At 34.8% G+C, this 71,516-nt stretch overlaps 7 protein-coding genes across 9 annotated transcripts; 4 read left to right on the top strand and 3 right to left on the bottom strand.

The window, feature by feature from the left end:
* Positions 1-6,116: 6,116 nt before the first annotated feature.
* Positions 6,117-9,792, bottom strand: LOC112273898 (protein CIA1). 2 transcript variants are annotated; one of them, XM_024502935.3, is made up of 11 exons: positions 9,597-9,792; positions 9,390-9,435; positions 9,062-9,191; positions 8,711-8,857; positions 8,292-8,510; positions 8,020-8,084; positions 7,696-7,761; positions 7,447-7,521; positions 7,199-7,261; positions 6,885-7,044; positions 6,117-6,708 (listed from the first exon to the last, which is right to left on the bottom strand). In XM_024502935.3, the coding sequence occupies exons 1-11, from the start codon at positions 9,640-9,642 to the stop codon at positions 6,628-6,630; spliced, it is 1,098 nt and encodes a 365-aa protein (XP_024358703.1). In that variant the 5' UTR covers positions 9,643-9,792; the 3' UTR covers positions 6,117-6,627. The 2 variants fall into 2 exon arrangements, with proteins under 2 accessions (XP_024358703.1, XP_024358702.1); XM_024502934.3 differs by having other exon boundaries at positions 8,711-8,853; positions 9,597-9,784.
* A 3,924-nt stretch (positions 9,793-13,716) lies between these two features.
* Positions 13,717-16,810, top strand: LOC112274265 (uncharacterized). Its single transcript, XM_024503586.2, has 2 exons — positions 13,717-14,561; positions 14,688-16,810. The coding sequence occupies exons 1-2, from the start codon at positions 14,019-14,021 to the stop codon at positions 16,323-16,325; spliced, it is 2,181 nt and encodes a 726-aa protein (XP_024359354.1). The 5' UTR covers positions 13,717-14,018; the 3' UTR covers positions 16,326-16,810.
* A 2,571-nt stretch (positions 16,811-19,381) lies between these two features.
* On the top strand, positions 19,382-22,095 carry LOC112273925 (RNA pseudouridine synthase 1). The gene is made up of 4 exons (XM_024502983.3): positions 19,382-19,619; positions 20,207-20,322; positions 20,505-20,933; positions 21,067-22,095. The coding sequence occupies exons 3-4, from the start codon at positions 20,525-20,527 to the stop codon at positions 21,777-21,779; spliced, it is 1,122 nt and encodes a 373-aa protein (XP_024358751.1). The 5' UTR covers positions 19,382-19,619; positions 20,207-20,322; positions 20,505-20,524; the 3' UTR covers positions 21,780-22,095.
* Positions 22,096-24,679: 2,584 nt separating this feature from the next.
* On the top strand, positions 24,680-28,636 carry LOC112274400 (uncharacterized). The gene is made up of 3 exons (XM_024503863.3): positions 24,680-25,001; positions 25,534-27,597; positions 28,309-28,636. The coding sequence occupies exon 2, from the start codon at positions 25,581-25,583 to the stop codon at positions 27,585-27,587; it is 2,007 nt and encodes a 668-aa protein (XP_024359631.1). The 5' UTR covers positions 24,680-25,001; positions 25,534-25,580; the 3' UTR covers positions 27,588-27,597; positions 28,309-28,636.
* An 878-nt stretch (positions 28,637-29,514) lies between these two features.
* Positions 29,515-32,317, bottom strand: LOC112274401 (phosphoribulokinase, chloroplastic). The gene is made up of 4 exons (XM_024503864.3): positions 31,591-32,317; positions 30,762-30,846; positions 30,454-30,538; positions 29,515-30,280 (listed from the first exon to the last, which is right to left on the bottom strand). The coding sequence occupies exons 1-4, from the start codon at positions 32,190-32,192 to the stop codon at positions 29,781-29,783; spliced, it is 1,272 nt and encodes a 423-aa protein (XP_024359632.1). The 5' UTR covers positions 32,193-32,317; the 3' UTR covers positions 29,515-29,780.
* A 2,692-nt stretch (positions 32,318-35,009) lies between these two features.
* LOC112274272 (nuclear pore complex protein NUP133) lies at positions 35,010-41,262 on the top strand. Of its 2 annotated transcripts, none has more exons than XM_024503593.3 (9): positions 35,010-35,612; positions 35,909-36,033; positions 36,186-37,526; positions 37,737-38,093; positions 38,331-39,043; positions 39,197-39,355; positions 39,529-39,820; positions 40,026-40,093; positions 40,294-41,262. In XM_024503593.3, the coding sequence occupies exons 1-9, from the start codon at positions 35,416-35,418 to the stop codon at positions 40,786-40,788; spliced, it is 3,747 nt and encodes a 1,248-aa protein (XP_024359361.1). In that variant the 5' UTR covers positions 35,010-35,415; the 3' UTR covers positions 40,789-41,262. The 2 variants fall into 2 exon arrangements, with proteins under 2 accessions (XP_024359361.1, XP_024359362.1); XM_024503594.3 differs by having other exon boundaries at positions 35,098-35,612; positions 37,743-38,093.
* A 15,856-nt stretch (positions 41,263-57,118) lies between these two features.
* LOC112274061 (uncharacterized) lies at positions 57,119-58,933 on the bottom strand. Its single transcript, XM_024503214.3, has 2 exons — positions 58,189-58,933; positions 57,119-58,030 (listed from the first exon to the last, which is right to left on the bottom strand). Exons 1-2 carry the CDS (start codon positions 58,793-58,795, stop codon positions 57,546-57,548), a joined length of 1,092 nt encoding a protein of 363 aa, XP_024358982.1. The 5' UTR covers positions 58,796-58,933; the 3' UTR covers positions 57,119-57,545.
* Positions 58,934-71,516: the final 12,583 nt, after the last annotated feature.

The following is a 71,516-nucleotide window of genomic DNA, read 5'->3' as shown; positions in this document are numbered from 1 at the left end:
ATACAAAAAATATAGAACATACATTGTTGTTACGTTTGGTGGTATAGCTTGCAATTCCACTCCCTCTTCTAGACTTATTTTGCTAGTCATTAATCTTTCTCGAATTCGATCATAAAAACCAATTGGGTGAAAATGGATTAAAAATACATTCTTCAATCCTATCCAATAGGAAAATTAACCCACTTGTTGATGGTTGTACCATTCAAACACCATGTCCTTTAAGGTTGCTGGCAACCATCATAACTAAATATCTTCAGTTCTTCCATTATTAACTATACATGCTATCAGAAACTGAGATAAATATTGATCGAGATCTGCACCTAAAAAATTCCCAAAAGTATGTAATGGAGCCACACTCATTGTGTGATCACTCATGTCACCTATTTGTATTACTATTGAAATTGCAGGACCACCCGTTGCCATTGAAGAGAACAATGTTCTACTTAATCTTTTGTTAAAACAACTGCCGCCTTCCCCAATTGATTGTTTTGAATTTTCAAGTTTTCTCAATTTACTAATATTATTCCTTACTAAGTTATTCTCTTGAATTAGGAATAAAAATGATGGATTTTGAAATACTCTGAATTGTTCCTTATAGACCAAAAATTTATGCTACTCTACGAAACCAATTTCAATGAAATTGAAAGCTTGTATTATTAGAAATGTATCCAATGGAGTATCCAATTCTTCTGTGATTCCCCCACTTGTAGTTAATGGCCTGAAGAGAAATACTAGTCTATTGACCAAATTTTTTGCGAGTACTCTTGGCAATTTTTCTAATGGTATATACTTCTAAAATATTTGATGTCGATCAACTTCTGGGTATACTCAGATATACCGACATGGATACAACCATGGTTTAATCCAACTTTTGTCAATGATTCTTTTTTAACTTTCGTTGTTGCTTATTACGTAACAAATTTCTTGCTTGTGATTTCATTATTCTTTATTTCGACTGCCGTATTCTCTTTATTGTTAAGTTTTCATTCTTAATAACCATACCCTTTCATTATATTCTACTGAATTTGCTTCCTATCTCCAATCTAACTAAATCGGCAGTTAATTTCTAACACTCAATGCTATTGTCTATCCCCAATAGTGGTCCCAAAATGTAATTGTCATTTTACTTATTCTACAATTCTTTTCAGAATAAATTTGTATACAAGGATTCAAACATAGGAAAAGACTAAGTGCATAAATTTTATTTGTTAGGGTCACACAATTAACCGTATTTCGAACCATTAAAACACCAAGAAATACTACAATGTTTTCTCCCACTAACAATACTCCTTCATCAACTGATAACAACAATGTGTAACACTGCACTCTCAAAAGATTGTTCAAAACACAATAATTTCATCTAATACCACAAATAATAGATTTCACTCTACCCAAGCTGAATTCACATAACTTCTATAATCACAGACTTCTTCTATGAAAATACACACAACTCTCAATAAACAACAATCATAATCTTCTAATAATTCCTCATATAATTCAATCAGTCAGTGCTCCAATTAGATAATCAATAATTCATAAATCAATCTCTAATTTATTCCATAGACTCAATTCTTAATATTCAAAAACTATCCATTATTTTTCAATAATAAAGAAACAAAGAAACAAAGAGGTAGCACCAAGCTTACCTCGGCTCATGACTATCACAGTCTGGCACTTAGACTAACTTCTATATACTTACTCCTTATTCCCACATTTTAACCGTAATCTTGTAATTAACCACTTTTAATAACTAAGTTAACCATCCGTCCTCTTGAACTGACTATTCTATGGACTATTAGTCTATTTAACCAATATCTTACAAAACCAAACTAATATCTATTCTACAAAGATCCTTGATTAAAATTGGAACTTTGAAAGTTATTGAATGCTCGATTTTGTCCATTAGATCGATTTCCATTCCATCCAAACGTATTTCCCGTTTGAACTTGATTGACGTTCCATGGAGTTAGTAGGACCATGGTTTGATTACTAAATTGTTAGTGCCTTTGTCAATCCCAACAATTAGCTGTCAAATGCTTTCCTATGCAAAATGTACATTGACCCATCATTTGTGAGGGTGAAGGGCATTTTGTTACCATGACCCTTACAATTACTGCACCATACATTAGTTTAAGTATTGGTAGGCTTTTGCCTCTTTTCCTTATCCTTGGCCATATTAACTATCATTTCTTCTATTTTCTTCATCAAGTTCAATAACAAGGTTTTATTGGAATCTTTTGGAACTTATATTATTGGTAACTCTGCCATAGTTAACACTTGTTGTTGATACAAAAAATAAGGAGCATATATTATTATCACATTCGATGGCATAGCTTGCAATGGGGTGATAGTAACTGGTCCCTGAATATTCGCATTGGAATTGGCCCCTATATCTAACCTCTATGGATAACTATCCTCTGATCCACTTCAAGTTGGATTTTGATAATTGCCTTGAACTAGAATCATCATCGCTCCTGTAGATAAAAACTAATCATAATGACATTCTTCCCAAACCTTGGCTCTATTAAAGGATGCAGACATTGTATCGGATTGAGCTTCCTTTACAAACATTTTTAGCTATATTGGATATAAAGCATTGATTAATATGGATAAGATAAATACCTCTGACATTTGGTGATTTGGCCACTTATTGAGTATATCGGCCATCCGGCCATAATACGATTCCATCGCCTCTTCTAGGATCATTTTGTTGTTCATTAATCTCTCTTGAAGGCGATCTTCAAAACCAATTGGCCGAAAATGGATTAAAAATGTATTCTTCAATGCTTCCTAATTTAAAAATTGATCCACTAGTTGGCAGTTGTACCATTCAAACGCCGTGTCCTTTAAGGTTGCTGGCAACCATCGTAACCAAATATCTTCACTTCTTCCATTGTTGGCTACACATGCTATCAGAAACTAAGACAAATGTTGATCTGAATTTGCACCTGGCAAGCCCCTAAAAGTAGGTAATGGAGCCACGCTCGTTATGCGATTGCTCAAATCACCCAATTGAACTAGTATTGGAACTGTTGGACCACTCGTCGCCATTGATGAAAACAATGTACCACTTAATTTTTTGTTAAAATAACTAGCGTCTTCTCCAATTGATTATTCTAAACTTTTAAGTTTCTTCAATTTGCTATTATTATCCCCTAATAAGTTATTTGGTTGAATTGGGGGTGAAAACAATGGATTTTGAAATACTCTGAATTGGCCCTTATTGACTAGTAATGTATGCCACTCTATAGAATCAATTTTGATGGAATCGGTAGCTTTCGTTATTGAAAACGTATCCAAGAGAGTACCCAATTCTTTTGTGATTCCTCCCTCTCGCAGTTAATGGCCTCACATGAAACACTGGTCTATTGATCCATTTTTCGACGAGTGCTCTTGGCAATTTTTCTAATGGTACATACTTCTAAAATATTAAATGTCAATTGGCTTCTCGGTACACTTGGATGTGTCGACATGCATGCAACCATGGCTTAATCCAACTCTGTTGATGTTTCTTTTTTAACTTTTGTTCTTGCTCGTTATATAACAAATTTCTTACTTGCGATCTCTCTATTCTTTCTTTTGACTGCCATATTCTCTTTACTGTTAAGTTCTCACTCTCAATAACCATACTTTGTCATTATATTCTATTGAGTTTGCTTCTTATTTTCTATCTATTCATCGTGCAGTTAATTCCTAATACTCAATGCTATTCTCAATCCTTGGCAGCGGTGCCAAAACGTAATTGTCGTTTACTTATTTTATAAATTCCTTTCAGAATAAACCTATATAGGGGGATTTGAATGCATGGAAAGACGAAGTAAATGAGTTCTACTTATTAGGGTCACACAGTTAATTGTATTTAGAATCACTGAAAACACCAAAGAATACTACAATGCTTTCCACTTTCCAATGGTATTCTGCGATCATTGATAACAACATAGGACAATTCTTGCATTGTCTTAAAAGACCACTCCAAATACATAAATTCCATCCAACACAAAAATAACAAACTTCCACTCCAAACAATCTATCTTCACATAATTTCTATAATCACAAACTTCTTCTGTCAAAACATACACAACTCTCAATAAACAATAATCAAAATCTTCCATCCATTAACAATCTTCCACAGAATCTGATAACAAACTTCCAATATCTTCTCATAATAATCCAACCACACAGTACTCCAATTACATAATCAATAACTCATAAATCAATCTCTGATTTATTCCACAGATTTACTTCATAGCATTTAGAAACTATTCATTACTCTTCAATAACAAAGAAACAAAGAGGTAGCACCAAGCTTACCCCGGCTCATGACTCTCACAGTCTGGCACTCAGACTAACTTCTATAACTCCTATATACTTACTCTCTATTCCTAGATTCTATCCGTAATCCTGTAATTAACCGCTTTTAATGACTAAGTTAACCATCCGTCCTCCTGAACTGACTATTCTACGGACTATTAGTCTATTTTATCAATATCTTATAAAAACGAACTAATATCTATTCTACAGCAACCTATCACACGAAGTATATATAGAAAAATTCTTAGAATTCATTAAAAAATGACTTAAACATCTAGTACGCAAGCTCAAAAAATCCTTATATGGCTTACACCAAAGCCTAATGATGTAGTAGAAGAGACTAGACATTTATTTAAAAACTTTAGATATGATTAAAAGTTCAAGTGATCATAATCTATACTATATTAATAAAAGCAATAACAAGACCATACTTATAGCCTATGTAGACAATCATTTTCTAACAAGAGAAGATAACAACAAAAATTTATGGTTAAAACAACTAACCTTTGAATTTGATATAAGTGACTTACGCCTCATCAATAAGTACGTAGATACAAAATTCACAATATTTAACACTAATTTATTCCTATTACAATTACAATAAGCAAAAGAGATGGTAGAAGAATTCAAAATCATTAACTCTCAAAGAGAATATGTACTATTATTCTTTAGCTTACTATTTTTTATTGACATGAGAGCTTTATCAATGGATTCTTACAAAAATTGTTGTACAATTGGAAAATTAGTCTTCTTCACAACTACATGATTTAACTTATCATTTGCTATTAGTAGCATCTTGAAATATATGACAAAACCATAGACACCACATTTAAAAGTTGTGAAACACATACTTCAATATATCAAGGATACTATGGACTTTGGACTATACTATCAATTAAAAAGCAAAAGACAATATACTAGGCTATACAAATGTTGACAAAGCATCTTGCCTAGAAACTTGTATGTCTATAGGATGTTACTATTTTACAATAGCCAAGGCAACAATCACTTGGCAAAGCAAGAGGCAACATACAATAGCAAAATCGTCAATGGAAGTTAAGTATATAAGTCTCTCTATAGAAACTTTAAAAGGAATTTGGTTGAGAATGCTACTCACTAAACTATAAAGTATTTAGCCTATGTCTTCTTTGCCCTCTGTAGGCAACAACAACAAAAACCTTGTATTAGAGATGTAGAACAATTTCTCCTTATATAATAATAACCAATCCACAATCAAGCTGATTTTTTTTGAATTCACTATTTTTCTTAAATGTTTATTATTAATTAATGAACCAACATTATTAATTTTATAAAGCCACTATTTCAATTTGAAGAAAACTACAAAATTTGTAAATCTATGTATTGATTGGATGCACATCTTTTTTATACATATTATATACAAATTTTAGACAATTGAAATTTAAAGACAAAATTTAAATCTAAGATCCATTAAAATAAATCATTTACAACATGTAAAATTAAATGTATTAAATGTAATCCAATTTTAAATTAAGGATAATTTCATAAATTATATTTTCCAGCGCCTTCCTGCTTACTACTAATACCTGTATAACAACGATAAGTACCAAATGAAACATCATATATGAATGCAATAATATTTTAGTATTTGTCATTTTCAACCAAGAACGTGTTGGTAAGGGCAATATATATTGAAACCACCACTAGTAGATTCACTACAGAATGCAATTCTTCTATCAATTCGAGAAACAATTTTATAGAAAAATGATGTACACCAATCAATAGGTTCCTCCATCAATTTGAAAAAAATGAAACTTACCAAAAAATTAACTTTAACGACATTTAACTTGATCGCATGTTAATCGACATTTACATTCAATTTTCTCCCAAGCCACAGCCAGATATCCTGCTCTCATGCTAGAGACTAGAGAAAGCAGAAAATGAGTCCATTTACATCCTACTTGCTACCACACGTCTATCAAAAGGTAAGGAACCAAAAAGTTCGAAAAAAGACCTGATCAACTGATAAAATGGATATGCAGTGAAGCTAACTGGATGGAGAAGCGGATAAAGAACACACGATTTCAGAGAAAACTGTGGACCAAATACAACGAAAACTATTGATGACTACCAACTTATTTGACTGCATATCCACCAGCTCGTGGCTGATGCGTCACTGACTACCATTGGTAACTTGAAGCATTCACCACTTAAGCTAGCTAGTTCCAGCTATGACCGAGGAGAAATTCAATAATTCTATAATAGAAATTACAGGAGTTTATGATAGTCATTTACTCTCCACATCATGTACAAGACTTGTTACGGATTCGTAGCAAACTAAACATGTGGAAGATCTCCTACCACCTCCCAAATTTTCACGATCCCATCGTCACCTGCTGATGCCAGCAAACGCGGATTCTGCAGCAAAAAATTTAAAACAAAAAATCAGAAACACCAAGCTGGTTCTCGTTGAAAATAATCATCGCAAGAAACATCGATTTTATCTAGAACAAAAAGAAGGAACCTAAAAAGTAACATAAATCGTTAGAGCCACAAATTGAACTATAATCTATAAATACATCACATCCTATTACCTTAGGGTGCCATTGCACGCAGTTGACATCAGCTGTATGAGCTTTTTCATGCTTCTGCACTAACTCGTATGATTGACTTCCTTCTTGGTCGCCATCTTGAGATTTAGAGAAGATGCGAATACAATCATCTCCTGCTCCGCTAGCAATAAGGTCATTCAGGCTGCAAAATGCAAATTAATGTTTAATATTAATGCAAAACCTCCACACTCTAATACATGTTCGAAACGTCTGCAAAGACTACTAAATAAATGCACGACTTTCACAGTATTCAATCAAAATCCCACCGCTTTTCTATTGCAGAACCGCTGTTATACCTGGACCAGTTCACTGAATAGATGGTTCGGTCGTGGTATCCCGAGATGGTAGCCAGATGCTTCCTGCAATTACATTGCAAAACCACACTGAATAGCAAGGAATAATACACCAGTTCACTCCCTGACTCTATCAAATCTCAAAATTTTAGGGAGAACAATCATACTGTGACTTCTTATGTTTTCCTTGTGAAGCCAAGTATGGTCAAACTAGAATTCCGTGAGACAACGCTGAAGACTCTAGAGTATACCATTTAGCCGAGTCGTCATCATTAGCACTTGAAAGATCTGCACTTGAGTCCCATATATTTAGGGTCAAATCATCACTGCCATGCAAGAAGAAAAAAAAGTAAATTAGCCCAAACTGATGGATATGGAACGATGCGTTGACTTGGACCATGCACTGCTTCCATATCAAGTTTTGATTAAAACATACAAGTGGCATTCATGAACACGACATTAGAAGGCTATAAATATATCGATGAGGAGAAATTCAGCACCTGCATGTCACCATGCAATCTCCTGTGGCATTAAATGAAGCAGCCCACACAGTTGAAGTATGACCGCTGCGAAAAAAACACATGAGATGAAAAGCCGACTTAAGCACAGATTGTGCGGAAGAGAGTGAATAAATTGCTCACAATCACCTTCTGCTAGCCTAGAGGTATCTTATATATGTCGGACAATAATGCTGGCAGCAACCGAAAGGTTATAGTGAAACGATGTAGTAGCCGCCCTTGGATTTCCCACAACAACCAGGCTCTTACTGTTACTACAAGATTGAGATAGAAAGTCGATGATACCCGATTTAAGCAAAGATGTACCTGCCAGGAGGTCCCAGGGTTTGCGCGCAATGCCAATCATCACCGTCGCCTTCTTCTGTCCATATCTGTACAGGCAAGGTTGGCTTCTAGATTCCACAAGCGCTGCAAGCTAGACCAAGAGCATTTCCCCCACTGACTCTTTGTATCATCTATTGAATATTTGATACATTTCCCAGCTTAACTCTAGACAAACACTGAGTGCCATGTTGATGTGTTTCCTAGTAAACCAAGTAGGAATATTGATTTATATCACTTTAGTGACCGAAAAGTACCTTGATGGTGTTGTCGTAGCTGGTGGATACCAATATATCCAGAGATGGATGCCATAGAACCATCTTGACATCCTGGGTGTGCCCGTTAAGTACTGACACACACTCAAACTCGTGTCCAGGAAGCACCTCCCAAATCCAGACAGACTTATCTCGACTGCAAGTTGCCAGTAGAGTGCCTGCTGAGTTCCATGCCACGCTTTTCACCTCATTTTCATGTCCCTGTCACAATATGGGGTGGAATCGCGAATAAGAACAATGACTGCGATTATGTAAATTGTGACCACAGAGCACGTACCTTGCACCAAAGCAACTATTAAAAATGGGACTAGCTGAAGCCTACAATTTGTCGAGGCAAATTCATCTCTTGAACTCGCATTCAAATGAAAGGTGGTCTCAGAAGAAATATGCTCGAAGCTTACCTCAAAAGAAGCTATAAATGAGAATTCATTGCCAACGTACTCCCACATGCCAATCGTGGCATCAAAACTTGCAGATGCTAGCAAGTTGCCATTCGGCGACCACGAAATTTGCCGCACTGTGCGATTATGAGATGAGTCCAGGACTGCCTATGCAACAACAGCCCCCAAGTCACGATAATAAAATAAAAAATAAATAAATAAATAAAAGGCCTTGAAACAACATTTTACATAAAACTTCTGATTGCAAAATTGTCCGGAAATGCTCAATTTCAAGCAGTGTGAAGAGAATTCGCAACAAGTAAGAATCAGACATAGATGACTTCCAGAGAAGGGGGGCAATATAAAAGAGACTTTGCAAACCCAAGCAGCTGAAGAAGGTGAGCTCCCAGAAGAATGCTCCCATATGCGGACCGTTTGATCCCCACTACATGACGCTAGGATCGACGAACCATCGCACGGTCTCCAAGCAACACCCCACACCCTGGTCCATACAGTTCAACACACAAACTTCAACGATGACTTCCCTCCAAAAAATCAAGATCAAAATCAAAACAAAATAACCTAAAAAAATAAAAATAAAAATAAATAAATAAATAAATAAAGCTCGATCGAAGCTTTCCAAAATTAAGAAAATCGGAAGAGTAAAGCACGCTATCAACACGTAAATGGCGACAGGTACCTATCCTCGTGCCCTTCCAACTCTTGCACTAATCGCAACGAAACACCTGCAACACCACACGAGCACTCACGTCAGTATACAAACCAAATTCGACTCCGAGAACCTACCGCGGCACTAATTGCACCCTACTTGCGAGACAACAACCAACACGCAGGTATAAACCCTAAACCCCGAATCGTTGAAATTAGCAAGAGAGCATAAGCGCACCCTTGGTTGCGGAGGGCGAAGTCGGCAAGGCAGCGGTGGCATCCATGGTCCGCACCAGCAGCTGCAGCGGAAGAGTGCGAGAGTGAGGGATCCGCACAGAGAGACTCTCGTCTACGCTAACAACAGCACTGGCGATGGCTATGGCACAGTCCCAGCCAGGCCCACGCACAATGCCAGAGCCCAACACGAAGAAGACGAAGACCGCTCTACTTCCTCCCGAAGGACGTTACAGGTGTGAACCGGGCCCAGGGTAGCCCTTGCTTGGTCTCTGTTCACACGGCGCCTCCGCCCTGTTCCTTCTTGTTCTGTCTTATTTTTAGTACATCGGATGTGAAATTCGTTTTTTGCAACATTGAAAAGCTTATCAAATGTTGCGACCAGATAAATGTATATAAAAGTAATAGCTTCCCACTGTTAGTTTATTAATCGTGATTATATTTGAAATTGTACTGTTTATTTGTGTACTCTAAATGAAGTATGTCTTGATTATATGCGACAACTTGTATATTTATCACGTGGTTCTATCTGTGGGAGAATATTGACGAAAACAAAACTGGAAAATTTATACAAGATGAGAAAGTTGGTAGGAATTATTGACTGTGAGGAGATCACTCAAAAGCCAAATAGATCTACAGCTATATATTGAAAGACTTGTAGCTCATATAGTAAAATTTATTTAAAATGAAATAGTTCAGAAAAAACTAAAGAGGACCCTGAACTTACTTCTATGAACATCGAGTGATAAGTTTGAACTATTCTTTTAAGCTCCAAGTAAAATTTCAATATTTTTCATTTTGATTCTATAATACATTTTAGTCAATTTAAATTAATATATTGATGTCACCCAATATTATTGTAGAATATTATATATATATATATATATATATATATTTCTTAAAATAAAAAACATTAAATACACAATTAATATTTATACCAACAAGCATAATTCTATAGAACCATCTATCTTTTTAACAACAATAATTGAAATTATATATATATATATATATATATATATATATATGTGTGTGTGTGTGTGTGTTGAATCTACTTACCAAAAACTAAAAATGACCTACTTGTCTTAACTTTGCTATACTCTTGCATAGCTTAGGTGTTTTGCACTCTCTTCCTAATCCCTCAATTTTGTACCCAATAATATACAAATTCTTCAAGGGATGAAAGTGGTACAGAATGGAATTTCTAAGAAGGGCTATAATAGAGCAACTTGAATGAAGAGCAAGGAATTTGGATGTGAGGTTAGTGAGGTTAGTTACAAAGGTAGAAATAGACAATATGACAATATTTATTTATTTCTTGCTTTGAGAACCTCTTGTGTATTGAAATGGTTGAAAATGAAAAGAGATATGAAACATAAAAACTTAGGCATGCATTTTTAAAGATTCCAATCCAATTACCCTTAATCCAACTTGATGTTTTTTCATGAGTTCTTTTTCTTTTGTGCTTTGCAAACATTAAAATAAGAAGATGAGACTGATTCAGGATGTATTTATTTAATTCTTATTTTAGTACAAAAGGTAGTGGAGTACAAATAGATAATTGTATTGTTTGACATTATTAGAAACTGTTAATATTCTATATCAATATATAGTCAGTGACAAAAAGTATTGGTTTTTGGACAAATCACATCATCTTTTCATAAAATGTACCAAGTTTCATGCAGTTACATAAATCAAAACATCTAAAATAAATTATAACAGTAAACCACTGAGATTAATGAATTTGAGACAATGTAGATCCAATGAATGCAATTCAAGAATAGTTCAAGATTTGTAATGCTAAATTTGATTACTTCCGTAACTAAATTTGTTGAAAAATTAAAATTGGATCACAAGTTCTCCAACCCTGAACCATAGTCTATCAAAAATAATAATAACAAGCCGACTGCAGATTTAAATAAAAATAATGATTTAAAAATTGTGTACATGCATGGTTTATTCTTTATGGTGATAGACCCCAAACTTCTTTTGTTTTCTTTTTTTCTTTTTTTTTGAAAATTCCATTACCATACTGATACATTTTATAATGATGTGTGTTTGCTCTCTGTGATGATGTTGGCTTCAGATGTAATCCTACATCAATAATTTTCTTCATTCATGTTTAACTTTCTTCGTATATATATATATATATATATATACATAATCACTTCAACTCAAAATATCAAACTTCATGAGTATATTAGGACGATTTTAGCATGTAAATGAACAAATCATAGTGTTCAAAGTGAAACTCTTTAGTAATATTAGTTTATCAAGATTTATTACAACATTACAAAAGAAGGTTTCAAATACATGTTAGGTTTAAAAATCTAATATGTTAGATTTCTAATGAATATTGGAGTTTAACTTGTTGTGTGAATTTTTCATTATTTAATAACCTACATTATTTTTCTACTAATAAACTCAAATCTTGTTGCTACTAGAATGTTTTTTGAAATGTTAAAATCTTTTTGAACAGGCTTGTACTCTACAGAATATACAACCATCTAAATATTATTATACATCAAAACTATGTAGCATCTATTCAAAATTGCTTAACTCAGGAGTTTTTCAAGGAAATTATTAGAGGATGCAACAGAAATTTGCTCATTTCATTTATCAACCCAATTGATGAGATTTTTCATAAAAAGAATAGCAATGAAAAAGAATGTATATTCATACTATCGTAACTAACATTTGAGATCACTGTATATGTATAAGAATCATTTCAAGTGACCACTTTCATCCATTAATTTGAAATCCAAAATTAATATACTATGCTTTCAAAACTTAGGGTGGAATTGTGTTTTGCACCATTGCAATAATTAATTGATTACAAGCTACAAGTTAAGGAGAGTCATGTCAAAGTTAAGTGTTTTAAGAAAGTTCAGTTAATTTCAAAGTATATTCTCTATAGCGTACTTCATGTGATGCTAATCTGTACTATTTTTTGCTGCTCTTCTTGTAAATATTTCTTGTAAACATGTATTTTTATGCCAGTATTTTCTATGTAAATTGTTATAACTATCATACATTCTTAGTAATGTACCATGTAGTATTTTGGACTATGAAATATTGATAAAAAAATTCCCATATTTTATTTATGTACAGAACAAGTACATATATACATAAATAAAATATGGGAATTGTAAATGTTTGGAGAGATAGTTGAATACTTTAACAAAATGCTGAAAATTCTTAAATGAATTATATTTTTATCTGTTTTGGTATGGTATTTATTCATGTAAAGTTTTGTTATTTGTGCAATTGTTTTTATTTAACATTTGACACGTAATCTACATTCAAAAAAAAAAAAAAAAATCATCTGTCAAAGATTAAGCTGTTGATGTGTTGATAACATGCACTTGATCATTAATTTATACACTTCTATTTTGATTCATTTGTGCAAATCACTAAAGCTGGGCACCATAGACTTATTTTTTGTTTTTCCAAAACACACACTCCATTATATTATCCAAACAACATAAAAAATCTCATGGACATTTAGAAGGATACTATTTGACAAGTTTGGAACCAAACAAGCAACCATCATTTACTTTTACCGTCATGAATTTCAATGACACAATCTTACATTTACAGAATACCAAAATTGGGTAGTCAATAATACCGTAAAGATGTCGCATTGAAAGATTGTAATTTGAAACAAATAATCAATACATTTTTCACAAAATTCTATCTACTAATATGGTTTTTGATTGGCACAATACGCCCCACTATATCAGTTATAAATGCACAAGGTTCACTTGTGGCCAGAATCTAACCTTGGATACGCAGATTCATTGAGGAGGTGATGAATATTCAATGAAACTTTTCCTCGTCACTTAACTTTATAGAGAACCTTGCCCATGTACGTGTAAATGGTATCAGAGGGATTCTACCGAACCTGGTTCCTAACCTAGTTCACCCCATCCGCGAGGTTCTGTCTAGGAACTGAAGGCTCCAGTTCGAGATAAGCAGGAGGACATGGGAACGGGAGGGAACAGCGTTCGCGAGCCTACCAAGCAGCGACCGTGCGATCGAGAATCGGACGAGGGGGGATGCGTCAGATTGTTGGGGTCGCTATGGCAAAACCCTAAAACGCTGGCGCTGAGAAGGCTTTTTTTGGTTGTAGTGGAGATCGGTAGCCGCCGCTGGCTGAGAGCTCTGGAGTTAGAGCTCTGGAGTTAGAGCATTGGCTTTCACAGTTGATGCGTCGACGACGCGAGGTTTTGGGGTTTTGAGGGATTCCGCTTTGTAGAGTTGAGTGAGTTGGAGAAGTGCGGCTTGATGAGCTTCTGCAGGTTCGGGATTTCTACCAACTTGGTGTTGTTGCGACGTATTATACAGCCTTGGAGGAGTTGGAATTGGGCTGGGGGCGTGCTGCGTTGCTGTTCTGGGGTTGCGGTAGACGGGTAGTGCTGGTGCAGCCATGACGGCTGCGAAAGGCGAGCTGCCGCAGCAGCAAAACCAACTCAGTGATTACCAGGCTTTAACCGAGGAGGAGGTTATGATCGTAGCCCGCGGCTGGGTGTTGAAAGCGCTCAAGTCTGGCTCAGATGGTGTTGATAAGGGGCATTACATGCACCTCTGCGAAACCGTGCGTGACCCTCGGCTGCACTTAGACGACGGTGCGCCCGAGCTGGCCGTTCGGATTAACGCGCTTTCGCAGACTGTGTCGTACTTGAACGAACGCTCCCACAGGACTCTCTTGCAGTACCTGCTTGGGATGAGCATTTGGACTTACAGTTATGAAGTGGTGGACGCGCTTCTGTCTTTTGTAGTTAATTTGTCGACTGCCAATGGCTGCTTTGTGCCTGATTGCTTGGATATGTTGGTGCGGAATTTTTTGCCCCCTTCATGTGGACTCCCTTCGTTCTTTGACTCGTTCAGCAGAACCGGATTGATGATGGGGATCACTACCATGGACAAGCTGAAGTCCCAAGGTGCTGAGCATCTCGCGAAGAAGGACAAGGTGAGGGTGTGTGGGTGGTTTCATTTGTGTACTCTGCGAGTGGCATGCTGGGTTTGATCGTGATGCAAGAATTTGTATTTCTGATTGCACTACACGTTCATTGACAGCCTAGGGTTGCTTTCGCAGGTCTTGGAACGTCTCCATTCTGCTCTTGTTCGAACTGTGGATCTTGTTCCCACTGCCGCTTTTCGGCTGCAGCATATTGTCGTACAGAGAATGCCTCACAGGACATGTGACAAGCAGTGGCTGGCTCTCTACGTAGAGAATATGCTGAGGTTGGAAAGTAGTTCCTTGAGCAGTGCACTTGGAGGGCAGATGCTGTCACTTATTGTTGACCGTCTCATCGAGATTGACGTGGAGATCAGATGGGAGGATATATTGAGAGAGGAGGACAGTAGTAAAGTTTTCATGTTTCACATGAACCTTGAAGATGATGACTTATTTGGAGCTAACGATGCTGACGAAGGTTTCTCTGTTGTCGATTCTTCTGGACCTGGCTGTGAAGCTAAGCAACAGATTCAAGCAGCTGGGAATAGGTCTGTCCTTAACGGAGTATTACCAACCTTGGATGAAATGGCCGATAAGATGGACCTGATTATGGATATGACTCTTGATCACCTCCATACCTGTGTTCAAAATGGTCACGGAGATTTAGTGTTTGAGACTTTAATGAGGTCGTTTCAAACAACAATTCTGGACACCTACAAGTCTAAGTTCACGCAATTTCTTATTTTTTACCTCTGTTCACTTGCTCCCTCAACCTGTGGAAACACATTTGCATCTCTTCTTTGTGACATTTTCGAATCCAAGACCCGGCCTCCGAACACTCGGATGTCTGCTGCTGCGTACTTGGCAAGCTACCTTGCTAGAGCAGGGTACCTCCCGTTGACCGTTGTAGTTGAATCTGTGAGGCGGTTGTTGGATTGGTGTGTGTCGTATGCTCAGTTGGCTCAAGATCGAAGAAATCCGACAATGACAACTGCCGATCCAGTTTTGCATGGAGTATTTTATTGTGCATGCCAAGCTGTAATGTATGTTCTCTGTTTCCGATTGAAGGATTTGACTGAGGATCAACGGCTCAAACGTGTTCTTCGGACCCTACCTCTTCAGGAGTTGGTGGAACATCATTTAAAACCTCTGAAAGTTTGTTTACCATCTGTGGTTGACGAATTTGTAAAGCAAGCCAGCATTGCACAACTTGTGGATTGCAGGCAGTGGTCGAACACCAGGGACGCGACGGCTGTACAATCTGCTGGTTCCTTCGGTGGTGAAGGGAGACTGGACATGTTTTTCCCGTTCGACCCCTACCTACTCAGGGAATCAGACAGGTTTATACGGCCCCATTTCATTCAGTGGGCTATGGTTGAGCCTCCTGAAATTATTGAAGAGTATTCTGACGAGGATGATGACTTCGTGAATCAGACGTTTTCTGAGCCAACTTCTTCGTGGGAAGACGATTCTCTTTCTGATATGCAGGATATGCATGACATGGCTGTTGCATCATCAATTATGGGAACTGTCGACCATGGTTTCATGTTTGAGGACGACATGGGTAACGATGAGTTCAGGGACAGGCATGGAAGATCTGACATTGTCACCACCAGAGGGTTCGATGTCGACAGATTCCGCGATGACAATGGAAGCTTTCATGGCCCGGATTTGGTTGAATCATTCTTGGATCACATGTCATACACCCCACCTAGGGAGTTGACCAGAATGCCTGCTAGACTTCCGGCCGTGCTTCACCCATCGTTGTTTACATGATGTGGATGTTCAATCACTTTGTATGATACTTTATTTAACTGGTTGAGAGTTAATTATCGATACTATGACTTATTCGGTCAGGGGTGGTGCGCATACGACAATTTTGAATTTAGCGGGCTCCGTGAGGCTTGCAGAAACTCTCCAGTTGAAGCTGTAGGGAATTACTGCTGCTTGTCTCATCTTAAGCAAATGAGCAGGCCCAGTCAGTTTTGTACCCCACATTATCTACTGTATTAGACCATGATAGTTATCTATAGAGTTTTGCATAGTATCCAAACGCGTGATTGTTGGTGTTCATATGAGTGTTGAATCTGCGGTTCTTGGGAAACACTTTATCAATTAGAGTTAGTGTAGGCATTCATGGACTGCATTCGAAGAGGCGCGTCAGCGTGTGCCCTTTGAAAAATTCGTAAATTCATGAAAACGATTTTTTGTGAGATGCCTAATAAATCTATTGCGTTTTGGTGTGACTCAAGCTTTTTCAATCCTGCTGTAACTGTAATTCCAATCGACATGATTGTATCTTGTGTTGTAGATGTTTGTTTATTTGATAATATTTAACTTCGTCTAAGCGGCTTAAAAGTTCTCTTACAAAAGTGTCAACAGAACAAATGTATGACTGGTTTAACCTCGCATCGGTGTTACAAAATTCTAAGCTGTGACGAAATCTCTCTTCCGAAGTAACGTGATCTTTGTTCAGTACCGTATCTAAGCATTGTGGCAGATAATTTCTTTCAATCAATCAACGGGAGATTCTTCGCCGGTGACGTGTGTCGGTGACAGATATCCCCCACCTGCGCTCATGTAATAGTTAAGTGCTGCAACTAGTCCAGGTTCTCTGCACCCATTTGATTCTGATATGACATTAATCCCTCAGAGGAAAGAGTTGGGTACAGAGAATCTGGACCATATCAGATCGAGCCTACAAGGAATGAAGAACCTATTACTTCTGATCTGAAACAGCTTTCTGCATACCACAGCCACTTCTAGTTCTCAATGGACCCTCCTCACCTTCAGTTAGTGTATGTACTGACCTACATACAGACGCAATATCTTCATGCAGTGTGAAGTTAAACTAACTGTTGCAAGAATACAGCAACCCATTCATGAATGTAGTTTGCGACGTATGAGAGAAGTGACCCACAAACTTGAACTTTGACTGCTCCTGAATTGATAACTGAAGTAAAAGTTGAGTGGAGTCGACTAGAGTAAACCACCCAAATTTGACTGCTCCTAAATCGGCTCTAGTTTTAACTCCAACACCCTGCCAAATTGTTATTTCAAGAGAATATTGAATGTAGGTAGCATTGCACCTTGCACATCTTACTTTGGATTGATATTGCATTCAACTGTAAGGAATATAGTTGCAGAATTGCACAGTAGAACTGTAGTGTTTCATAATAATTGGACAATTTGTTTTGTACAACACTACTTAAACTTTGTATCATTTTTAAAACTCCATTTTGTTACTAACTAAACACTGTTACTTGTAATATTGAAGATTTACATGTGGCTATAAAGTATGTAACACATTTTAGCACAGAGCTTTTACATTGAATACACATTCTATTTATTTATTTATTTTCATCTATTTAATTATTTCTTTCTATTACTTTTATTGCCTTGTTTTGCAAATGGTTTTTCAATTGTTATTCACATTTATGCCAATGTTTGTGTGCAATGAATCTTATTTAACATATTAACACATGTACCTTTTTTTTGTAGGATCTATTTACACATTGCTTACAAATAATTCACAAGATTTTTTGAGAAATTTTAAAACTTACATATTTTATATTATACAATAAATTTTATTATTTTGCTCCATTATTATATTTATACAAGATATTATCAAATTTAAAAATTATATATATATATATATATATATATATATTTATTTTCATTAAGTGTAAACTAAATACATTGATAACAATGTTCAAGGTATATTACTTTCATATCCTATGATATTCAACTATAGTTGTTTTGTAGTCGTAAATCTTTTTTATAAAATTGAAATTTTTTTAATATTTTATGTATGATATTCTTTTACTCTTTATATTATATAATTTAAGTAGCAAGTTAAAAACATATAATCATTTAAAAAAAAATCTATCAAAATTTTAGCAAAAAATATTAACATAATAAATCTATTTAGGGGATACAATCTATTACATCAAAGCTTTCATTCTACTTTTATTTGAGATAAAAAAATCTCATACTTTTTAAACCAAATACAAAGATTTAAACAAAGAAAAAGAAAAATAAAAAGAAAATTGAATACAAACAAAGAAAAATCTGATTTACTAAGATGATTATTAATATTATTTTTTTGTATGATTTTTGCATTGAATTGTACTAATTAGAAATAACTCGTGACATAATCAAGTGTAACTTTGAACACTTTTTAGTGCTTCAAATCATACATGTATTATAATTCAAACCACAAAAATATGGATCCTGCTTGTGGGTCAAAGTTAAATGTTTATACTATGTAGCAATTTCTTGCAAAATTGAGGGGGTTGAATTTTTCCTAAAGGATGTGCTTTTGGGCTTGAGAGAATTGACATACAAAGTGATTGTTTTTCCTTATCTTAAAAACATTTACAAGTATTTTAAAGATTTTCAAGTTGAATGCTTTGTACTGCTAATATTGGCAAATTTGAGTGATCTCTACGTGGGTGCTTTATTTTATCAGGTTTTCTCTAAAATTTTAAAATAAAATTCAAATATTGTTACAAAAATATTTTAAAAAATATTATTACCAATATGAAATTGATGATTTTATAGAAAATATTGCTATTGATCACATCATCATTACATGTGTAAAACTGCGAAAAAGTCTAGATTTTTTATTTCATTTCATTTTATTTTATTTATCTACATTAAGAGTGAATGAAAAAAAGAAAAAAAAATACAATTTTAAAACTATACATTAAATAGATTTGCGTTCTTGGAGAAGGTGAAGACGGGCTTGTGAGCTGCATATACCCGTGTCCACCTCCACCGCAAGTTGATAACCTGGGGCAGTCTTTTTTGCTGTGTGTTTGAACACGAGGAGACGAGGCTTTTGTTTCTCCGACAGCTCTTCAGTGTAGTTTGGTGCATCAGAGATTGTCGATGCGGTCTCCAACGCCCTCACTTGGATTCCTACGATTTCTCTGCTATTTACGCCTCTCTGCGCTTATCCGACTAGCTGCAGAATTTTTAATCGCTTTTAAACCACTATTTTCTAGCTCTGCCAGCCCTTCGGGACTTTCTTAGCATTACACGAATCATTCAACAAGCTTCAGAACGGTGAGTATCTACTTTTTCCACAGAAAATGGCCTTGTCCTCATAATTATAGAGCTCAGTTTATTGCTTCAGTGGGATCTTGTTTTGTGGAAAAATTTCTGACCTTGTTGAATTCATGAAAAGGTTGGACAAATTTTTGTTGGGTTATAACACGAGGGAAGAGTTCATAGTCAAGTCTTAATCTGTTTGCTATCGCGATGCTGGTTGAACGACTGGTGTGGAGTTAAAGTAGTCTTCAACGCTACAGGATTCTCAGCGGATTTGAGGCCATTCAGCTGGCTTTGATCCTTTGAGAATTGGCTGGATACTTATTTCGTTTGAAATAAGGGTGAGCTACCTAATTAGGGTTCTAATAGCCGAAATTCAGTGTTATATGGTGAATGGAAGCCAAGACGCCGGGCTCTGCCCTTGAAGGCGAATTCCATCAAATCATCTTTGATTAAGAACAAGAATCCTGGTTCTCATGTCATTTTAGGACCTTGTTAACGGCTTTGCTGAGTTGTGTGAAAATGGTTGTGAGGTGCACAGTCTGGTGTGGTTTACTATTATTGAGTCAAACTTACACTGAGAAATTTGGAACTATTTGCAGAAGAGGCAGACGAGGGTGGTGACGAGCAACCACCACATGAATGTGTGACTTTATTCCTGCCTGAGATGTTTATCATCTCAACTATGAGTGAAATACTAGTTTCACGTATGGTACAGGTTTGTCTGTAACCTTGTGACTTTCATTCATTTACTTTCCCCAGTCTTGTTCTTTCAATTCTTATTTGACATTATGAGCACTTCAATTCAGACGCTTACACTGAGGCATAAGAGTTAATCGTTACAACATTTCTTGTGATCTTTACGAAGCACCATTCTGGGTGTTACTGGAATGGGTGCAGAAATCGGTGATTAGTCACTCATGTTTTATGCGTCATGTTTGCCAAGAACTTGCACATTCTTATCATTACGTTTGAAGCTCCAATCTCAAATTGGGAATGGACCTTTGGAATCTATATTTTCACCATTATCCACAAGGATGACTTCACGTGTAACTGCTCAAGCGATGGTCGAAAGAGATTGCGATGAAGAGCTCGAGAAAGAGCAGGAGATGGATTATCCGATTCCCCTCTCACCATTTGCAGGGGAGCTCTCGAAGGAAGTAGAGCTTCAAAGAGCTTTAGTTGCAGAGGCCGCAATGAAAGCTGGGCCGGCAATTGGGCAAGAAAGTGTGTTGTTTGAGGATGATTGGCTGATGATTGTGAACAAGCCCCGGGGATTATACTGCGAGCATGTGCTTGCAACTATTCCATCCCTGTGTCGCTCAAGTGGTTTGTTTCTCAACTCTAGTTTGTTTAGTCCTCCAGCTGTTTGCTCCTGTAAATCATAATCTCAAATTGCATGAAGTTGCGCAGCAATTTTCATTATAGTTTTTGTTTAAATTTGAGCGCTCTTTGTATGCAGGAGAAACCCAATTACATCTACATATGGCGAATCGACTAGATCGGGATACAAGTGGAATCATGGTCATCACTAAATGCAAGGAAGCGGCTGCAAAGCTCACCCGTGCTTTCACCAATCGCGAGGTTCAGAAGACATATCTGGCTCAGTGTGCCCGGGCAAAGCCCACGTGGAGAAAGACAAGGATCGAATCTGGACACGGCAGATCCAGATATGGCGCATGGCGTGTCTATGCCAAACACGATATTGGCAGGCGTCTTCCAGGAGGATCTACGGTTAGAGACATGGTCACTAGAGTAGAAATTATTGCAGGTACTAATTCGTTAAAACAAGATCCGCAACCTTCACCCGAACATGACTTTGTAGAGGTTGTGGTTGGAAGAGAAGATGAGGTAAGGCTTGGCAAGGATGAGGTTGAAGATGGGAGTTTAAGAGAGACACAGGAGCTGACTGTGGTCCGTGCATTTCCGGAAACTGGAAGAACTCATCAGATTCGGTTACACTGCCAATATTTAGGCCTGTCTTTGTGCGGGGATGTCAAGTATGGGGGCCCTCTTGTCTGGCAGGGTTTAAGTTATGATTCACATGCCTTGCACGCTGAGAGTCTAGCATTTAGACATCCTATTACCAAAGAGCCAATTTCAGTAGTCACTCCATGTCCAAGTTGGGCTGCTCAATTGGGAGTTAAACCATTTGAGCCTAAAACCTCGGAATAACTTCTCACTGGCATCATCTCTGTGTTCTCAACCATCAATCTCCGCAGGTTTTAAAACGTCGTAACCTTCAGTGCAAACCTGAATTGACCTGGATCGGCACTTCTTCCGTTCGGAGATCCCTGAGGAGCTTACTTCGAGAAGCACTACAGTAGTGTCTCCCTGAATATTTCTGAAGGTTGTAGTAGTGGTTCAGAGAAATAGAGTGACTGGCATCAATCTCATCAGTGTGAAGTTGACTACTATTGCAGGTTGCTTGCTTACATGAATTGAGCATTACTGAAGCCATTGAATGGTACTTTTTGAAGCTGCTTCCAAAGTTGAGTATCTCAGGCTTTTATAATAATTTTCATGAGTGATATTGTGAGTTTCAACGCTTTTCCAGTTGAACTTGGTGGGTTGCTCAAATATGCTATTACTAAATCTCATATGATTTAATATTAAATGAACTATTACGATGAAGTGCGAAAAAAAAACTGATTGGAACTTCAACCACCTTAACAAGTAGGATGAAAAACTTTACTTTGAACCTTTGCTTAAAGATTACAGCACTCAATCATTTGGATATAATCATGAGTTTGATGTCATTTTAAAGTTAAAACAAACATATGAAATAATCAGTACATTAACTTTTTAAAAAGTAACTTACAATGGAATAAAAAAACAAAAGCTAGACATTAACAACAAATTTCTTTTGAAGGGTAGTTTGCATACTATGATAGATTTTTTATTTGAAATATTTTATGAAATTTAGCTACAATTTTTTATGGTCTAAAAAAGTTGATGTATTAAAGAAGAAATTTGGCCATTGAAGTAAATTAATTTACTTTACATAATTTAAGATATATATATATATATATATATATATATATAATGAAGTAAACAATTAACAATGGTGTGAAAAAGAGAAATCAAAGAAAAAAATAAAAAGAAATTATCATATATATCCTTTGAGTATGCTAAAATATTAAGAATAATTCTACATTTTTGATAATAGCAAATGTACCTTTGGCATTTTTTATAATAGCAAATCTATCCTTGAATATGATAAGATATCACTAATTTGATAAAATTGCAATAATTCTCATGGATTCTATTACTTTTTATTTTTTATTTTTTTTAATCTTCATATAGAGTCCAAATTACATGTTTTCATCATATCACGTACAATCAGACCTTAGTTCTCTTTTTTGGCATTTTATCTCGCAAATTTTCAACATCTAAAAATTTCTTTATCATAATAGCATTCTAACACCTACTTGAGGCACCACTTTCTCAACTCTAGTAGTTGAATCCTTCAAATTGCATTCCAATGCCTGACTATGGCATTACTTTTTTTTGCTACGATTTTCACATCCTTTAAACTGCACGCTTTCAAAAATTTGGGTGTATTGTGGATGATAAATATTTGTCTTTTAACAATTGGACAAATTTACAATCCATATGTCAATGCCAACTAGATGAATGCATTGGTCTTCAAAACCTTGGTTGCTCCACCATCTCACATCTTAGTCCTATTGCCAACTTATCCCACATCCATCACCTTGTTATGCCAATACCACCTTTGTGTCCACCATGCACCCTGCAATGTATGATTCCAAAGTACCTAAGTTCAACATCTTTGTGCTCAACATCTTGCCTCAAGTTCTACTAATCCATCTTAATGCCCTTGCCTCAAGGGCGGCATGTCATTTGTAATATTAGACATGCAAGAATGCTTAATACCACCAAAGATGTCTCACTTTGTTTTCCACATGAATGCCCAATACTATTGCAAGAATCATTGATAAGCCATTTGGATCACACTACATGTTTTATACATCTATAGACACCATATAAAGATAGATCAATCTTGCTCTATCTATCCTAATTTTTGAGCTACTCTCAAAAATCTCTCTTCTTCTAATATCATCTTGAACAATTCAAAGTCATTGGTTGGAGAGTTAGTAGAATGTTACCACCTAAGAGCATACAATTCAAAGGATGCAAGCATTGTGGCACACAAAGTGTTGCTTGAGCTAGATGCTTGAATATTATTCTAAAAAAGAAATTTTTAGATGCCAAAAATCTCTGAAGGTGAAATGCCAAAAATACAAGCAAAGACCTAATCGCATGTGACATTATGGAAGCGCATGGTTTGGGCCCCATATGAATACAAAAAAGTAATAGAATCCATGAGAATTATTGTGTCTTTATTATATTAGTAATATTACATCATATTTGAGGGTATATTTACTATTATTAAGGATAAAAAGATATTCTTGATATTTCAACATACTCAAGGGATATATATGATATTTTTTCAAAAGTAAAATAAAAATATCTTATTTCAACATTAGAAGTATTAACTTGTTTTAGACCAAATATTAAAACTTAACTAAACCTAAGTGTAATTATAATATTTGTAAAACTTGAAAAAGACTTAAAATACTTTGTTGTTTCAAAATGATGTTTTAAAAGAGACTCAAATTACAGTAAACATATAAATATAAATGAATCAACATATGGATTTTATGTATTTTGATAGTGAAAATCTTATAATAGTGCTTTAAACAATAAAATCATAAAATTTTCATTAAAATAAAACATAAGAATAATATATTGGCATGATCATATATATTTTCAGTTTGAGAGGATGCATCTCATATGTATCTTCAATCTACAGAATAATTAAACCAACACTAATTGAAGTATTATCAGCCGAAAAAACCCAATGAATCATCCATCCCAAGTGGTATGTTTTCATCGGCGAGCACCGCTCATCCAATATGGATGAATTCGAAATCATCAACAGCAACGAACTCATCCATTTGGACGAATTAGCGAGGGGAAGAAGCTTCGATCTTCGAGGCCATGAAGACGATGAGCAGTTGATATATTATTTTTATTGTCTTTTCGGGGTTTTGCAGTTGCGCGCCCTGTCGCCGCGCAGCTTTAAACCCCCCTTTTTTCTGCCATTCCGATTTGCTTTTGGTCCATCGCTGGACTCCGGAGGTTGACGGAGGGGCCGCAGCCAAGTCCTTGAAACGTTGCTGAAAGCTCTCAAAGGCCACTCTTCAGCTTGGCTGTGTGATAAAAGTAGTCATCTCTAGGTTTAGGGTTTTGAGTCTTTCGGGGGTTTTCACATTGATGGGAACCGGGTTGCAAGAATCTCCACCCATCGCAGTCTCGGAGAGGCTCTGCAGTGTGGTGTGTGTTGAAATACCTTAGCTGAAGTCGGCTGTGGTGAGTCGATTCTGCCACCCTTTCCGAATTCTACTATTGCTGCTTTGCAGATTGAATCTTATGAGTTACTGAGACGTTGAAGTTTTGCGCGTGTGGCTTCGTGTTGTTTCGGCGTTGTATCGAATGAGATTTTTTTTTGCTTGGATGAATACTTCACCGTCTTCGTGATCGTTGCATCGTTGTGCAGTGGCGTGGGTTTTGAATTCTTAATTTTTAAAGTTTATGACAGGTTTTTTTATTTTTATTTTTATTTTCATTTTAGTGCTCTACCAGTTTACGGCTTGAGAGCAGTAGAGTGGCCAACACGGATAGGGAATATCAGAAACAGGATGATTTGTTTCGTTTTTTATGTTTACTTTTCTATTTGCCTTGTTGGTGTAGGTTGCTGTTGTGGATGGTAGAGAAAACAGTTATTTTTTATTATTTTACGAAGTTTTGCTTTTTTGGAATTACATCTCTTCTGATGCTGCGAAGTTTTTTTTTTTTTTTTTTTTTTTTTTTTTTTTTTTTTTTTTTCCCGTCGTTTTGATAGGGGCGAGATAATTGAAATCCCTAATGCCCGCCTAGGGATTGGCAACCATGATGCCAAGGCTGACGAGCTTCAGCGGCATCCGGCAGGCAGGCCGGTTAGCTTTGCAGAACAGTTTGCGGCAAAGTTTCCTGAATCCTTTCAACGTCTCAAAGCATTTTTCTGGAGCTGCCGCGCACGAGATTGAGAAAACAGATGACGTCCTCGAGCCGTCCCAAATTCGAAATGTTGCTATAATTGCGCATGTTGACCATGGGAAAACTACGCTTTTGGACCGTATACTTCGTGAGTGTGGTGCCAATGTCCCGCACGAGCGCGCCATGGACTCCATCACCCTGGAGCGAGAGCGAGGGATTACCATCTCTTCGAAGTACACGTCCGTCTATTGGGGAGGAATGCAAATGAATGTAGTTGATACTCCTGGGCACGCTGATTTTGGAGGTGAGGTGGAGAGGGTTGTGGGAATGGTGGAAGGATGTGTCCTCGTTGTGGATGCCGGAGAGGGTCCACTTGCCCAGACGAAATTTGTGGTAGCCAAATCTCTCAACCTCGGCATTAGACCCATCCTCTTGCTTAACAAAGTGGACCGTCCATCGGTTACAGAGCAACGTTGTGGAGAGGTGGAAAGCATGATTTTTGACTTGTTTGCGAATCTTGGTGCAACTGATTCGCAACTAGAATTTCCGGTTCTTTATGCATCAGCAAAAATGGGATGGGTGTCGAGAACATACACTAAGGGTGAGGATGCTGGCTTCCAATGCAGCATGGCACCCCTCATGGAAACTATCGCTGAACACATTCCTCCGCCGAAAGGAGATCTCTCTTCACCGTTCAAGCTCCTGGTTTCTATGATGGATCACGATTCATATCTAGGCCGTCTGGTTACTGGACGTATTTCATCTGGTGTTGTTCGTGTGGGTGATCGGATACACGGTCTTCGCAGCGGTGAAGCAAACACCTCAGTGGCCTTTGACGAGGGCAAAGTGATAAAGCTTATGAAGAAAAACGGGATGACGAGTGTCCTTGTCAACAGTGCTGGAGCTGGAGATATCGTGTCCATAGCTGGGCTTTCCGAACCATCGATTGGGCATACTGTTGCCGCTGTGGACGTGACGGAAGCTCTCCCAGCTGCTGCCATGGACCCGCCTACCTTGTCGATGACCTTCAGTGTGAATGACTCTCCATTAGGAGGTCGTGATGGAAACCAGCTTACGGGTCCGAAAATTGGTGAGCGGTTAATGGTTGAGTCCCGGAGCAATTTGTCTATTGCTGTGATCCCTACGCCCAGGCAGGACGCGTACGAAGTTCAAGGTCGGGGGGAACTTCAGTTGGGCATATTACTGGAGAATATGCGGCGGGAAGGTTTTGAGCTTTCAGTCTCACCTCCGGCGGTATTATATAAGATGGAAAACGGAAAGAAGTTGGAACCTATCGAGGAAGTTGTAATCGAAGTAAACGACGACCACGCCGGCCTTGTCATTGAGGCACTTTCTCACCGCCGTGCTGAGATGCTCGACATGGGTCCATGTCCAGAGAGCGTTGGTCGCACGCGACTGACTTTCACGTGCCCCTCAAGAGGTCTTGTTGGCTACCGTAGTGTTTTTTCCACTGATACTCACGGGACAGGGTTCCTCCACAGGGCCTTCCTCACATACGGGAAGTATCGGGGCCCACTTGGAAATGTGCGGAAAGGAGTTTTGGTTTCAATGGCTGGGGGCACAATTACTGCTCATGCACTCATGGGCCTTGAAGCAAGAGGCATTTTGTTTGTGAAGCCAGGAATGGAGACTTATGATGGCATGATCGTTGGCGAACACACTCGGGAGACTGACCTCGAGGTTAACCCAGTGCGGACTAAGGAATTAAATAATATTCGGTCGGCTGGTAAAGATGAGAATGTTCGATTGTCACCTCCGAGACTGATTAACTTGGAGGAGGCCATTGGCTACGTCCAGGGTGATGAAATTATTGAAGTAACGCCAAAATCAGTGCGGTTACGGAAGTCTATATTGGATTCGTCAAGGCGCAAGGCAGTAAAACGAGTAAAAAAGGAGTAGATATGCACAGGTAGGCACCCTCATGTTGTTGAAAACCAGACATCATCTGAAGTATATAGAGATTAAGACATGCCGTACCTATGAGTATGTAGGCTGTCTTTGTGTCGTGAGGTGCAAATTTTCGGAATCTTGTGTGTTTTTAGATCTTGTATCAGGGTTTTGTAAGCCCTTTTGGAAAATGAATTGAATTTAATTAGGGCGCAGCGTAACCATTGACGTTTTAATCCGCCACGACTATCTATCTGTTTTATCAGTTTTGAAATGCTAGGGAACTTGCATGCGTGCCTGAAAGGAGTTGCCTCGGTTCACTCTAAATAGGTGGATGGTTTACGTCGAAGAAATTAAAACACGATGCATCTGCTTGTATTTAGAATAAAATAGAACAAAATAGGACAAAATGTTATAACATAACCCTCGTATAACATCCTGGTTATACTTCGTCTTTTTGTTAACACGTACTACTACATCATTAAAAAAAACTAGTTAAATTTTTTGTAGTATGCTTATTCTGAAGCATAATGAACTAAAAGAAAAAAAATTATCTCAAAACTTGAAAATAGGTTGGTCGGGCCTATACACTAGCTAGTTTCGACATTGTAGGTTTATGAGTCCCATTTGCTTTCTATATCTGCTTTTCGGTGAGGAAGTATTGATTGCTTTTAACTCAAGAATCTACTCTACAGAACTGATTAACTCTGTTTTCCTGATTTTGAACTTGCAGATATGAGAGTATTTGCTGCGACATCAACTATCCTGTTGATTTTCTAGGAGGTAGTAGCACAGTCTTGTGCTGAAGAGTACAACTGAATACGTTCTGTTGGCAGTGCACATTCTAGGAAGCACCTGCCAAGTCAAGTTCTTTGATTGGCCAAAAGCTTTTGTGGCAGTCTTTTTGGTCTGTTGACGAAAGCATGTTGGATGCTAAAATTCATTAGTGGAATTAGGTCTTTACTACAGAATACAACGACGATACGTAATTTTCTTTATACAAAATGATGTTATCCGTCGAATTTATATATTTTTAGCAACTAGATTAACGATTGAATTCATTATTGGGTGAAAGTCATAATACTCGTTAAGGATTAATTTCACCATGAATCGTGTCAACTTTGATTCTGGGCTGGCAAGTACGTGTCCACCTAATAGCTTTTGCTTAGTTAAGAATTGAAATCCTTCTTTGATTCTACCTTGATACTTGATTGGTTCTCCACGCTATGGAGTTTCACAACTGAATTTTTAAGCGAAGTGGTCTGTTCTATCCTTGATCGACATTTCCTGCTAGCTTTTAAGATCATCCAAAGACTTGAGTGTCTACTTCAGGAATTGCAGCGTAAACTGTCATACCGTTGCGCTTCGCCACATTTTTTCATGATAGAATGGAGGACTTGCATGTTTAACAGCTTATTTACAATGAGCGAGATATAAAATTCATCGTAACATGTTACATCTACACGCCATGCTCCTGATATTTGCAACAATAGCGTAATAGAGAATATTTCTCCGAGTATTTCTTCAAAACTGTGCAAGGATGTTGGTCTTCGCATTTTTTAACGCAAATTGTAACAAAACAATCTGTTAAGCAGTTGTCCATTAAGTGGATATAAAAAGTTCAATTGTGAAAGTAGTAGACAGTGGCTTACACAGCGCATTGACAACTGTGTTATTACATACAATATGGATAAGAGTTTTAGGCTTGGGTTGGCAGCGAGGAATAGATCACAGCTAAGACTAGGGGAATGGACACAAATTCGTCAAAATGTCAGCGGGCATAATACAGCTCAACCACAGTGTAAAATGATAGAAATATATTTCGTCGCAGGTGGTGAGGTGGATGCTAGCTTAGTGATGGTGAAGAGTAAATGAAAAGAGCTGGAAGTGGGGGATGGAAGGGAAGGGAAGATGGTCAATTGCGGAGAGACTGACGATATGCACAAACGCAAAGGAGCAATTATGATTACGAGATGGAGCTCACAAGGCTTTGCATTTGCGAGGACCTGCACAGGAAGAGGACGGACGGACTCTCTGCCCTGGGGACTAGTCAACGAATAAAACGTCTACAAAACTTGCCACCCTCGCCGCGCTAACCAGGATCATCAGAAGAATCGTTGACAGGAACACCATCGATCCAGCGTTGGCTTTCTCACCAGAATAGACAACACCGATGCTGAATTCATAAAATTACAGTGATCCTATCTACGCCTTGGCAGATTCTAGCGTGGCTGCGTTGTTCTGGTTGGCAAGAATTCTCTCGTACACGCCCCTGATCTTCAAACCGCAGATGGTCTGGAACAGCCCAGTGCCATTGTTGCTGCCGGGGAAGTCGGCGTGCTTCAGCATCTGTTGCGTGATCTCTCCGTAGAACTTGGTGGAGATGTTGCTCAAGTGGGACTCTACGTAGATGAGCTCGTCGAGCTTGTCGAACTGGCCGTCCATCTCGAGCACCGACACCTCGTTGCCATAGTAGGTGTCTGGCCCGTAGAAGAACTTGATGCCGGGGTACGAGCATGTGAGCTTGCGTCCGCAGGGAATCCAGGAGATCGTGGAGCCCTCGTCGAAGAGGTAGACGGGCTCGAAGAATGGCACACCCTCCTTCATCACCATGCGTACCCTCAAGACCTTCCCTTCGTTGTCGTCGGGGATGAGCTGAGTGGGCAACACCTGGATGACTACATCGGCGTACTGTTTCTGGGGGTCTGTTCACAATCACAGTTCTGTATTTAGAGTTCTGTATTGTCACCACCTAGTTCTGCAACATTCAGGACATCATAAGCATAATGACACGACGGGCTCTACATAGGCCATACACGGAATGAGTTTAAGCACCGTCACAAATCAAAACATGCAATTCGAAGGTTCCGGGACGTACCAATGAAGGCATCGAAGTCGGGCTTGCGGGCAGCAATACTGGCCTTGATGCTCTCGAGGCTGTGTCCTCTTTCAGCCATGTCACGCTGCACATAGATTCACAGCGTCAGTCGAACGAGAAGCCAGAGAAATAGCAGGCAGCGTCTAGGTAGCGAGAGACAGAGATGGAACAGAGCATGTATCCACTACGAACTCCCTGCTGGGATGTATCAACGTGGAGACCAGATCCTCAGCCGCAAATGATGTGGAACAGAGGATGCATGGTTACAACAAAGGGTAAGAGTTTTCAAGTCTTCAGAGGTAGCAGACCTGGATCTTCCAGGCAAACTTGACGTCGTCGCTGATGTCCAGGTAGATACTGAAGTCCAGCAACTCCCTCACACGCTCGTCGTACCTGCTCAGCGCTGAACACATAAATACAGATAGCAGGGGAAGGTAGAAACTGTTTCTTCACTTGGATGTACCATCAATGAGTATCTCTTCGTCAGAGGCAAACAGCGTCGACACCCAAGTTTCACATTTTTAACACACAGCGCGCAGGAAGTAGCGTAGATTTCGTTTATTCAGATTGCTCCAGTCAGTTGAGTACATTCGGATGAATGTGATATCATTGATTTCGTATTCAACGATTGTATCTGTCCAGACGGGCAATGCGTGTGGTGATATTGACATCATAACACAGCGGGGTTGGCGGAAAGGGTGGAAAAGCAAAATCCCAGATTACTGGGTAATATATCACCTCACATGAGAGGTAGAGGCATTGGGATTAGACTACTGCCCAACTCACGACCAAGTTTGGAGACGAACACCCTATGGCCTTCAATGCAACAGAATCTCGCGGGTGTTTGAGCGCCATTGCGCAAGGGGAATGATCTACATCCTCGAAATTGACGTAACGTGGAGCCCCTGCCTTTAGGGGTTCGGAAAGAGTGGTCCGAATTGGTCGAGAATTTGTGGATTCTTTTGGAGGGGGAGGAGGAGGTAGAGAAGAAGAAAGAAAAGCGAAGAAGGAAGAGAAATCGCGGCCCTACACATTGGTTCGAAATCCTACAGGTGACTTAAGTGCGATTAGATGCACAAACACACACATAGCACCCAATTGATCAAATGAATTTCCCAGGTGTGTAGGGAAACTCACATTGGGTGCAGACCCTCGATGACGAGAATCTTAGGAGGGTGGATGGTCTCGGGAGCATCCAACAGCCCGGTGACGTGGTTGTAGATCGGCTTCTCTACAGACTTGCCCTCCTTCAACGCCTTAACTTGCTCATACATGAGATCGAAGTTGTTAGCCCTGGGGTCCAGAGCGGTCACAGCCGCCTCCTTACGACCATACCTGTCCAGGGAGTGGTAGTCATCCAAACAAATCACAGTGGTAGTGTCACTGATCAAGGTGTTGGAATCAGGGTTGCCACCTTTCGGGGGGGACGCAGCTCCACCAAACACAGACGTCAACCTACGCATGAACGTCGACTTCCCGCACCCAGAATCAGCAGCCAAACCGATCACAACAGTCTTGCCATCAGCAGCCTTGCACACCACCACGGCTCTCCTGCCGGCACCCTTGGACACAACATCGGCACTCTTGAACCTCGCAACCTGGCTCACTCTCGCGACGCTCTGGCCATGGAAAGCAGATGTCAGCTGCACAGAGCGCACAGACTTGACGGACTTCACACTTCCCAAGCGGGGTGTGAACACAGTCTTCGACGCAGCGGAGGTGCATGCCATGGCTGCCATTGTGGGGCGGGGGATTCCACACCAAAAACCTACCTTAGACAATACACTAGCAAGCAATAACTCCAGCTGCGGGACTTGCTAGAAAAGTTGTGTTTTTGCACAATGGGGCCTCCTCAAAACGCCCAGTCTAGCTCCACAAAGCTTGTCCATGGACGAGGAGGGGCCTTATCCGCGCGAGAGGCGAAGGCGTTGCCTTATCTGGGACATCCATTTCTCCACGGTGAGGGAGCCACTCGTTACCTATCCGGCCACAACGTGGCCCCCTCTAATTCGCCTCCACTGTACTATCTATTTCTCCCTTTGCAAATTTTTTTCTTTTTTTTCGCCACAATTCTCCAGCTCTTTTTCATGTCCCTTTGATGTGCCAATGACCCCTTTCGCCCAAAATTGTGCAAGAATTCTCCTGGCGTTTCGAATCAACCTGCACAGTTACTGCAATTTTGAGCCCAGTTGCTGTTGGGTTTTGTGTTTCAGTGCGTTTCCAATGTGGACGAGACCTCTGTGGCGGGGCCATAATGAATGAATGAAGGCTTCGCTTTGTCACTGAATTTTTGTGCACCACTAGTGTGTGTGTGTGGAGAGTATATCAATATACAAGAACTTGGTTTCTAGCAGTCGGTCGAAGCTTTACAATCCTGCTGCTGGGAATGTGAAACCGCATTGACAGCGGTGAAAGAGCTCATGTGGATGCTTTGCTTACACTGAAGGGTTAAGATTGTAGTAACATTCCACTTTTCATATTTAACTTTACTTTAAGTCATTTTCTAGTCTTGATTTATTCTTCTTCAATGAAGAAAGTTGGAGCACCATTGGTTGGAAATTATTCTCAAAACACATCATGGATTGAGTTCCACAGTTTTTTTTTGCAACACTAGCTCACAATTTGTGTGCGGTATTATTAGAAAAAACCCAATATATCATGATAAATATTTAAAATGAAGGAAAAGGAATTATTAATTAATATTCTTATTATATATCATAGTAATACATGTCTTTAAAAAATTATATATATATATATATATATATATATACTTTGTGATATAAATAAAAAATATTCAACTAGATGCATAAACAAGTAATTATAATTGTTAAATTTCCTACACACTTCAACAACTTTTTTATAAAATTAAAGAAAAATATAAAGAATCTAAAATACCTCTAATATGTATTTCTTAATTTTACAAACAGGTAAAAATAAATATTAATGACAAAAAGAGCATAGCAATATCTTCACTCTAAGAATCAAGAAATTTGAATTCAACTCAAGACAAGATGTGGATACGGCTTTATGACCATTTTTAATCTTTAGTTATTTAGATTAGGATCAGCATAATTACTAAATGAACAAACAATCTATTCTTAAAATTATTATTTTCTTTTATCTTTTAGCTTCAAAATAATTTGGAAAAAATGTGTTAAGTATATCAAATTAAACAAGTGTCAACCACCACATTATGTGAAAATATAACTTTATTCATTTACTTAATTTTGGTTTGCTTATAAATCTCTTGGAATGTCTAAATAAATCATACAATAGTATAACCTATACCAACAGATAATTGTTTTAGTATTTAATTATAGATGGATAAAATTTAAATATTTGTATTTGTTTTTAATAGAAAATACATGTATTTTTAAAATAAAAAAGTAGATCCCAAGATTAAAGATTGTTTTTGTTTAAATATCCATAATTTATGTCAGATATAAATTTGGAATATGTTTTTATATTAAATGTTCTTGATTTATTATTAATTCTTTTATATTTTAAATTTATACAATCATAAAAAATCATCAATATGGAATATAATATATAATTTTTTTTTACATTTTTTAAACTCTGCATGTTAAAAAATAAGAAAACCAATTTTTCTTGGACATAGAATAATAAAACATCTTAAAGTAAAAAACTATATCTTAAATTTTTTTACTGATTTTGTTAAAATTAATAAAAGTTCTTTAATTGTACAAAATAAATTAAAGAAATTTTTTACCTAGTATGATAAATTAAATTCTTATATTAGAATTCAAATATCAAAGATTTAAATTTTATAAGTTCACAAATAGAATATAAGCAAGTAAAAATAAATAAATAGACTATAAATTTTATTTATTTAATAAAATTATATAATATATAAAATTTTAGTTCTTTTTTTCTAGATTATAAAGACTTGTCAATTACACGCTATTAATTTTTGTTTTAAAAAAACGAATAGCCAACCAAGATTTAAGAATTATTATAAACATAAATAAAAACCTAAAAGATTCAAAAAGATTTCTTATAAATTAAAACATTTGAAGGTTAAGATTATTTGATTTTGATAAGAATTATTTTAAAATATGACTAAAAAACTCTAAATAAAAAGAGAGCCAAAATCACACAACACAAAGAAGAGAAAAAACACTTTCTATAGAAAATGAATCATTTACAATATGTATTTTCTAAAACAAAAGCAATGGTTTTCCTATACCAAAATTACCATAACATCTATCCTCCTACTTTGGTAAAAGATGTGTTTCTTGTGATATTATTATTATCATTATCATATCATAAATTTTTTATCACTTGAATTAATTACTTTCTAAGAAAATATTATTTAGAGAATACCACATCATAAACATTTATAAAAACATACGTTATCTAATACATAGAATTTGCATTGTATTTGTTCCCCCATATTGTACAAAGTACACACCAAATTTACCAAGTACCATTTTAACGGACGTGTTTAGTTAATTAGTTAGTTACTTAGTTAGTTAGTTGGTTTTCCCCTCTAAATTTCAAAACAATTGTGGAATATGATACAATTGCTGAGACAGAGAAAGTGATGTGGATTTGTGTCGCGGGCATGGCGGGGAACTAACTGGGTTTTGGGGCCGACTCCCAAGGACAGCAAACGAAGCAAAGGCTTTGCTTCAATCAAGCCCCGCCCGACGATGAAGCTGGCTTCGAATTAGAACTCGGGTGTTGATGGCGCCAGGGTTTGCAGCTTCTCAACGAGACCAATTCTGCAGCTCGGGTGGTGGTGGTGGTGTTGTTTGTTTCTCAGGGACGCGTCGATGGTGTGTTAGGGTTTAGAGGCAGGAGCCGGTTTCGTTGATGGCGGTTTAGTTTGTCCATCAGGATGGCTCATTAAGCAGCTGGCGTTGACTGATCGTTGTGGTGAAGCGGTTCCTGAGATTTTTTGTTTTGTTTTTTGTTCCTGTATTGTGACCGATCGTCACAATGTTCACGCCAGGACGTGCAAGGAAACCGGCAAGTCGAGTGAAGGAGAGGGAGAGCTACGGGGGAGGAGAGGTTGCCGCGACGCCGAAATCGGTAGTGCCGCTGCCTTATGTTGCTCCCTCGCGTGCTCTGCCATCGCCGTGGCCCTCACCTGCTCCCAATGCTGCCAGACCCTCACCTGCCCCTACTGTTCCCAGGTACTGTATGCGAGGTTGAATCTAAGTGCAGCGGATGTTTGAATTGCTATCGCCAATGTTGCGTTTCGATGCCGTCGGGTGGAGACGTTGAACCTTCACTACTTCACATTCGGGTTCTGGAGTTGGATTTATTTTATTATATTTTATTTTTGTTAATATATGTCATGCATGAATCTACGATTCGTTGCGATTCTTGACAGTATCAAGGGTTTGCGAAATTTCGTGGAATCGAATCATATTCGATTGTGGTCCGAGCTGACTTGAGAATATTGGTCTAATGAAAGAAGTGTTCGCAGGGCTAGTGTTGTTCGAAATAGCGACAAAGCTGCAACTGCCGATGGCAACCACCCAGTGTTTGTGTGCGACTTGCCTCAGCAGCTGCTCAGTTCCCATGGCGACGCGACTTTTGCCACTCAGCCAGGTAATGCAACAGCTTTTGCATTGTCTAGAGTCTATGCACGACGTTTGAGTTTTTCTTTGTTCTTTTTGCATGTTTGGAGGCTTTTGTCACCTGATATCGCTTCAATTGAAGCTACGAAGTCCTCATGGTCATGTTGGTAAGTGCTTTTGCAGAAGGGGCTGTATTACAAGGTGGAATGGACCAAGGGAGTGGATTGTCATGGATTCTGCAAGGAAACCAGTTATATGTTTGGAATAACCTTCGCAGTAGCCAGAGGTGTGTCTTGGACATGCCACCACTGGGAACGATAAGCACAGAAGAGAAGTGGTTCGTTTCTCTGGTACCACATTGGACAGATGAAAACTTGGAGGTACAGTACAAGGGTTGTAGTGCAGTGAGTGTGGTTATGTGTTCCAGTAAATCACTAGCGTTGGTTTACTGGTCTGATGCTTTTTCAAATGGAGACAAACCAGCAATCACAAGCATGGATTCCGAAGACACTTCAATGCTGGATGATGGCAGCCGAAGTAGCCGCAGGGCATCTGGCGGCTGGACAGAAGGTTCAGGTACTTCAGAAGTCACATCTATCCAAGCATCAGCAACAGGCAGTCAAACTACTTGTGTGGCCATTGTGAGCCGAGCTGACGGAGAGCTCTGGAGATTTGACTGTTGTGCCGATGGTGTATCACGGGAGAGGATATCACGTGATGCAACATCAAGTGAAGTAGGATACAGCATATTTTTGTCGGAGACCTGCAGTGTGAGGAGAATTGTTTGGCGGTCACCACCTCGGGGCGCATCTCGTGAATTTTTGCTATTGACGTCTCAAAGTATTGAATGCTGGGAAGTGGAACTCACTTTAAGAGGGAATGTTTCCAAGTCTTGGGTCTATGAACTTTCGAATGATAAAGACGTTATGTCGGACTTTTCTGGACAGAAACAAGTTTGGCTGCTCGACTTACAGGTGGATGAAGAAGGGGAGCAGTTAGTGATGTTAACGGCGTCATTTAGCAGTGGGAGTACAACCTACATGCAATATCTCCTTCATTATTTTAGTTGTTCCAGTAAAAGAGAACCTAAACGCAAAGCACCTCCTCAAATCATTCTTCCTAAGGCCCAAGTGGAAGAAGAATCATTTTTTTACTCAATGCGTTTACGGATAGGAGGGCAGCCGGCAGGGTCTGTCGTCATTCTTGCTGAGGATGGGACAGCCACGGTCGCTCATGTAGGTCGAAGTGGTGCTGTCCATTTGTATAAGTTTGAAATAGTCGGTGGAGATGGGAAGGTATTGGATGCGTCTGTAGTCCCTGCTGATGACGGAGGTGCATGGATAGTGCTCACAGAGCAGGCTGGTGTTTGGGCCATTCCAGCCAAGGTAGTTTTGGCAGGAAGGGTGGAGCCCTCTGAGAGGAATCTTGCTAATCATGAAATTAGCTACCCCTCGATCAACGACGACCGATCCCAACATGTTTCAGGTGAAGCCTTGGCGCTGCAACGATCGAGCTCTGAGGCTGGTACGATGTCTTATCTCGAGTCTTTCATGTGATTTATGATACTCTGTAATGCTGCATACGGAAATACAGAACCCTATGCTTTCAATACCTGGATATTTACTTGAAGTTGATGCGTTTTTAATTGAGATGATGATGCTAGTCATGATTGGACTGTTGATTTGTCATTTAGCAATGACATCCCTTATTGATTCCTCTATCTTGGATGCTAAGCTGTAGGCGACAATCCGGATCACGGCATGATTTCTCGGCCTTCGCAAGATGAAGAAGCAGAAGCTATTGTGGGACGATTATTTCAGCAATTCCTATCCTCTGGGCAAGCGAACGAAGCTTTTGAAAAGCTGCTGCGTGCAGGAGCATTTGAAAGGGATGGCGACAAGAATGTCTTTGCTCGTTCTAGTCGGGCACTAGTTGATACATTTGCAAAGCATTGGGCATCTGGAGGTGGATCTGGATTGGCTATGGTTGCCACTGTATCATCGCAGCTTGCTGAGAAGCAGAGAAGGCACCAGCAATATCTGAATTTTCTTGCAGTGTCCAAGTGTCACGTGGAACTTCAGAACAATCTGAGTATGTTTTGGTTGAGTGCTTTTAGCTTGGTGTGTTGACTGCCGTTACCGCTCGAAGAATCAAAGCGGCACATGTAAATTGTTCATATTTATGATATGTTCATGCATGTCATCAGAAACGGTTCTTGCTGGTGGATGTCGTACATTTAACACTTGAATCAACGCGTTAGTAGAGATTTCAGTCTCATTCTATGGCAATACTATTGCTCAAGTTTGATAGATGATTGTTGATGTGCAGGAGCGGCTCTCAATGAAATTTTGGAGCATGGGGAGAAGCTGGCAAGTATGGTAGCCCTCAGAGAGTTAAATAATTCTCGTGCCCAGCTAAAACCTGCATCCCCTACAATGCTATCGCAGTTTAATGGTGGGGATATGAGTGGAGCCATATGGGACTTAGTACAGCTTGTGGGAGACAAGGCGCGAAGAAATAACGTTGTTCTCATGGACCGGGACAAAATGGAGGTCTTCTATACAAGGGTGTCCGGGCTAGAAGATTTTTTTTGGTGCATACAGCAGCATGCTGCTTTTCTAGTCCAGCGTGACCAAGCAGTAAGAGTCCAGATCGAGCGTGCATGTGAGCTTGCTAATGCCTGTAGAACAATTCTACAGGTTGCTATATCTTACCGGGATACTCAACAAGCATGGTATCCTTCACCTGAGGGCATTACCCCTTGGCACTGCAAGCAGAATGTTCGTTCTGGTTTGTGGAAGATTGCGACTATGCTATTAGAGCTCAAGGTGGAGGGAGACATGAGTGAACCAACATTGACAGCGGAGGTGATGAGACAGGTAGAAGAAATTGCAGACTTTCTATTGGAAGGCTATGCTGGTGCTATTACTGCCAAAGTGGAACGGGAAGAGGAGTACCGGGGACTGCAGATGGAGTATTGGACCCGCAGGGACCTTCTTCTCACCGCTCTTCAACAACATGCTTTTCAAGTTGCAACACAGGTTCTCCATGCCCATGAAACATGCTGTCTTCTCGCTGGCCTATTACTATGTTTTCCTTCCACTTTTGTATGCAGTACTTGGAATCTGGCATGAATCTCAGAAAAAAATGCAGATGCGGTTTATGTTTACAACTCCTATTTGTTGCTATTGCAGAACGCTGGAAGGGGTGAAAACGCCGAACAACAAAGACTCAGTATTTTGCAGAAGCTATATGCGCCACTTATAGCGCTCGCTCGGCGCCATGCAGCCTTTCCCAGCCTCCTTCAAATGTGCACCGACCTCGACGACCAGAAGCGCTTGCGTACCCTCATGGTATGTACAATTTCTTGTTTTGTCCAACTGAAATCCATGTGCTTATATTCCCGCTCGTTTAGGTTTGTTTCTTGTTAGGTTTTCTCCCGTTCTAGGTCTCATCGTGAGGCTGTCATTTGTGTTTCACCTTTAGGGAACTGTGTTCTAATACTTTGTCATTTTGTTTTGATCAGAAAGAAAGCATGGGGCTAAAGGAAGGTCGTTTTAGTCGCTTCGTGTTTGATCAATGCTATCAACAAGGTCAATATGCCCGTCTACTTCGTTTTGGGGAAGAATTTGGAGAGGAGGTTTCGGCCTACCTCGAGCAACACCCTCTTCTTTTATGGTTGCATGAGCTATTTCTGTGCAGATTTACTCGAGCATCTGGCACGTTGCATACCTTGGCCTTCTCTCAAAAGTCTGCACCTCTTAACATCAGCCATCGACGGAGGCTCTTGCAACTTGCAAAGCTGTCTGCACTGGCAGGTCATGATCTGATTTTTCTCCTGTCAGACTATTTGTGGTGTTCATGAATCTTTAATACAGCACACACACACACACACATATAAAATTTTCCTCTCCAGTACTTTGTCATTCACATGCTATGTCTCATACTCGATTTCATGCTTCGAATTCAGTTATTCATTTTATTGAAATTAATAAGTAGTATTTGAACTTGTACCTTCTGCAGGAGGGGCAGTAGGAGCAGAGGAAGAAGTTAGTCGTTTGGAAGCAGATATGGATATCCTTGCAGTACAGGTAACCTGGCACATTTCAGTATTTTGTTTCACTTAGCAATTTCAAGTGGATCTCGAATGAGTAGTAGTCGACCATGTACTTATCTGGTTACTCAAACTGGCTTCTCTTGTCATGGTTTATTGCAGCAAGATGCTCATTCTCATTACGATGCTGCACAAACAGTATTCACAATCTAATCTCGATCAAATGTGATATTGCAGGAAGTGGCGACAAAATTGGGAGTACTTGGGGAGGATGTCGTTCAACCAGTTCAGTTAGTGGAGGCTTGTTTGAATAGTGGCTCCAGGGAGCTAACATTGTGTGCATTTCGGGTGTTCACAAGTGCTGGTTCCAAATTTTGCAGTGGAAATTATAGCCTGCTGGAACAAGCCTGGCTGCGAGCAGTTGACCAGGATGATTGGTTGGGCATGAAGCGGACTTCGGAGGAGGAGGGTTGGACTGAAGATCATACTATGCAAGTTATACAGGATTCACTTCTCTACCAGGCCTCTAGGCACTGTTATGGAGAATCGCATTTGAGCAATTTTGCTAGAGATGTGAGTACAGAATCAGTTGAGAAAGTGATAGCAAAGCATCCAAGCTACTCGGAAGCTGGACAGGCGATGGTCACGGCGTTTAGGTTAGGCTTTTATTTTGGCAGTGATCTGCCAGATGGATCGCAAGACGGAGATAGTGAGCAAATGGTTGAAATATAAGTGCAATGTATGCGCTTCCTTACCTTCAGGATTGTTCTTCACAAGTGCCCTTATTCATCAAGTGCATATATGCAAAAGAGGCATCAAGAGACAATGATAGTGACAGCTCAAGCTTTGTGCTGAGGTTTTGGACGTGGGTGATCGAGTGAACGATGTCGAGCTGATTCTGTTTCTGAAAGAGCACCGCGTAATCGTAGTGCCAACAATATTCAAATTCGAGGCGACTTCGTAAAGCATCCATCCACGCAAGTGAATGAAGTGTCGAGTTACTAGCCTGAAAGAGTGTTTAAGTAGTGTCGAGTACCTTCAAGTAGGGAAACAGGACCAGATCGATGAGGTTAGGACCCACCAACGTATTTGTCTGCCCATTCAAGGGTGCTGGTTATGTATTGATTCGGCAGAGGGTTGTCGCATGACGAATACCTGTCGATTGTATTTTCTTCCATTTATGCTGTGACGTAATTATTTCATGTCTATCTGCTACTTACATAACCATGTTCAGAATGTTGCTTCGTTACTATTCCTTTCCACAAAATCCATTCCGACTGTTTTTAGTATTTCTTGCATGCTGTGCAGCGTCAACTAAATGTGATGTCACCCGTTGCGGTCAGCTGTGCATCACAACCTGTGCAGATAAACAAACAAACAAACAAACAATCAAAATCACGTGAGCTGAAACGATAATTTGCATGCGAGACAACAAAGGGAAGGTTTTGAATCGTAATGAAACCCAACAAGTTTTTTCACGACGTAGAATTTGAACATAATAAGTTCAAGAGAATGGTTGGGAGACATTGGGGCATTGGACAAGAAGAAAGGGTGGGTGGAATTTTAGTGAAGAGTTAAGAGGCCAATGATAGAATTTCAACATGTATATTATTTGAGGATGTAAACTTTTTAGGGGTTATTGAGAATTTGATCCCTAGATTGGGCATTGAAAAAAAAATGAAAATGTGTAATCAATGTTCAACTAAGTCATAAGTTAATTTTTTTAAAAGTATTTTACCTAATTTGATAAGCTCTAGGGCCTAAGGCAAGGTAATAAAACAAGAGAAAAATGAAATATATGTAAAAGTGTATACATAAAAGTGTATGAAGTATATGTAAAAGTGTATCATCCGAATTGAGAATGTCCAAGTTGGATAGTTCAACCTTTGTCATTTAGTAAAGCCTTTTTAGTTGATAATTGCAACCCTTGATTTTACAATATTTACAAGATTGTGTTTTTGGTCTCTTTACTCTTTGCCCTCTCATTACTAAAGTAGAAGGCAAACAAATGGTGAGGAGGCAAAATCTTCTACCAAGATTGGATTTAATACATATGAAGCTTTTTTAAATCCCTATTTCTTTTGTCCAAGGTTTTATCTATAGAATTCTCATTGTTTGGCATCTACAAACTATAAGATTTTTTTTATTTTTATTTTTAATTTTTTATAATTATATTAAGCTTATATTATCATATATTACATTAGTTGAAATATAAATAAACTTTAAATTCTCTATTTTGCAATGACATGATGCAAAGAAACTTGCAATATCTGTATAAATTAGATTCTTGTTGTAATCAACCATATTGCTTAAGACAAAAAAACTTAGAAATTCTAAAGCTCCATTTTATTTTTTTTAAAAAAATTATAATACTTAATTAAAAAATTAAATTTACTATGGTCATAGTATTACATCATATGAGATAATTTTTTTTATTTAGTATTTTTAAAAAATAAGAATATTAGTTTTAGATCTCTTGAAAATATATTTATAAATATATTTTTAATTTTTTGTTTATTTATACAATAATGTATTTAAAACTTAGCAACAATTGTACTTGACATATTACCTTTATAAATACAAATTATAAATCACAATTTTTTTTGTATTTATGATTTTTTTGTAACTCAAAAACTTAATATTCAACTTCATGTAATTAATGTTGATATTTATTTATTCTTTGCTGAATAATAATAATATAATATGGATTAGGAATACAAAGACAAAGGACTAAGAAATCAAGACTTACAAAAAATAAGACAATAGATTAGAAAGTAGACTATGAATAAAGCAACACTTGAATTGCCCTATTGTTTGTATTAGCAAAAGAAGTATTTCCTTTGTCTTGCGTCCATATTTATATTATGACAATTAGGTAATATAAAAGCTTCTAAGATTTTTTTAAAGATTTATGCAATATCTCAGAAGTCCAAAGAAACTTCTAAAATAGCCTTTTAAGGACAAGTGAAAATCTCAAGTATTTATAAAAGACTATGGATGTTTTTAAAAGGTCACAGAAGTTTTTTAGAAACTTCTAGACAACAATAGAAAATTTTAGAATCTCATGGTGTATTTTAAAAGATTCTAGAGGTTTCTAAAGATCCAAAAAATGTGTTTTAAAAGTCTAGAAGATATTTAAAGATTCTAGAATTTTTAAAATGTTACAAATTTTTTTTAGTAAATATCCACAACAACATTTTCTGAAAAGCATACCTAATGGCTAAATACTTTATAGTTCAACAATGGCTTTAATTTTCAATACTATAACCAAATTTTTCTAGCTTGTGTTTTCACTACCATATTTGAGTATCAAATCTTTTGTTCCTCAAAAGTAGAAAAAATGAAATTTAACTCTCTACTAATGGAAAGCAATTAGTTTCTCTACAAATTAAACAAACTATCAATAATTTTCCACATTCACTTAACTAATCACATTACAAACCAATTTATCCCTCCATAAAATGTTTTATTGCAATCAGTTGATGTATAAGGAAATATTCAAGTAATATCTTCTTACATGTTAATGTCACAATACAAGAACTAAAGGAACTGTGGCTCATCCAATCTGCACTCTCATCATGCCAAATAATCCATCAACAGCAGTACATGAGCAAGTCATGTCGCTAAGGCAAAGCTCCAAACCTGGTCAGCAACAGTTGCACCAAGGAAGAAAAAACAAAAACACAGATTGCATACAACCTAAACTACGTGCAATTGAGCACGTTTCTACAAAAAATAAGCTCCAGATGAAATCAGTAATCCCACCCCTTGATATTAAGGACTTGCAGCAAAGTGAATTCCTGTTGCGAAGCAGACAATAAGTCACTGAAATATGAGCACATCTAAGTCAGGAACAAGTCAGCAAACAACAGATGAAAACGGATTAATATAACAAAGAACCTCAGGCACAACTGGTAAAATATAAGATTGCAAGACCTGTATCAACAAGGACCTCAAACAAGGAGGGAACTATTTGCTCCATTTTCAGCTAGTTTCCTCCCAATTGCATGTGTTATTCCTACTGCAAGCGGTACTTACTTCAGGTTACTAGAAAAGATCGGCATAAGTTTATATACATATAGGCCTCGAAACACTAGCCCTGACTTATATACTTTCTTGCAAACATACTTCTACAGATCTGAAAGTGTTGCACTTGCGTCAATGGAGAGGAACGAGCTTAACGGGATTATGAGGACCTGATGGAGGATTCTATGTCCAAGTTAACTTGGACCTGCTGTAAGGCCTTGGTCGCAAAGAATCTTCCAGTAGGACAGTAAGACGAGGGTGTTGAAAACTATTAAGACGGGGAAGACAATTACTTTATGAATGAAGGTGTAGATTTTCGGGTACAAATCCTCGGAAGATGGATCTTCAATGGCGTGTTTGTAGAAATCGAAGTTTTTGGGCCCAACCGTTAATTTCACATTGTCGATCCTTTTCTTCAAAACCTGCACACACAAGTGGAATCCGACCAAACTCAGCAATTCCTACATCTGAGAAAATTCATCAGCGTCTAGCTTTCGCCAGAGCAGTACAGATTGCTGCATTGCAACTTTCACACATCACTCTTGGGGGCAACGAAAGATTCTTCCCTCCGTGTCATTTCTTTCACAAAGCTGCCAAAGTCCCGCTTATCCTTAGCCTCAAGCATCAATTTTTACGAATTTAAGTATACCTATCCTAGCATTAGGTTGGAGAATGAAGTGCAGTGGCAGAACTCGTTTCACTTGCAATTCTACCCTCGAATGAATCCAAAGCTGTTATCTTAGCTGCAAGAGCCTTTGTGGTTTTAATGCACGATAACCCGCTCATCAGAAACGGAGTCCACCAGTGCTGGCACCTGAGCATGGACGCTTGCGCCACAGTCGTCAAAATCACGCCTTGGAAAAGTAGACTCATGTAACAACGAAATCGAGGCGGTCCCCTCGCTCACGTCGCTGTTGGGTCGCAGGCCCTCCACTCCCACGCAATTGCAACCTGCACAACAGTGCGCCTGCACGTTCCGACCAAGACTTAGATGCGCAGGAGCAACATCGTCCATCGGGCCAGACACATGAATCTACAGCGTAAGGTCAAAGATGGTTTGACTCAGTAGACCTCGAACTCACGCACCTCGTCTAGTGGACCACTTCATAGATCCAATTCTTCTGTTCCTTGCTTCATGTTGAGAATGTTTAGAAAGACACAAGAGTAGTAGTAAGTAATACACAAGAGAGTTTCTAAGGAAAGAGAGCTCCACACAAAAATCTGTTGATCTGGTTGTGTCTCGTGTATACAAGAGGAGAAGGGGAGAGGATAAACAGTTCTTCTCCACTACATTCCAAATACTGTAGCTATAGTATTTATTGTAAACTACAATAAATATTATGGAGAGCGCCAGCTACATTTAATGCTCTCAACACTCCTCTTCGCTCATCATAATATTTATATAATATAAAATTTGTATAGAATTCTGATCTATATTTCTCTGTAATCTCGCAAGATCAATAATTGTTACCTCATTAAAACCTTATCTAAGAAAACCTTATTGTATTTAAGGACGAAACCATAGATGAAGGAGAAAGAATACAACATCATTTTTTTTAATTATTTAAAAATTTCATTAAATTTCTTATTTAAGAAAAGCAAGTCGCCGCATATCAATGCCATAAGTAAGTCGATGGTGGTTGCACAATGGAAGAGCTTTGGTGAAGAGATTAGCAAGGTTATTTGCAGATTCAATTTTCTTAATTATAATTGCTTGATTAGTAATCAAGTCATGGATATAACTAAAATACTTTGGATCAATATGCTTTGTTCTGTCGTCTTTAATGAAACCAACTTGCATCTGAGCAATATAAGCACTATTGTCTTCTTGCAAAATAGTTGAAGAATCATCATACGAAAATTCACAAGTTGTTTGAATGAATTTATCAATTGATCACAACCAAATACATTCTTGAGATGATTCATGTAAGGCAATAATTTATGCATTGTTGGATGAAATTATAGTTATTGTTTGTTTCACTAATTTTCATGATATAATAGCTCCATGTCTTAAAAATACATATCTTATTTGAGATTTAGCTATTGCAATATCAGATTTATATCTGGTATCACAATATCTACTCAATTTTGGATCTGCAAATTGTATAGTATAATCTCAAGTTTTCAATATCTTTTAAATAATGTAATAAATATTTGATGCCATTCTAATGTCATAATATTAGATGTGCAGTATATCTTGTAAGAACAGTAACTGCAAATGCAATATCTGGTCTTGTAGATGTAGCCAAATATAAAAGCTCTCTAACTGCTACAAGGTATAGATATTGATTTCTCAATATTTCGTTCTCCTCCTTGCATGGATAGTATTGATCATGACCATCACGACCAAGTCCAACCATTGGTGTGGACAATAAACAAGCATCAATCATATTGAATCTCTACAAGATTTGTCTAATATACATTAGTTGGTAGAAAAAAATGCTACCATCTAAGAGATGTATAATTTGAAGATCAATGTAGAAAGTTATTTTTTCTAGCATTTTCATCTCAAATTTACATATAAATAGGTTAGTAGCTGCAACACATGCAAATTTAGTGCCCACTAGGTTAAGATCATCAGCATATACAACGATTATCACAAAACCAATTTTATCTTATTTGGTAAAGAAATAAGGGATTAGTGGATCACTTACAAACTTATGTGTATTAAATAATCTTGAAGACACTAATATCACACGTATTCGGATTATTTTAAACCATACAAGGCCTTACATAATTTAATACCACAATATTATCTTAGAGTAGGTCCATTTGGAGTTTCTGTTTTTAAGCCAGGTGGAACTTTCATATACATATTTGCATCAAAAGAACCATATAGATATGCAATTATCACATCCATCAGATGCATCTCAAAGGTGGCATGAACTACCATTCCAATAATATATTGAAATGTAATTGAATCCATGACTAGAAAATATATGGATTCATAATCAATGCCAAATTGTTGAATAAATTGTTGAGCAATAAGATAAGCTTTATAGTGGATTACTTGACCGTGAGTATCTTGCTTGCATATTAATACTATCTTATATCCCACAAGGCCAAATGTAAGAGTGTCTACAATTGGACCGAAGACTTTCCTCTTACGCAAAGAGGCATATTCCTCTTCAATAATAGTTTTTCATTTTGACCAATCAGAGCGATGCATTGCTTCCTCGGTAGTTTCAAATTTAGGATTGTCTTCCATGCAAGAAAGGGCTTGTATAATTATACATGCAAATGATTCATCTATTGTAATAGATGGTCTGTTCCAAATATTGTCTATAATACAATACATAATAGATAATTCTTTACTCAACTTGTTCTTATTCCTTCTAATTCCATGATTGTTTTTCACAAGAATTGAAGGTATATTATGCATGGATATATTACCATGAATTGATGGTCCCACAAGATGAGTAGAAATTTCTTGAGAAATAATACCAGAATTAGTCAATATTATAGCTTTCTTCTTACGTGATTGCTTATCTAATTCATGAGTTTTTTTAGTTGTTGTTGTTATAACTTGAGGTATTATAGTTAGTGGCACTTTAATCTGAGCAAGTGCATTTTGAGCCTTATTAATAAGAAGTCTTGTAATTCTAAGTACATCATTGAAGCCATCAAGTATTTTATCTACAATCCATTTTAGATGCAAAATCTTAGCAACTTCAATTTCAGCTAAAGATGTCTTAGGATCGGGATTCATTGTAAATATTTTTAGTGCTTCAAATATAAGTACTTTATTTCTTTATTGATTGGATACTCTTCGTTGAAGAGATGGAATTACATTCTCTTCAAAACAGAAATTTTGCAAGTATACATGTAATAATGTGCTAATTGATGGATCAACAATACGAATAATATTTTGTGAATCAAAACCAACATATATGCTTTCTTGTCGATGAGCTTGAATGGTACATTGTTGAGGTTCTGGTATTGGAATCTAAGCATGGCAACCAAATACTTGTAAGTGAGATACATTTGGAACATGATCCAAAATAAGCTTATGTGGTGAAACAATTTCAAGAGAAGAAGGGCAGAGGCGTATTAATGCTACAACATGTAAAATTGCATGACCCCACATAGATGCAAGTAAAGTTGCATGAAAGAAGAATGGCTAGATAATGAATTGTATACACTTTATGAATGACTCTACAAGTCCATTTTGAGCATATTCTTATAGAATACAATATGTCAACTCAATTCTTGTTGTAGTACAATAGTCTTCAAAAGACTTTGATGCAAATTCTTTTGCATTATCTATATGCAATGTTTTTATAGGATAATCATGAAAATATGCCCTAAAACAAATAAATAAAGATATAAGATTGACAAGCACCATGTTTCAAGTTGATAATAATGAAACATATGATTATTTACTTGATGCATCAATAAGGACCAAAAATTAATAAAATGGTTCCGATATTGGATTAATAGGACTACAAATATTGGCATGCAATCTTTTAAGCATTGGTAGTAGTTCTTGTGGGAGTTTCTAAATTGAAGGCTGAGTAATCATCTTGCCCTGCATGCATGCACGACATAATTCTATAGAGACTACATCCGCAAGCTTTAAATTGTGTCCAGTTATTCATAGAATGATCTTTCTAAATAATGTAGATCCTAGATGCTCCAATTGTTCATGCTAGAAAAAAACATGACTCCTTGTGATAAGTGATGGAAAATTAAATATAATGGGAGGCAAAATCACAATTTGGTATAAACCATTTTCTATAGCAAAAGATTTTTCAACAACTTTATGGTTCTTCATAAGAACCAAAATCTCTTTTCTATTTAAAATGGCGATTGAGAGGTGATAACCATTAATACGCACATCTCGATAGCTGATCAAACTTTGAAGTGCTGAGGGTGCAAACATCACATGTTTATATTTTATGAAAGAACTTGCAGGTAATTTTACTATCACTGTGCCTTCTTGGAAACAAAACGCATTTGCTAAAGCCATGGTCATCATATTTTTAGTTTGCCAAGTTGAAGATTTTTCAATAAAAAATCGTTTGTCTCGTAAGATAGTATGTGTTGTTGTAAAATCAATGAATACATCATTTGATTTTCTATTAGAGGTTTTGTCATTCATATAAGCCTCAGAATCATCAACACCAATTGAATCCATGGATGCATCCATGGTATGAATTTAACGAGCCTCAGCTTGTAGTTTCTTATTTTTTTGGAACATTTTAATAAAATATTCTGAAGTATGGCATGCATGTGCTAAATGTCCAATCATTCCATATTTATGGCAAGAATACATCTCTGATTTTTTTTTTTTTTTACTATAATTAATAGTAGAACGTTTATTCTTTCTATATGGGTAGAAATGGTCATGACTATGACTGCCTTGATACTTATGAGCACGTTTTCCATATTTTTATAATTTTTTCTTAGACTTTGAAATATTAAGTGCATAAGATTTTGGAATTGTGGTTCCAATAGGACAAGCTTCGGCATTTTGCATGAGTAGCTCATTTTCCTTCTCCGTAAGAAGTAGATAGGATATGAAATCAAAATGACTTTAAAATTTCATGTTCTTATATTGTTGTGCAAGCATAGCAGATACAACAAGAAATGTAGAGAGAGTTTTTTCAATCATTTCTTTTTCAAAGATGCTTTGTCCATATAATCGTAATTGTGAGACAATACTATATATTTTACTATTGAAAGTATTTAAATTTGAAAAATCCAAGACACGTAAATGTGTCCAATTATGACGTGCACGTAGAAGGAAAATGGTCTTTTGATGATCAAATGTGGATTTAAGATTCTTCCAAAGTTCTGTAAGATTTTCCATTTCCAAATATTAATGTTGTAATGTAGGTACAAGATGACAATGAAGGAGAAGAAGTACTTTCCAATAGATAGTAGGAGGAATAGAAATACTTATTTTAGGAGATTCTTCAAATATAATGACATTCGAGAGTTGTTCTACAAATGAATTTTCTTTTAGTATTTTTGTCCATAATAGATAATTATTTCCATCTATAGTCAATGGTCGAAATAAAAGAGCTTGAAAATGTTGGGATGCACTAGTATTAGTTGGAACCAAAGTAGAAGCAGTTGAAGATGTTGAAGCACTCATTACAAATAAATCTGTAAAGAAAATACAAGATTAAGTAGAAAAGTTGAGTAAAATGTACTTTAAAATATAAATTCAAATAAAATAATAAAACTAAACCTGAAATCAAAAATATTAATTAATTAATTAATTAATTAATAAATAATAATAATAATAATAATTTTGAACAAGGATGTAAATTGTGACAACAGAGCAGCAATAGTAAGGCGGCAACATAGCGGCTGTGACAAAGTGATAGGAACAAAGCGGCGGCAGCAAGGCATTAGTGACGGGGCGATGGCAACAGCAAGCAGAGGTGGCTATTTGGTGGGAGGTGTGGGGTACAGCAAGGAGATAAGGTTGGAACAAGTATTCTAAGCAAGCAAGGCATAGAGTAGAACAAGTGCTTTAAATAAGCAACTAATGTGTGAAGGGCCAGCAAAAAGTGTAGCAAGATCATGTGTCACACAAGGAGGAAGAATAGCAATAGGTTTGAAGAGTTAAGACTAGAGTAAAATAATAATAATAATAATAATAATAATAATAGTGTATAGAAGAGAGTCATGTTGATAATGTGTTGAAAATGTTTAGAAAGACATAAGAGTAGTAATAAGTAATACAAACACACACAAGAGAGTTTCTAAGGAGAGAGAGAACTTCACACAAAAGTTTATTGATCTAGTTGTGTTTTGTATACAAGAGGAGAAGAGGAGAGGATAAACAATTCTTTTATATTACATTCCAAATATTGTAGCTATAGAATTTACTGTAGACTATACTAAATATTATAAAGAATATCAACTACATTTAATGCTTTCAATACTTCACATGTAGTTGGTCGGAGTGGATGCTTGGAGAAGGTGCCAAGTCAACTTTGGATGTTTATTTGTAGGTAGTAAGAAGAGATGTCTACTAAGATTCAGATTCAACACATGAAGAAAACAAGTGTTGCCTCATCTCACTACTAAAGCAAAGAAGAATGCTGATAGTATCAAAGATGCAAGAAATGATTTGGAAGGGAGGACCAAGGATGCAACAAACAATGATCGTGTAACAACCCATGACTTAAAGCAAGATACTCTGAAGTTTGCTAACAACATTAACAAAATGATTTGTATGCAAATGTTGTAAAGAGTGTTAAGATAGACGACCCATTCTCAACTACCCCGATCTAAGCCATATAGGATAATTTATTTCCAATTCCAATATAGATGACCAATTCTCTACCACCCCTCATTTTATGCATATAGAATGGTCTATTTTTGATCAACTTGACATTAATCACTAATCAATTCTAACACCGTATGGTTTCATATTACTTAATGCACATTTTGTGCATAGTCATGGTACAATAGATAATTTTATGCCAACTCAAAAAAATTGATTGAAATCAAACAATCTTGATTTTGTAATCAACTATTGGTCAAAATTAGGTTAACATATATGATGAGTTTGTGTTGTAGATAATCATTAGATAAAAAATTCATAGTAATTTTGATTTTGGACAAAAAGATGTAAAAAAACCTAAAATCTTCTTAAATTCTATTTTCCTATGTGATTTTTTTTTTTTTTTTTTTTTTTTTTTTTTTTCACATAGTCATATTACAAATATGCTAAAAGACTTAAGTGGTTGGGAGTGGGTTGTCTACCTTAGATATAGGAAGAATATACATTCATTGTTAAAGTATGATATTATATGTATTGTATTATAATAATAAATCCTTGCTATTGTAAAACACTAGGCAAGTATTGCAATACATGTATATTTAAGTAATGTTGCTATTAAGATTCAAGGTACCTAGATTCTTTGAATTTCTTTTGAAAAGATGTGTATATATATATATATATATTAATATATTATTATTGATATTCAAGGTATAGTACATTATGCAACTTTATTCTTAAAGATAATATTTAAAAAAATTACTTGAATGAAAATACTTGCTTATATTTCTTTTGCTATTTATATAAGCCAACCGCTTAAGCATCTTCTCACAACTAGGTAGAATATATTTATTAGTGCCAAGAAAGAATTATCAGTATAATATTCATTTATTTATTCTTTTAAAATTATACTTTAATAAATTACTTAAGTAACTATTAAAATTTTGAATGTGGAATATTTTATAAAAAATTTATTAAGAATATATATCTTAAAGAATCAAAAGATTAATATACTCTTGTCTCACTTGAAAATATTATATAATCATTCAAAGATGGTATAATATTAAATTATAATGGCTATTTCCAAAGACAAAAAAACTAGAGTTTAGTATCAAAGATATGAATCTCAAAGAACCAAAAGATCAATACACTCTTATGTCACTCAAAAAGACTAAATAATCACTCAAAAATGGTATAATATTAAATTAGAATTGCTATTGCCAAAGTCAAGTAAATTAGAGTTTCTTGAAACAAGACTAAGAGAAAAAAAAACATTGACAAGAGTGAAGAAGACTTCACTCTTGCCTCCATATATACTATCTAACTAAGAACTACATGGCGACATTCTATAGAACTTTTAATACATGTCTAATTTGCAACACATGTGTCTTAACTTGCAAAGCAAGTTTCTTATATGTATGCCATATAATTAGCTTGTACCACAAGCTAGGAATACATGCAATATAGCTAACTTGTTGGCCAAGTATTCAACCTATTAATTACCTATAGATATATATAAAGGTGAAATTGCATTTATGAAGCTTTTAACAAGCTTTTCTTCAAGATATTTATCAAATTGATCTATTTTTATATACTTCTATATATTCATATTATTTAGGTCATTATTGGAATAGATATATATATTAGTAACAGAATATCATTTTTTTTTTTATTTTATTTTTTATTTTTAGGATTAAATATGTATTGAAAGTAATCTAAGATCAATCAATCATTTTATTATCTAAACATTAGATAATAATTATAAGTGTAGAGATGATTAAATTTTTAAAATTTATACCTTAAAAGAATCTAAATATGTAATTTTATTTTTTAAATATTAAAAAAATAATTTGACTATAAAGAAAATCTAATATAAAATAATCTAAAATATATTTTAGCCTATTAAATTCGCACTAGTGACAAGAAGTAGAAATAAAATATTGAGATAATTTATAGTTATAAGAATAAATACTAATATTAAGATATATTTCTTTGTCTTGCCAATAAATGGAAGAGAATGTCAAATCAATTTCATCAGTTGTTAAATTGATCCATCTATCATCAAAATCATCAAAAAATAGATAATCATTAGATTGTACCTATATACATACAAATCAAAAATTAAAAAAATAGATTGTTAAGGTGTAATTTGCCACTATAACCATCATTAGAAGATTGATTGGAGCAATCATGGTTATTAGGTATATAGAAATAGTGCAATTATGGAAATAAAATTTATAAAAGAACTTCAAATTAGACAACTACAATAAACATTAATAATGCAATGCTATGTATTTATAATGTTCATATTGCCTACTTCATTATGGCTATGAATTTTTACAATCTTCTTTCAACTTATTACACTTTAGAAATATTATTTTTATAATATTCTACTATACTATCTACTATCTAAGGAGGAAATGAGGGGCATTGGCCACTTTGAGATTGTTCCATTTTAAAATGGAAAATCCTCTCAATATAGATCGTCCACCAAATAAATCTTTATATATATTTAAAAACATAAAAAAAACTTAGATAGAATTACATACACCTAGAATTATATTATTTGTCGACATTACTTTAAGAAGTATCATATCATCTTTAAATATGATAGAGGACCTACTTATATTTAACTTAATACTAATTTACACTGTCACTATAGCTCAGCTACATGCTTGACAGGCTGCCTATTTGAATTTTATGCATGTTGATAGTATATCAACAAACACTAGCACTTATTGATTTAAAATAGAAGTCATAATCATGGTCCTCTTACATTGCTGGCAAGACATTCTATTGTTTATTACCTTCAACTTGCACAAAAGACATTAACTACTTAGATGTTTGTTATAGAGATAGTTCAAAAGAATGTTGTTACTATATTATACCATTGAAATTTTATCAGTTATGAAGTTGCTTACATTGTCTACAATGAATACTAATGTCTTAATAGGATTGAGCTTCATAATTCTTTGTCTCTTTTATTTTAATGGTAAATCTTTACAACTCTTTATACTAGTACATATACAAATGCAATAGAACAAACAAGGTTAGTTGTTTATTTTTTGCCTATCTTGGATGTGTGAAGTTTATAAAAAGACATTCATATAGCATGATTATGGATTGCATATACAAAAAAAAAAACAAATAAATTAGAATGTCTATACTGCATGTTATTAGTGTCTTGAGTTTTAACATGTCATTGACAATTGCAATTGCATTTCTTCAAGGTGTTTCATATTTTTTAGCTTGTAAAGTTGAATTTTTGTAGTGGTAATAGTTGCGACTAGACTTTTTGTATTGTATTATTTTAAGAATTTAGAAATTTATTTGGATTATATTTATTATTGAATTTCTTGTGAACTACCTTTTGTTAGTCAAATTTCATCACATTTGGATTTTAAATCAATAAATTCACAAAAACGTGTTGAAATTTATAGACCTATTTAATTTTTTGATTAAAATAAATATTTATTTTACATATTCATCTTCTTTAATACCTAATTTGGAGATTATTTTTGAATAGTCAAATAATTAGATAAATACCTTATAAGTAACATAAGCTATGGCAATATTATTTTAGTATGTATTGAATAATAAATTTGATAATATTAATAATTTTTTTTAATAAATGATAAGCAAGCATGACTATTTAAAGAAGATAAAGTGAATTTTAGGTGTACATTAATCTTTAGATGCAATTTAAAGATGTTTTGGATAGTATAGTCTTTAAAAATCTTTAAGTTTTTCAAATGCACAAAATAAAAATCTACACTAGTTCCATTATATTATCTCTTGACCAAATTATTTTTTTTATCTTCTAAAGAAATTTTTGACATTAAAAGATTTTTAGTAAATTTATTTGTGTTTTGAATCACAAAAATTATTAATTTAGATTAAAAACAAGTAAATTTAAATTTTAAAAATTTAGGTGGTTTTTATTTAGAAATTTGTATATTTTTTATATCTTTAAATATTAAAAATATTTAAAATTATTTAAATATAAAATTTATAAATAAAATGAAATATTAAAAAAGTATAAAAACATGTATGTTTTATAAAAAATATTATTTTATAAGATTGATAAATACTTTGTAAATTATTTTTTAAAAAAATATACTAATTAGTCTATATTATATAATAGTTTAATTTCAAAATAACATTATTTATTTGAGATACCTAATTGAAGAATATGGTTTTTTAAAAAATAAAAGATTAGATTAGATTTTATTTAATGATATGTACTTTTAGACATTTTTAATTTTAAAATTTTATACATATCCATTATTTTGATATTTTTTATCATTTCTATATATATATATAATTATTATTATTTTTATCATTTATATATATATATATATATATATACTTATAATTTTAATTTTAATTTTTAATTTTTAATTTTTATAATAATTTTATTTGATAGGAATTTAAGTTAATATTTATAATTATATATATATATATATATAAATTTTATTTTCATAACATGCTTTTATTTATTCATAATTTTCATATTTTTTCGTATTAGATTTATTGACTCTTCATTTTTTATTCTAATTTTTATTCTAATAAATTTATTATTTATTATTTTTTATTCTTATATATGTAGCTTAATCTATGATAATTTGTATATATATATATATATATGTATATATTATTATTTTCTGTTTTTGAATGTTTATAAGTTAATACAAATTTAAATTTTTTAAAGACATATGATGTGTAGGTATAAAAGTATTTTGTTGCTTTAAATTCATCCTTCAATTTCTATTAGTTAGAAAGATTTTTTACTGATTACAAGATATATGTTTAATGTTTTTGGATATTAGAGTTAATGTTTTTAAAGATTTTTTTTTTCACTACAAATAATTTTAATTTGGTATAAAATATAAGATAAAACATAATAATTGGTTATTTGTTATGCTTCTATAAAAACACAACTGACAACAACAAGTTTAAGTTTCAATTTTTAATTTCAATAAATTTACAAACGCCTTTTTTTTTTTTTTTTTTTTTTTTTTTTTTTTGTCTAAAGTTAAATAGTATAAATGTTTACCAGAATTAAACTGTAATACCTAATTTAATGGCTTGTATAACTACTTAAGTCTTTTCTAGACATCTTTAAAAGTAGTTAAGTTTCTTTAAATTATTGATTGTTTTGTTGCTAGAATAAAAGTATTACAAAAGAGCTTCAATTTTAATGCTCCACATGCAAATAGAGGAGTTTAAAAATAAAATAATATAAAAACATTTGCAATGAAAGCCATGATGAGTAGATTATTCTACTCAAGACATTAAAATTTAAAAAATCAAGATTACTCTAACTTCATTGTAGAATTAAAAGATTATATATAATAATATAATAATAAAAACACAAGAAAAATTGAGAAAATACCAACAGGCGGCCGACGATGGCTGCGAGTGACAGTGCAGCAGGAGAAAATCAGTGCGAAGTGGAAAAGAAAGGGCGAACAACGAGGAGGTAAAGATCCAGCGATCGAATACGAAGCGGAAGTATAGTTGACGAGAAAGACGCAGAAACATAGTTAGAGTTCTAAGCGGCAAGAGTATTCTAGAAGTTGGAAATCGTAGATGTAATGGTCGAAGAGATGAAGGTAGGAGCGATCCAAGGCGGCAATACGAAGCGGAGTGTGGCAGCAGAAGCAGTGCGGGTGTGATTGTCAAGTTGAGATTTGGTGACTGAATAGGACAGAATGCGACGAAGGGAGCAGCGTGAAGGGTCCAACAGAATCTAAAGATGATCTTATGGGCCATGATGAAGCACGTCCTACAAAGTCAAGCAACAAAGGCGATTCGCATTGATCATTGTATTTATAAGCTCAGGACAGTCAATCCCCCAGAAGCACACCCAATGTGGAGTACTCCAGTTCTTTGGTATCTGCTTCAAGGATGCGGCATCCGGAAATGTGTACAATGCAAGCCACGGTAAGTTCAGCTTTTACCGCCTGTGTGCAACCGATCACTGGAAAACAGCGACGATCTCCTCATGGTTGCTCGTGTTGATCTTGCTGCCATCTCTACAAATTTGCTTCACACGTGGTATACAAACCTCCTCTTTGGCGAAGCCTCTTGAAAGTTAAGCATGCAACTAAGCTAACCTCATGTTTCAAACTGGCAAGAGCGAGGTGCGTGAGGAAAGTTGCCCTGAAATAATCCTGTCCGACTATGCTCGCCCCAGGGCGGAGCTCACAGAGGATGGACCTTACGAAGATTGTCCCTCATTTGAGCCTGGCATAGCTGCTGAGGTTATTCCACTTTCTAAATCAATTACTACTCTTTCATTTCCGGTGGCCTCTCCAGAACGTCCATCCCGGAGGATGAAACACTTTACCCCTGAGTCCATGCTTCTGGCCCGTCTGAGCCATGAGGTGGATGACTCGTCAGACTGCAGCTGGTTCAAAGTACAGTCAGCCTCCGTCAGAAGGTTTCTCAAATAAAGCATATCTATTCCCAAGGAGTTCGACCGGTGGATACTCGGCAAAGGTGTTGAAGGTTGTGCTTGAAAAGTATAACTTCTGGAGAAGTGTTCTGTGGATGATGATGCGCCCTTCTCATTTGGCTTTACACCTAGCGCAGTGCACACGAACGAGGGAGGGTTTCGAGATAGAGGAGTCCCGTGCGCACGGCCTCGCTCATTTTCCAGTGAAACTACGGCATCCGTTTCTAGTACTCCAGTGGCAGTCAAATCTGAGGCACAAAAATTACAAGCATGAGACTTCGACATTAGTGTAATCTATTGAGATAATCATTTAGAAATTGAAGCAATTCTCATCGGTTGGAGCTTTTAAGCATTACATAGCAATCTTTTCGAGCATCTGAAATTTTCATGGAAGTTACAAAATTACCTTCAAGACCCAACATGTTGATCATGCGATGCACTTCGACATTACGGTCCCCGGTCTCCAAAACCTCTGAAGTTGTCTCGACTTGGTCCCTGGCCACGACTTGCTCACCGTTCGTTTTCACCTCAATTCCAAAGTGGTCCAGCAAACTCGCGCGGCACGAAGGACATGTGGAATGCAACTCAAACCACAAATCTATGCACGCTTGGTGAAAAATGTGCTTACACGTTGGTAACACACGCAAGGTGTTCTCGGGTTCGAAGCAGATTAAACAGATAGGACACTCCTGATTGTCTCTCACGTCCAAATCCTTGCAGTGGACTAGAGGTAGCGAGTCAACTTCCGCCTTATTAAGTCCCCGCGGCTTGGGCCTAACGCTTCTGGCCAATTGTGCGGTGGTCGGAGCTTCCATAACGTCATCCCGATAACATTTGCGAATGGTGGCGGAGACGAACTCCAGAGTGAAGCATAACCCAACCAGAACGACGATGACAATTCCCGAGGTGAGATTAACATTCACTTTGTTGTTAGAGTAAGTATCATGGTAGACGGAGTCATAAGATGGAATCCTATTTGCCGGTGGATCAAAGTTGCCGTCTGTGGTCTCCATGATTGTAATTTTCTACAGAAATTCAACATACTTGCACAATCGACAAAACTTGAATACAGCTCCAATTCTTGCACATTTTGCCCTGCCAATGCTACTCACTGTCGCAAATGTTTCACTATCTCCGTCAATTCCAACGTGCTACTAAATGATTCACTCTGACCACTCGACCTCTAAAAGTCCTCCAAGCTCAAACTATGAAAGACTGACCCATTCATTGCAACTAACTAAAATTCTTTCTTGAGCTGATCCGCATTCCCAACTCTTACTAACTCCCGCCCGGTTTGCCAGCATGGCTATCCAGCTGCGAGGATTTCAATCACACCTTGCTCCAACTACAGCAAAACTCACTTAACCAGGTCGAAATCTAGACATCCACACCTTCTCCGGAAAATGGGTGGGCTATCGATGTCCTGCACGCGATTGCGCGAACAGTCCTGATGAAACATGAGATCGATTGTGGTTTTCTTCGGCTTGGAAGAAGCAAACATCGAAAGACATCTCGAAAACCTCCACAAAAAAAGGTGTTCCAGGTGCAAGTATTACTCCTAAACTGGCAGTTTGGGTAATACCAGTGGAGAAAGAGATTGAACCTGGACACAAAATGCCGAACTTTCAGTTTTTCGTATGGCGTAAAATCCGAGGAAACTCTCCAGACCAAGCACCAAACCACCAATTGACAACAGGAAAGCGAAGGATCTTCTCTAGCGCTACCTGGCCGGCGTCGATCGCCACCAGGGACGTGGCGTTCCAGCTGATTCCTGCGCCGCCACCAGCGACGTGGCGTTCCAACTAATTCCTGCGCCGCAACCAGGTGGCCTGACCACCTACAGACTTCGCCCACAATGGTCCAGATGGTGGGCCTGCTCCTCGAGAATTCCTTGGAAAACTTGATCTCAACTAACCAAGAGCATATCTGCTCACATCTCTAAAAACTTGCCGTATTTGTTCCGCTGTGGTTGCAGCTTGTTCCCTTCACCATGATTCTAGATTATACGCTTTCACACTAGTAGAGCCTCACAGCCGGTTGTTGACCTGGGATTGGAGGTGAAGAAATTCATATTGTCTCATTGTCAATACCTGAAATTGATTCGGTCCGCAATGACCCTAAACTACTGGAGGAGAGCAAGGCTGAAACTCAGAGCGCAACCACAATTTTAAACAAGTTTGAATCCCGACAGAAATTTGTTCAGGGTTTTCACCACTGCAGTTTCACAAACAAACAAACAAATTAGTAAAAAAAAAAAAAAAAAAAAAAAAAAACACTGAAACTGAAACTGATTATCTTGCGGTGCCTTTTTTTAAAATCTATGGTGGAAAATTGGTAGGATGGTCTTGTGCCTTGTCTTTTATATTTGGCCTGGATTTATACAGATACTCCAATGTTTATGTATTTTTATCATCGCTTGGACATTGCCACACCTAGTGATCCACCACTGCTGTGAACACATTATTCATCAACCAGCTCAGCACGACAACGCGATCTGTGAGGCGCATGGATGATACAGAAGTGCAGTTGACGAGGTCCGTGGGGGATATGGATTATGGCCAGAAGAAGAAGAGAGCCGAGGGCGCTCTTCTCAACTTTCTTTTTGATTTTATCGTTGGCGCAAGATTGGAGTAGACGTGTGGAATTATGGAATTGAGCACTGTTGACGTATAGATCCATCTAATTTATCATTTGTCTGTTAGGGTTGCAATGATGCGCAGGCACTCTTTTGTTTTCCGGAGTTAGGGTTTCATCCCATGCTGTTGGATGGAGTAATCTTGTTGCACATTCATCTCCCTTAGACATCCTTGAAACAATGAAGTTAGAAGTATCAATTATATTTTATGGAGTTGTAGATTTCAAATGATTTTGATGCAAGAAAACTTATGGAGGTTGATGTAGTCGTCTCCATCTTTTTATTGTCAACATCAAAGAATTCATAGCAACTTCACCTATTGCGGCAATTGCACATGCAATATCCTATACAAGAGGGCAAGGTTCAAACATCAACAATATAACACCAATTAAGAATGCAATTGCAACTTCTATTCTTCAAGATTATATTAGAGTTTGCCATATTATTACATCTATAGTATGAGAGTCTATTATCCTTCATGTAATTGGTATTCTTGAATCTAAAGCTATTTAAAACAGACTTCAAACATTATATGATGTACAAAACTTGAATTGAAAGTTTGCTTTAAAGAAAGAGTTATATGCTCTAAAATTAGCTAAAAGAAAAAGCTTACACAAATATTTGCAAGAAATCAATCTGTTGCTTAAGTTGTTAGTCAAAATAGGTATTTTTATATGCAATAAAGATGATGTTTTGAGATTTAATGGTTAACCAAAGAATTGGTCTACTTTGACATAAATTCAAAAAAGTGAGATGAAGTTACCTACATTTTTCAAATTAGAAGGGTTATTATTACAAGAAAGAAATTTCTTGTGAAATTGAGAAGACTAGAGATGATAAGGAAAAAATCTTATACAGAAGAAGGTATTTTTGAGGCTTTGGACTCAAAAGACAAGGTCATACCAATATTTTAGAAGACATTGATTTGGTTGCAATGACCAAGAAAAATAATGCAATTTCTATCAAATAAGTAATAATACAGTTAAAATTGAATGAGGTTCAAAACACTATGTTACTTGCAAAAAATGTGGAAAATTTGGCCATTTTGCTCAAAAGTATAATGTAAAAAACTTGGAAAATCAAATAAAATAATAATAAATTCAATTTTTAAGAGTAAAGAAACAAAAATATACTAATGTAATAAAAGATGATAAAGAAGAAGAATATGCAATGGATTCTTTAATAAAAGCTATAATAAATGCTTATTTTAATGCATTTGATTTCAAAAATAAGTGGTTTTTAGACTTTAGAACAAGCTTATATGTAACTAAAAATAAATAGTTACTAATAAAAATAAAAGATTCAAGGATATCAAATATTAAAACTTTGCATCTAATTGGACAAAAGAATATAATTTTTTTTTTTTTTAGAAAATTAAAAAGAATGAAGAATGTTCTTTATATTTGAAGGATAAAAATTAATTAATTTTTAACTTAGAAGTTTACAGATTTAGAGTATATAATATTATTTAACTTTAAATATTATTATGTATTAAGCAAAGAAAATTTGAAGGTGATTTTTTTACAAGCAATTAAAGCAAAAAATAAGCTTTATTATGTTGAAGAAAAAAAGTACCATCTTTATATGGCTTCTTCACTTCCAAAAAAATAATACTCTTCACATAATCAACACTAATTCAACTACAAATAAGATACTTGTTTTAAAAATTCCACAAATATTTAAAAATATTATTAGACTTTGGCATAAAAAGATTAGTCACATTAATTATTGAAGCTTATATTACTTATCTAATCAAGGCTTAGTTAGTTGAATTTTGCAAATATCTTTGTTGAAAGAAATATGTGTGAGTTGTATACAAGGAAAAATTCACAAAGAGCATTTTCTTAAGAAATAGAAAAGTTTGTTGTCTATCTTCTTACAAATTATTCATTTTGTTTTATGTAGATCTTTACCATTTCCATCAAAGAATAAAAATAAGTATATCTTAAACTTTTTAGATGATTATACTAACAAGTTATGGTTATATTTTCTACAAGAAAAATCTCAAATTATAGAAAAGTTGAAAGAATTCAAATTGTTATTAGAAAATCCAAATAGAAAGATAGAATGTCTTGAAATTGATTGTAGAAGCAATTATATGACAAGTGACTTCAGAAGCTACTATCAACTAAAAAACAACTAAAAGAGAGCTTACCTCAGCATATGCTCTACAACAAAATGGCATTACAAAGCATAAAAATCAATCTATTTTGAAGAAGTGAAAAGTATTATTATTGGAATAAAAGTACTCAAATATTCATGAAAAGAAGCTACAAAAACAGCTTATTACATTAAAAATAGGTGTCCTAAAAAGGCATTTTGACTTATGACACTAGAAGAAGCATTTACAAATAAGAAATTAAAACTAGTATATTTAAAAGTCTTTGGTTGTGTGGCATATTGTCATATACCATCAAGAATAAAAAATAAGTTAGATTCCAAAAGTTTTTTTATACTCTTTATAGGTTGTGATGAAAATAGTTGTTTATATTATTCCTACAACCATATTATAAAAAAGATTATTAGATCTTAAGGTGTAAAATTTGATGAAAAAAAATTGATCCAAATTTTACCTTAACTATTAATTTAGGAAGTTGTTAAATCTACACCTTAATGTTATTAAAGCCACACCTCATATTACTATCTCATGATTGGTTTTTTCCATTCTCATCTCCACTCCTTGTTTGATGTCTCCCAAAATTAATCATTACATGGTTAAGAAGGTGTGGCTTTAACAAAATTGGAAAGTAGCTTTAACAAATTTCTTAATTTATTACTAGAAGAAAATATTGATTTATTCATATTTAATTAAAATATATTATTAACCAATAAAATTTTAAAAAAATATCAATACTTGTTTAAATAAACATTCATTAGCATAACCATTAGAAGAATTATAAGAGGTGATAATATAAGAAGAGTTTTAGCATCAGAATCAATGATTTCAAATAATGTTGAAAAATATAGTGATAATTCTCTTCTCTAAGTTAATCGTGTTATTTACAAATCTACGTATCCTGGAAAAAAAAACATAAGGTTAGATGATTATCATGTCTATGTTTCAATATAAAATTTTGACTTGTGTAATTTAAATTTTAAAAATTTTAAAAATTTTAAAAATAATGATTTTATAGATTGTAAAGAAAAGAACACATAAGATAATAAAAATTATACTATTTATTGTATAGATGTACAAAAAATATTTCTAAATGGTCATCTTAAACATGAAATTTATGTGGCAAAATTAAAAGGGCTTAATTTATCATGGAATAAAATACTTCTTTGCAAATTGAAAAATCAATTTATGGACTCTAACAATCACCAAGAGCATGGTTTAAAAGAATTGATAATGTCTTAAGAAGTATAAATATATTTTGAATTTTTTATATTTTAAAATTTAATAATATAAATTTATAACCATTCAATAGTTGAAAAGACCATAAATGGATGAATTGTATTTATATATACAAGATTAAGCTACATAAACTTAAAAAGTATTAGAAGTGAGTTATCATCTAATTGCATACTATTGTATATGTACTTTTGATTTTTAAATATTTTGTGTTTTTTATTTTTGTTCTTTGTAATAAATAGGATGTAAAAGGTATTAGTCTAATTTATATTTTTATTGTATACTTATAATATAAAATAGTGGTAAATGTAAAAATAAAAAAAAAAAACAAAATAAAAATAAATAAAAAAGAAAATTATATTTAAGATTATAGACTACAACTTTGTTTTGTAAAAAAGATATCAAAAATAAAAATTTATTCTTCTCGTCAAAATAAATTAAAATAAAATAAAATTATTCACTAATTAAAACTTATTTATAAATTATTAGAAATAAAATATTAATAAGAAATTTAACTAGAAATAAATTAAGATATTAATTAAATAAAAGTACTAAATAAAAATCAAATTCATATAAAAAAATAAATCTAATTAAAAAATTATTATTATTTCAATTTGAATAGTTGCATATTATTGTAAGTTAATTTTCATAGATTTCAACATCCTTAAAAAAACTATAAATATATTTAAATTTTACATCAAAATATATTGTAATTAATTGTATAAAGAGATGAATTACAATTGGCTTCATTGCAATTCATGAAAACTTTGAAGCTTCAAAATATCATCATTTATTCTCAAATGTCTCTTATATTAGAGACTAATAATGTGTTATCTTATGTTATAGTCATGAAGCTTTGAACCATATTACAAAAAAATTTGATACTTTAAAAGCGTATGTATTCAATAGATTTTTAGTTAATTCGCTAATATATTGCTTTAGGATTGCTTACAAAGATATCAAGGATGTTTCAACTAAGCTTCGCCTTATGATCAAACTTGTTCTAAACTTCTACTCTCTTGGCCTTACCAAACCTGCTACTTCAATTCATGTAGAGCTTTAGATTAAGTTGTCGTAGATAATAAAATGCCTTCAAATTTAAAGGTGAAAAGTGGTTTGTTTGGTAAATCTTGCTAAAAAAAACCAATGTAAGAAAAAATTTAGTTGTTTTAACTAAAAAAGAAGACATTGTATAATAAGCAAAACTTACACATGAGGTTCTCTTAATGTTAAAGAATTCTTGTGATAAATAATTATATCCTATGATTTACGTTCTTACACCCACAAAAGAATTATAGACACATATTACAACAAATAAGAATTCAATTTCCATTGAGACCAAAAACATGGTTAAATAAAAGAAAGATATAGATGTATCTATCAAGCCAATAGAGATGCTAGTTATAGTAGGCAAGATAGATCAATTAAGCCATAGATGCAAATAATATATATATATATATTATTAGTATTTAAAGAAATAAGCATAGGTTTTTATAAAATATAAAATAGTTGAAAAAAATATTTATTATAACTATTTTATTAAAATTATATTCAATTTTTATATGATTTGAAAAAAATATTAAAATATCAAAAATATATTATTAAGATAAAATACTAAAAATATTTATTGACTAAGTGACAAGTTGTAGTGGTAGTAGCATAAATTTTAGAAACATGTGGTGGATGAAAAAACATGGTAGCAATTGTTAAAATATGGTAGCAATAACAAATATTATAGTCACATTAGCAATATCCTATGTACATATACATACAAATTAATAAAAATTTAATGGAAAATATATTTTTTTAAATAAAAAAATATTTTTTATTGATTTTTTATTAAAATTTAATATGTATTTGAATAAAGCCAAAACAAATAATATTTTTTTTTCCTATATGTGGCACTTTGGACTAAAGCAAACTAAGTTTTAAGAACATGAATCTTAAAGATAGAAAATCTCAATACATTCTTGTATCACTTGAAAAGATTAAAAAATTACTCAAAGATGATATAGTATTAAATTAGAATGGCTAGTGTCAAAGATAAGAAGATTAAAAAGTCTTGAAACAAGACTAAATACTAGAAAGGCATTGGCAAGAGTGAAGAAGGCTTTACTCTTGCTTCCATGTATACTCTTTAATTAGAAGCTATGTGGTGATATTCTATAGGATCTCGAACACAGGTTGTTGTAATGTAACATGGCTAATGAATGAAAAAGAGAAAAAAAAATTATATTACAGAAGATATTTTAAAATATTATAGCAAATTATCTTAGAAATATAGATAATAGTCAAAAAGATAGTAAAACTAAAAAATATTAATGTTGTCTTTTTACAAAATGGGCTTCTACTTATTTCATATGACCATAAATAAGGCAAAACAAAGTAGATTAAAAAATTAAATGATATATACATGTGTAGGAGGAGATTAAGAATATATTTAAATAAAATTTACTTCAAAAAGCCAAGAATTGATATCCAAAGAAAAACATTTGTCAACCTAGATCAAAATTAATTCCTAAGGCATAGAACTATGTACCTACAGTGACTTTAGGATTCTTTTATAGATTAGAGAGTGGGATTTGATAAAAGACTTGAGGAGAGATTTTCAAGCATTATTTTCATGTATTTTTGATGAATATTAAGATTTTGAAGGATTTTCAAAGTTAGTAATGTTCTTGGTGGGATTAAAATTTGAGAATTAAAAATAAGTTTACAAATTTAAAGATTTCTTGAGTTTTGTAGTATGTGTATAAGTGAATTTTTACAATGTATTGGTGTGCTAGTTGTAAATGTGTATGAAATTTTTGAGATCAATCAAATAGTTAGATTAAAGTACATGAAGATTTTTACAAGTTGAGGTTTGAAAAATTGGAGTTTGAGGATTAGTGAGTATTTTTAAGTTCTTTAGCAATTTGTCAATTGAATTGAAGTGAATTTTTTTAATATAAATATTAGATTCAATTTTTAAGATTTGGATGGAATTTAAGAGAAATTCAAAAACTCAAAAAAGAGATATTGGCATTAGAAGTTTAGCATTTAGATTGGAGTTGGAGGCCCTTCAACACCTATTTGGATTATCTTGCATTTCTCTCAATTGATGAGTAAGATCAATTTCATCTTTCTTATAGTTGTTTCTAACTAAGATATTAAAAATTATACAAATTTTGAGTTGATATCAATAGTTTAATCATTTATTATTGAAGTTCTATTTTGTTATAAGATTTATTAAGAATTTATTTAAGATATAGGATTTGATTAGGATTTAATTTAAGATTTGTCTATGGTTTGGTAAGGACTTAGAATTTGATCTAATATTTATATAGGATTAGAATTTGCTTAGTATTTGATTTAAAACTTAACTAAAATTTTATTAGGATTTTATTAGAGTTTATCTAGGATTTATCTAAGATTTAGGATTTCATTAGGATTTGACTTAGGATTTGATTAAGATTCAACTAAGGTTGTAATTAAGATTTAATCTAGAATTTGATTAAGATTCAATTAGAATTTTAATAAGGATTTTACCTAAGATTTTGTTAAGATTTAATTAGGATTTTAATTAAATTTATATTAATGTTTTTATTTTTAGTAATTCTTTAAACTTATTTTTATTTCTTTAAAGGTTTATTTTTATATTTCTTTGATATTTCTTTTTCTTTTTCTTTGAAATTAAATCATGACTTCTTTATATTTCTTTTGTGACTTCTTTTAAATTTATTTTGATAGGTTAAAGTTTGATTGGATTTATTAAGATTTATTTGAAGTTTATTTAATGCTATATTAGACTTGGTAGAATTATGATTTATTTTTACTTACATTCATAGTGAAGTGCCTAGTACATTTTCAAGCAAGAACATGTGTAATATAACACCATTGACTTTACTAGCCACATGTCTTAACTTGTAAGGTAAGTCATCTATATGTGTGCCACATAGTTAACTTGTTCCACAAGCTACTAATATATGTGACATGTGGCTAACTTGTTGACAAGTTTCTAGCCTATTAATTAACTACAAACACATATAAAGTCAAAGCAATATCTATAAAGCTTCTAGAAAGCTTCTTTAGAAGATATTATGAAATTAATCTACTTTTATCTATTTCTATTTAATTCTATAGATCATTATTGGAATAATTATGTGTGTTCGTGACATTACTCCCTCTCTTAGGAACAAGTTCCATAAGGAGCAATTATTGTACGTTGAAAAAATTCAACATGTAGTAAATTATATTTACTACATATTTGGATCTTTGTTCTCTTTGAAGATGGTTGATACCTCCTCTCAACCATCAATAGTGTCTCATATCAAGGCAAGAAGACCACCCTATTATTTGATCACTATTGAAGCTTTTAAATTTTTTTTTAAATAAAATATTTGAAACACTATCATGAGTCATTTCTACCTCTAATAAAATCACCAAATATTGAGAATCTCTTCCAAGGTGGTGATATCAAATATATTATATCTTGCCATCTATTCAAAAAAATATATGTTATTTTTGAAGATCTTCATCTCGATTATATCATCTTCAAGGTTGTGACAATTGTAATGTCTTGTTTGATAAGTCAGCAAATCATAGCTCTTGAGTTTAATCTACTAATTGTTAGTTCTTTATTTTCTTAACGCTACAAATATACATAAGCTACAAACAAGGATAGAAGATATAATGCTATCTTCTTTGCATCTTGTTTCTTTCATAGCAAAGTTTTGTTATACTTCATCTTGGTTTAGATTGATGTCGTCAATGAAAAGCCTCAAATTTATATTTCATATTTATAAGATTCTTTTTTGGCTCCCATGTGCATTCAATAATTGAACTCTTGATTATTATCCAATTTTGTAGGAAGAGGTGGCATTTATCTTCTTCTTAAGATATTCATTGTCTTATATATATTGACTCAAAAAATTGTTTCAATATTGACATATTTTGGAAAGAATGGTGTATTATAGATGAATTATAATGAATAATAATACTTGATTTATATAACAAATAAAGTATTCTTTTACAGCTACCAAATAGGATTAGATTGAAAAGAATCCATTAAATAATTGTAAAACTATGACCAATCTAATTTGAAACAATATTAAAATATTTTTTTGAATGTAGTATCCAATTACATATTAATATTTTTTAGGACCTCTTTTGGCCTTGATAACTGCTTTCAACCTCTTAGGCATACTTTCTATTAACTTTTGGTACAAATCTGCTTCAATATTATTCCATTCTGTAGCTATTCTTTTCCATAATTCTCAAACTTCCTTTGGTTTTATCTTCTAGGTGTTGAGCTGACATTTGATGTACTCCTAAAGATGTTCAATGGATCTAAGATCAGAAGACTAAGTAAGCCAATCTATTACTTTAATTTCATGATAGTTAAACCATTATCATGCTAATTTTGAGTTATTCTTGGGATTATTATCTTGTTGAAAAATCACCTCCTCCTTAGAAATGCCTAATTCTTCAATACTAGAGAGCAGATTTTTTTCAAAAATTTCCACAAATTGCTTGGCATCTATTCTTTCCTCAACTTTTGCCATCCTCTCAATTCTATTCCATCTTTTACAACCCCATACCATTATATTTCTACCTCCATGCTTAATTATTTTTTGGATCTTTTTGTTAAGTAAAAATTTACCGTTTTGTTTTTACACCCACTTTTTGCGATCTCATCCAAATCTGTTGATTTTTGTCTCACTTGACCAAATAATCTTCTTTCAATCCTCCATAGTCTATTTCTTATACTTCATAACAAAATCCAAGTTTTATTTTCAATAATAAGTAGATAATAGTAGTTTTTTTTTTTCTTCACCATAGGTTTCATATTCCATTTTTTGAGAACATTTTGAATGGTTTGGATTCACATAAGATTATTGATAATATTATTAAGATTTTTAGCAACTACAATAATATTTTTAGCCTTCCTAATATTGATTTGGTAAATGATTGTCTTTATATCTATTATAGTGAGCTTCTTTAATCTGATTAATATAAGGTTCTTCCTATTAAAAGTGATTTTTTTTATTGGCCTAGAGATACTAGCTTTACTATAATCAAGTTTAGAAGCAATTTGGCTATAAGATTTTTAAGAATGAAGAAGAGCAGGGGTGATGTTGTCTTAGAGAGAGTGGAGAATGGGTCTCATAGTTCTTCAAGGAATTATCAAAGACCCAAGAATTTGATAAAGAAACATATCAAAATTAAAGACAAAGAATGAAATTGATAAGAAAAGTGGTTCCAAAGACTCCTATTTATACTATAATGAAGATTATAGAAGTCAATGGTATTTTTTATGGAAGTTTTTAGAAATCTAAAGAAGCTTTTAGAAGTCTAAAGAGGCTTTAAGAAGCTTATGGAATTTTCTAAAAGATTGTGGAAGATTTTGCAAGTATGTAGAGATTCTAAAAATTTGTAGAAGATTTTAGAAGGTCCTAAAATGTGATAATTTGGAATATGTCCATGCCAAGAATTGTAATTAAGAATGATACTTTTATAACTATTAATAAATATTAATGATATCATTAGATTAGTAATAATATTATCATAGTAAATTTGATGATGATAGAATGCTCTAGTGTTGAGTAATTGATAGAATTCAAAGATTAGACACCACACTCAAAAAATTGTTTTAATACTACTTTAAATTAGATTGGTAATAGCTCCACAATTACCTAATAGATTCTTTTTAACCTGGGCTCATTTGGTAGCTATAAAGGAGAACTTTATTTATTATACAAAACACGTGTCATTATTCACTACAATTCATCTATAATATACCATTCTTTCCAAAATATGTTAATATTGAAATAGTTTTTTGAGTTACTTTAGCTTAAAAAGATAATTGAACAACTCTTTTGATGATATATCTCAAATATTGCTCCAAAACAATATAAGACAATGAATATCTCAGGAATATCTTGTGAAGAAGACAAATGAATATTTTTTGATGATACAACTCAGATATTATTTCATATATGACAATGAATATTTTCATTGTCTTATATGTATTTGAAGTATATCATCAACAAATATTTTTTGATGATACATCTCAAATATTGCTCCAAAATTTGATTTATAAATTTTGTTTGTTCATCAATTTGTAGATAAAAAACCAAAGAGAGTTTTATATCCACCTTTAGAATCTTGAAAAGGGTTCTCCAAAATCTTGATATAAAATAAATCTCCTTATTTGATATAATATTCTTATGCAATCTATGATAGCAATAGATGTTATTAAAAAAACTTAGCCATTTTTTTACTTGTGATAGATTTTGTACATAATACAAAATGTACTATCTTGGTAAAATGATCTATTATTATTAATATAGAATCATATGAATCTAAAACTGAAAGATCCATGATAAAATCCATGAAACAAAAGACTATAGTTGTTTCAAAATATATAATAGCTGAAAAAGTCTATAAAGTTGATGATGAAGAATTTTAAATTTAGAACGAATATTCTATGATTGTACAAAGTCTTTGGCTGCCTTCTACATTTGGAGCCACCAAAAATTTCTAGGTATTAGGTTCAAAGTCTTATTGTATCAAAGATATTTGATTTTTAAAAAGTCATGATGAACTTGAAAAACACATAATCATGCTTTGTCTTCTGAAATATATAATTGTCCCTCAAAATAGAATAAATGATTTTTGAATTTGAATTTGAATTTAGAAGAATCATGAGATTTGAAAGAATTATTCTTAATATCAAGAATAAGAAGATTAGAGAATATACTCAATT

This window comes from Physcomitrium patens, chromosome 21, assembly GCF_059467195.1.
Source record: "Physcomitrium patens ecotype Gransden chromosome 21, ASM5946719v1, whole genome shotgun sequence".
Taxonomy (NCBI): domain Eukaryota; kingdom Viridiplantae; phylum Streptophyta; class Bryopsida; order Funariales; family Funariaceae; genus Physcomitrium; species Physcomitrium patens.
This window is presented reverse-complemented; position numbering and strand designations above follow the sequence as displayed.

What these genes read in the sequence shown, in the direction of transcription:
- LOC112274265 (XM_024503586.2), top strand. Translation starts at nt 14,019, where the DNA reads ATGACGGCTGCGAAAGGCGAGCTGCCGCAGCAGCAAAACCAACTCAGT. An exon ending in ATCTCGCGAAGAAGGACAAG is followed by an intron (nt 14,562 to 14,687) that starts GTGAGGGTGTGT and finishes TTGCTTTCGCAG; the next exon opens with GTCTTGGAACGTCTCCATTC.
- LOC112274400 (XM_024503863.3), top strand. Translation starts at nt 25,581, where the DNA reads ATGATGCCAAGGCTGACGAGCTTCAGCGGCATCCGGCAGGCAGGCCGG.
- LOC112274061 (XM_024503214.3), bottom strand. Translation starts at nt 58,795, where the DNA reads ATGGAGACCACAGACGGCAACTTTGATCCACCGGCAAATAGGATTCCA. An exon ending in CAACATGTTGGGTCTTGAAG is followed by an intron (nt 58,031 to 58,188) that starts GTAATTTTGTAA and finishes TTTGTGCCTCAG; the next exon opens with ATTTGACTGCCACTGGAGTA.
- LOC112273925 (XM_024502983.3), top strand. Translation starts at nt 20,525, where the DNA reads ATGTTTTATGCGTCATGTTTGCCAAGAACTTGCACATTCTTATCATTA. An exon ending in ATCCCTGTGTCGCTCAAGTG is followed by an intron (nt 20,934 to 21,066) that starts GTTTGTTTCTCA and finishes CTTTGTATGCAG; the next exon opens with GAGAAACCCAATTACATCTA.
- LOC112273898 (XM_024502935.3), bottom strand. Translation starts at nt 9,642, where the DNA reads ATGGATGCCACCGCTGCCTTGCCGACTTCGCCCTCCGCAACCAAGG. An exon ending in CATTTATAGCTTCTTTTGAG is followed by an intron (nt 8,511 to 8,710) that starts GTAAGCTTCGAG and finishes ATATTGTGACAG; the next exon opens with GGACATGAAAATGAGGTGAA. An exon ending in TATTCAGTGAACTGGTCCAG is followed by an intron (nt 7,045 to 7,198) that starts GTATAACAGCGG and finishes TGCATTTTGCAG; the next exon opens with CCTGAATGACCTTATTGCTA.
- LOC112274401 (XM_024503864.3), bottom strand. Translation starts at nt 32,192, where the DNA reads ATGGCAGCCATGGCATGCACCTCCGCTGCGTCGAAGACTGTGTTCACA. An exon ending in ATCGAGGGTCTGCACCCAAT is followed by an intron (nt 30,847 to 31,590) that starts GTGAGTTTCCCT and finishes AGCGCTGAGCAG; the next exon opens with GTACGACGAGCGTGTGAGGG. An exon ending in AGTTTGCCTGGAAGATCCAG is followed by an intron (nt 30,539 to 30,761) that starts GTCTGCTACCTC and finishes ATCTATGTGCAG; the next exon opens with CGTGACATGGCTGAAAGAGG.
- LOC112274272 (XM_024503593.3), top strand. Translation starts at nt 35,416, where the DNA reads ATGTTCACGCCAGGACGTGCAAGGAAACCGGCAAGTCGAGTGAAGGAG. An exon ending in ACGATCGAGCTCTGAGGCTG is followed by an intron (nt 37,527 to 37,736) that starts GTACGATGTCTT and finishes TTGGATGCTAAG; the next exon opens with CTGTAGGCGACAATCCGGAT. An exon ending in AGCGCTTGCGTACCCTCATG is followed by an intron (nt 39,356 to 39,528) that starts GTATGTACAATT and finishes TGTTTTGATCAG; the next exon opens with AAAGAAAGCATGGGGCTAAA.